General features: G+C 55.4%; 5 protein-coding genes across 8 annotated transcripts; 4 read left to right on the forward strand and 1 right to left on the reverse strand.

The window, feature by feature from the left end:
- The first annotated feature begins 515 nt into the window (after positions 1 to 515).
- On the forward strand, positions 516 to 23,994 carry FRMPD3 (FERM and PDZ domain containing 3). Its single transcript, XM_042876779.1, has 16 exons — positions 516 to 600; positions 1,536 to 1,685; positions 5,555 to 5,709; positions 5,884 to 5,986; positions 6,092 to 6,137; positions 6,223 to 6,327; positions 6,880 to 6,987; positions 7,209 to 7,340; positions 7,455 to 7,574; positions 7,700 to 7,836; positions 8,170 to 8,293; positions 8,371 to 8,460; positions 9,735 to 9,914; positions 14,387 to 14,531; positions 17,935 to 18,747; positions 19,260 to 23,994. The coding sequence occupies exons 3-16, from the start codon at positions 5,562 to 5,564 to the stop codon at positions 22,121 to 22,123; spliced, it is 5,115 nt and encodes a 1,704-aa protein (XP_042732713.1). The 5' UTR covers positions 516 to 600; positions 1,536 to 1,685; positions 5,555 to 5,561; the 3' UTR covers positions 22,124 to 23,994.
- Positions 23,995 to 28,432: 4,438 nt separating this feature from the next.
- On the forward strand, positions 28,433 to 39,016 carry PRPS1 (phosphoribosyl pyrophosphate synthetase 1). The gene is made up of 7 exons (XM_042876592.1): positions 28,433 to 28,695; positions 30,568 to 30,751; positions 31,099 to 31,197; positions 32,802 to 32,926; positions 34,040 to 34,213; positions 35,267 to 35,426; positions 37,160 to 39,016. Exons 1-7 carry the CDS (start codon positions 28,574 to 28,576, stop codon positions 37,250 to 37,252), a joined length of 957 nt encoding a protein of 318 aa, XP_042732526.1. The 5' UTR covers positions 28,433 to 28,573; the 3' UTR covers positions 37,253 to 39,016.
- A 2,348-nt stretch (positions 39,017 to 41,364) lies between these two features.
- On the forward strand, positions 41,365 to 42,763 carry TMSB15B (thymosin beta 15B). 2 transcript variants are annotated; one of them, XM_042876646.1, is made up of 3 exons: positions 41,365 to 41,474; positions 41,703 to 41,807; positions 42,247 to 42,763. In XM_042876646.1, exons 2-3 carry the CDS (start codon positions 41,708 to 41,710, stop codon positions 42,282 to 42,284), a joined length of 138 nt encoding a protein of 45 aa, XP_042732580.1. In that variant the 5' UTR covers positions 41,365 to 41,474; positions 41,703 to 41,707; the 3' UTR covers positions 42,285 to 42,763. The 2 variants fall into 2 exon arrangements, with proteins under 2 accessions (XP_042732580.1, XP_042732579.1); XM_042876645.1 differs by having other exon boundaries at positions 41,451 to 41,540.
- A 4,060-nt stretch (positions 42,764 to 46,823) lies between these two features.
- Positions 46,824 to 51,960, forward strand: RAB9B (RAB9B, member RAS oncogene family). Of its 2 annotated transcripts, XM_042876507.1 has the most exons (3): positions 46,824 to 46,880; positions 47,972 to 48,041; positions 49,252 to 51,960. In XM_042876507.1, exon 3 carries the CDS (start codon positions 49,287 to 49,289, stop codon positions 49,890 to 49,892), a length of 606 nt encoding a protein of 201 aa, XP_042732441.1. In that variant the 5' UTR covers positions 46,824 to 46,880; positions 47,972 to 48,041; positions 49,252 to 49,286; the 3' UTR covers positions 49,893 to 51,960. The 2 variants fall into 2 exon arrangements, with proteins under 2 accessions (XP_042732441.1, XP_042732442.1); XM_042876508.1 differs by lacking the exon at positions 47,972 to 48,041 and having other exon boundaries at positions 46,833 to 46,880.
- Positions 51,961 to 54,267: 2,307 nt separating this feature from the next.
- PLP1 (proteolipid protein 1) lies at positions 54,268 to 59,812 on the reverse strand. Of its 2 annotated transcripts, none has more exons than XM_042876828.1 (7): positions 59,693 to 59,812; positions 58,214 to 58,400; positions 57,640 to 57,796; positions 56,667 to 56,835; positions 56,335 to 56,408; positions 56,186 to 56,251; positions 54,268 to 55,864 (listed from the first exon to the last, which is right to left on the reverse strand). In XM_042876828.1, the coding sequence occupies exons 1-7, from the start codon at positions 59,694 to 59,696 to the stop codon at positions 55,793 to 55,795; spliced, it is 729 nt and encodes a 242-aa protein (XP_042732762.1). In that variant the 5' UTR covers positions 59,697 to 59,812; the 3' UTR covers positions 54,268 to 55,792. The 2 variants fall into 2 exon arrangements, with proteins under 2 accessions (XP_042732762.1, XP_042732761.1); XM_042876827.1 differs by having other exon boundaries at positions 57,535 to 57,796.
- Between the last annotated feature and the right edge of the window lie 3,510 nt (positions 59,813 to 63,322).

Consider the following 63,322-nt stretch of genomic DNA (forward strand, 5'->3'; position numbering starts at 1 on the left):
TGCAGCCACTGCAGAAAGCCAACTTTGTACAACATGAAGGTCAACGAGGTTGAAATTGGCGTTAGCTGCGCTGTATCTCACCCGAAGCACACGTTGCCCAGCTGAGGGAGCGAAGGAGAAAAGTGCTGCCAATTCTGTTTCATTGGTTGTCTCTCATTAATCCCCTTCTGTTCGTTTTTAGCCCTGTTTGCTGTGTTCCCACAGTCATCACGGAGAGAAAAATGCCTCTGAGCACCCCGGGGTGCTCCTGCACTGCCACCAACAGAGGATCATGGAGGGGAGGAGAAAATGCTGCGCTCAGAGTCACAGTGACAGGGCTGGAAACCAACTTCTCCCTTCTATCTTTAGAAGGGAACAAAACTCATCCTTAAAAGCTTGTTCCAGGTTGCCCCTTTGAACGTTTCAGGCACCTGCACATGGCTGGCAGCCCATAGGTCTGGTCACCACTGCTTGGGGCTGGCTGCCAGCAGCACAGCTGGTGACACAGGGCCATCTCCCCTCTTTGCAGACGCTGCTGCCTGAGCCACCAAGAGAGGTGCCACATCCGAGCCTCCCGCCGCAGCCCCCGGAGCACCAAGAGCCGTGCATCCACACCAACTTGTGAGTGAGACCTGAGGGGAAAGGGAGGAGGAAAAACCAATGCCGCAACAAGGGGATGTGTGGGGTGCCCTCTGAGCAACCGGTCTGCAGGCAGGAGCCTGGAAATTGGGGTATCAGTGGGGATGGCGAGGGAGGGGGATTTGCCTGGCAGGGAGAAGAGCAGCACTGCCTTCATCCCTGGGGCCAACGCAGCATCTCAGCCCCAGCCAGGACAGCCCAGCCCCACATAGCCAGATGGGATCTGCTCAGTGGGTTTTCACTGAACTGCAAAATGGCTCGGGTTGGAAGGAACCTCAAAGATCACGAAGCTCCAACCCCCTGCCGCAGGCAGGGCCACCAACCTCCACATTTCACAGCAGCCCAGGCTGCCCAGGGCCCCATCCAACCTGGCCTTGAACACCTCCAGGGATGGACGGGGCATCACAGCCTCTCTGGGCAGCTGTTCCAGCACCTCACTGCTCTCATAGTACAGAACTTCCCCTGACATCCAATGTAAACCTTCCCTCCTTGAGCTTAAAAACATTTCCCCCTGTCCTATCACCATCTACCCTTGTGAAAAGTTGATTCTCTTTCTGTTCATAATCCCCTTTTAAATACTGGAAGGGTTTTGCTGGCAGCCCGGTGGCAGCAGCTCCCCTGCCTCCTGATGGTGTTTCAGAAAAATTTTGTTTTGATCCTCTTCTCTGCAAGGTGCTTCTGTGTGTCTGAGGAGAACAAAATCTCTTAAATAGCCAAAAACAGTAAGGAGAATGAGAGGAGAAAACGCTGGGAGCCCCCAGATAAAAGCAATTTGCGTATATAGGAAAACAAGGTCTGCAGCAGCGTGGAAACCCACACAGATGAGGCGGCTTGATGTCTATGGGAGGCATCAAGGCAGGGATGCCGGCTCGTCCCCACGTATCACCATCTCACACGCACGTTCTTTGCCCTTGCAGGCTCCATCTGCCCCGCGGTGCCACCAGCCAGCACCTGCCCTTGGGCACAGCTGCCTGGTGAAAGCTCTGGGACTGGTGCACGTGGGGCCACGTCCCTGCCACGCTCACATGCGCCTCGAGGAGCCCAGGGCAGCAGCCAGATACGTGCAGGTGGGTACACAGCTGGTGGGCAGGCGTGGGGAGGGGGGGTCATCCCTGCTGGCTCATCCTGCTGGAAAATCCCCCCAGGTTTTGGCAAGCAGTAGTGCAGCAGCTCCAGAAGCAGATGTTGAGCCTCAGGGCTTTAGTAGCTGGAAATTGCTTTTCACACCCACTTGAATTTCCAGCCCCCCCAGCATCTCAGGGCGGGGAGTTCCAGGCTGGGCGGCAAAGCCCTTTTTTTTGGCATGTTTTAAACCTTATTGTGTCGATGCTCTCTCATTCCCATGTGGTGTTAGCTCCCTGCCCGGGGTCAGCCTGTCTTTATAGCCTCTTTTCTGTTCCGTCTCCTGCATCTCCTCTCCCAGCCTTTCACTTACTGGGGTAAAATGCTGTTTGTGGACATTTGCCTTTGCAAGGTGCTGTGGGGGCAGCTCTCCTCATCGTCTGTGATGCTTCTGTACGTTTCCAAAGGACTTCACAGCACTCGTGTTGGTGCACAGCCTCTCCCTGGTGCAGAAGCTGTTTTTTCTATTGACCTGCGCCTCTCGGGAGGTTGCCTGCAGCCATCTCTGTTTGCTGTATTTCGTGTTAATTACCAGTGTTTCTCTGGGAATGGCTCCTCTCCCACTTCCCTTCTGCACCCAGGCAGCAGCAGGCAAAACCTCCCTTTTGGGGGGGTGAGGATTCTGCACCCATCTCCTTCCCCTCTCCACCACCCTCAGTGCTTTCACAGCTCCTGCAGTTCCTACCTGGCAGAGCTCCCTCCTGCCCTCTGCCTCTCGCCCAGATGCCAGCACCATTTATGAAGCTGCAGGCTGAGCAGCAGAGAGCTGTGTCTGCTGCTTTCTTATTTACAGCTGCGCTGGCTGCCTTGCTGGCTCCTCTGGCAGCTCCAGGGGATGCTGCTCCCACCTGCTTGTTCCTGCCCTAAAAAACCCAAGCATTTCTCCCTTGGAACAGTCGCCACCTGGCACCTGGCTTGACACAAGTCTGTACCAGTACAGACCCGGCTCCAGCAGTGATGCTGACCCTGGTGAGCCCTTGTGAAGAGCTCTGCTGGTTTATCAATTGCTCCCTAGCACCAAAAGTGCAATCATAGACAGAGCACGTGGGGTAACAAAGCTCCAGGCCATGTGGCAGGGCCACATGCAGCATCTTTGTGGAAATGAGATGTGAAGCCTGGGTCACTGCCTTCTTTAGCTGTCCCCATCCATCCCTGCCTGTCCTGCTGCTGGTCCCCAGCTGCAGGAGTGCTGTGGGCTCTTTCTGGGTTGGAGACCAGCGTGCAGGGCTGGAGCTGCCATATGCTCCCCATAAAACAGCTCTTGGCCCATTCCATGGCACTTCCTGCCTCTTCCACACACACTCAGGATCCCACATGCCTCACAAGCCGTTCACCAACTGCAGCCCGGCAGATGGAGGAGCTGGGCAGAGCTCTGCAGCAGGAGGGACGGGAATCCAAAGGCTCTGTTTGTTCTCGGGTGTTTGTGGCAGCACAGGAAGGGGGAGGAGAGCTGGCACCCAGGCCTGGAGCTCCGTCTGTGCAGCATGCATCCACCCAGCCACTAGTGAGGGGCTAGAACCTCTCCCTCCCACCTTTTTCTTGCTGCCCTACCCAGTGCTGGGGATGCAGCTGTGCCAGCTCACCCTGCTGCATGCCACAAGAGGGGTCTGCCAGCAACAGCACAGCTGGGCATGGGGGGGGGGGAACTGCTCCCGTGCTCTGTGCATTGGGCCAGAGCCAGCCAAACACTTTAGCATTTGTTTAATGTAGAGAACACTTGAACCAAATTGGTGTGAACATCTATCTGAGTCTCCCGGCCTGTTTTAAGAGCTTTGTTGGTTTTGGTTTTGTTTTTTTTTTCCTCAGTGGCGGTGAGTAGGAATTATTCCTTGAGCTGCAGAGCGTGCTTTCCATGTGGTGCCATCCTGATGGCATGCAGTGCAAGTGCAGATGCCGAGCTCCTGCTTCAGACCAGGCACTGCTTTATTCTGATGCCTCGTCCTGCTGGTCAGCACTAAAAGCAGAGGTAGAAAGTCCTCAGAGGGAGCAGAGATTTATTGTAGTAGGAAATGAGAAACGCACACATCACCTCTGTCTGCATCTGCGGGGGAAATGAGCAGTGCTGGCAGTGTGTGGCAGCTGAAGGCAGGTCCCATGGTGATGTGCAACCACCGTGCTGTAGGGCAAGCAAGTGCTGTGCCCTCAGCCCAGCATGGGAAGGGTGATCAGAGCTGGGGTCCTGGACAGGCGTGTTGTGCCCACTGCTGCTGCTCTGCCAGGGCAGATAAGTCATGCTCACGAGGACACCGGTCCTCTTTTATTTAATTTCCTGGTAATGCTTCTGCAGCATCAAAGTCTTATCAGGAGAGGAGCAGCTTAAGAGCCTGGGAAAGGAGTTTTATTGTCAGTATCAGAGCTTTATTTCCCTCTTGCCTTGAACACTGGATGGCAGACCCGGTTATGGCTGGAAGGAGGCCGCTTTTCTCCTTTTGTCCTTTTAAGCTGCAGAGATTTCCCTGCTCACCTTTTTCTGATGGTAATTCGGTGGCTGTTCCTCTGGGAGCTGCAGGCTTAGCACGGCTGATGTGTGCACGGTGGCTATGGGGTGATGCAGAGTTCCCACTCTGCAGCCAGTCAGCACGTACCACCACACATCTGGGCACCCAACAGCTTTAGCAGCACAGCTGTGACTGCAGGGCTTGCCGATGACTCTGAAAACCCTTCTTGCCTCAGTTTCCAATGGTGCTGAGCATCCCTGTGTTTCCAGCCTGCAGTTGTACCATCGGATGGTAATACAGGCCCTCGTGCTGCTGGGGGTCATAAGGGTGAGGCTGGGGGCTGCTGGGGGAGGTTTGGGGCAGCACAGGGAGGGCTGTGCTCAGCCCAGCAGCTCTGCTGTCTCCCGCAGCCTGCTCCCTGCCTGCAAACTGCAAGCATCCTCCTTGGCTGTGCCAGGCGTGCGTTCAGCAGACTTTTCAGCAGCAGACAATGGCTTTGGATAATGTCCATTTAAGAAAATTGGCAGAACTGTGTGCTTCACACAATTATGGGTTGTTGGTTTTGTTGGTTTTTGTGTTTTTTTTTTTTTTTTTCTTTTGAAATGCTCCTGGGGAACAGCAGAGCAGTTAACGAGGCAGCACAGAGCCCACAGGGGGGGAGCTGGGATCCTGCATCCCATTGGGACCTCCCGCAGGAGCACCGCGTCCTCTCTGCGGTTCCTACCCCTGGGATGGAGCCAGAGCTGCTCCCTCAGAGCCTCGGGGTGCTTGGCTGCCAGTGTGTGCCCTGGTGCTGCTCCGCGCCCTCTGGTCCAACACGCAGCGCTGGCAGCAGGAGGGGGCTGTCAGAAATGCAGACAGATTGGATTAGACTGGTGATGCGTCAAGCCCTAAACTGATAAGAGATGGAACAATTGACGTGTTGCCAAAAAGGACTGGGAAGGATCTTTTTTAAGCAGGCTAAATAGTCTGGGCAGGAACAGACACAGCAGCACGCTCATCTCTTTGGTTTTCTGCCCCACACCAGCTCTGCTCTCTGCTTGCTGACGGCCCCAGCCCCAGCTGGATGAGGGCCGGTGATGGAGACCCGGCCCTGTGAGAAGCCAGGGCTGAGCCTGCCCTGATCCAGATCTTTTAGGATTAGATTCCACCTGGATGAAAGGTTGCAAGGGTCCGCATCTGAGATTAGGGACAGAAAGAGTTGCTGGGCTGAGATGCTGGGATGGGACAGGGCGATGTGATGGACCTTCAGGGTGCCACCCACCGAGCTGCCATTGGCAGGATCCTCCGGATGGCGAAGGGCTCGGGGCGAGGAGGGCCAGCAGCTTTTGCAGCAGATGTGCGTTACATCCTGCCCCCTCCTCTGTGCTCTGCAGCCATGTGATGCCGGAGGAGTGTGGCGATGATATGGAATGTGGGCAGCTGCCTTCGGACACGCTCCGACAGGTGACGGTCCTGCGCCATCCCCGCTACGGATTCGGCTTTGTGGCCGGCAGTGAGAGGCCCGTGGTGGTGCGCTCGGTGGCAGCAGGTAGGGTGTGCTGGGAGTGCCCCCTCCCCATCTTCCCGTCCCCTCTGGTGAGTCCAGAGAGTCTCTCCACGGCTACGTACAGGAGATAAACGCTATGGAGGTGGTTGGGGTCCCCCCTTCTGGCTGGCAGTAGCACCCCTGGGCCAGATCAGTGCTGAGCCTCTGTCCCTGCAGGTGGCCCTTCTGAGGACAAACTGCTGCCGGGAGACCAGATTTTGGCCATCAACAATGAGGACGTGAGCGAAGCCCCCAGAGAGAGGTTCATTGAGCTCGTCAGGTGAGGGCAGCACCTTGTCCATCGTCCTCCCTGGGAGGGCTGAGCGCTCGCCATGGCCGAATGTTGAGCAAAGCCGTCCTCCTTCACTTCTCCTTTCTGTCGCAGGAAGGCCAAAGACTTCATCATCCTCACGGTCCTGCACACACACCAGGTGAGGGCGGGCAGCTGGGGTCCCATGGAGCCCATCGTGGGAGCAGGGACCATTTACATCCATTTACCTCTCGCTCTTTTTCCAGTCCCCCAAATCCGCTTTCATCAGCGCAGCCAAGAAAGCAAAGCTGAGGTCCAACCCAGCAAAGGTCCGCTTTTCAGAGCAGGTGACGGTCGGCGAGACGAACCCAGTAAGTGCTGCTCGCTGTTCTCCCCTTGCACCATTCTGTGATGGAGTCCCAAAGGCTGCCCCAAAAAGCTGCTCCCACTCGAGGTCCTCTGGACACCTGTCAGTGGCACTGGGCAGTGCCAGCACCCACCCAAGGAAGGGTTGTGGCTCCGAGCCCAGAGCAAAAGGCTTTGAAGGAGCTTCCTTGAGGGCTGAGCTGGCCGGAGCATTTCTGCCTGTGCTCGTGCAGAGGCTGGGGCTGGGAAAGGGGTTTGGGAAGGGGGGTCAGCCCTGAGCTCCCCCAGCACTCCCTCCTGCTGGGCAGCTCTGGCACCCACTGGGATGTGCCTGGCCAACATACTGCTGGGTTCCCACTGCTGCTGGTGGCAGCAGGTGACTCCACCAGGCAGTGCTGAATCACTCAAGCTCTATGCTGTTAAACGCTCCGCAGAGACAATGGGTTTTCAAGGGAAACGCGCCTCTGAGCGTGGAGGCTCAGGGAAGCAGAGAATGCCATCAATGCTTCATCACTGACAGTTGTTCCCTCTGCCTCCTCCTGCTCCCCTGCCTCCAGGACATGTTGAAGAAGGAAGCTCTCCTCCTCATTCCCAATGTGCTGAAAGTTTTCCTGGAGAACGGGCAGATCAAGTCCTTCACATTCGATGGCCGAACCACCGTGAAGGTGGGTCCCCCGGGTTTCCCCCCAGCGCAGCATCGATGCCTCCCTTTCCCATTTTCCTCCATTTTTCTCAGCCTTTTGCTTCCTTGCACGAGCACGGTGGCAGAACTCAGCTGCCTGCGGGCTGCCACCATGCAGCAGCTGTGCTGATGTAATACATACTGCAGCCCCCTGTGAAGAGGGAGCTGCTGCTTCTCACCCAAGCCCATCTGTGGTGTTTGCAGGACGTGATGGTGACGTTGCAGGACCGCCTGTCCCTGAGGCACATCGAGCACTTTGCCCTGGTCCTGGAGTACTCGAGCCCAGAGCAGAACCATCGCTTCCTCCTGCTCCAGGACAAGCAGCCCTTGGCGCACGTAAGCCTCTGGGGGCTGGAGGGTTTCGGGGTGGTTCAGCCCACGGTGTTGTTCCTCTCCCAAAGGATGGAGCTCATGGCTTGCGCCGTGGGCTCACTGCCCAATCTGCTCCAGGTTGTGCAGAGGACGCACTACCACGGCATGAGGTGCCTCTTCCGTGTCAGCTTCTTCCCCAAAGACCCGGTGGAACTGCTGCGCAGGGATCCGGCAGCCTTCGAGTACCTCTACATTCAGGTAGGGACCGGGATGCCCTCACAGTGCTTCCCCCCATCACACTCAACACGCTCCTTCCCCATGAGCGGAGGGTGGCAGGCGCCCCGTCCCCCGTGGGTCTCTGAGGTCACTTCTCCTCGCCACAGAGCCGCAACGACGTGATCAGAGAGCGTTTTGGCATGGACCCCAAGCCGGAGATGCTGCTGGGGCTGGCTGCCCTCCACATCTACATCACCGTGGCGGCCACGCGGCCCAGCCAGAAGGTCTCCCTCAAGAACGTGGAGTGAGTCCCTCTCCCCGCAGCACGCAGGGCCCACACGCTCAGCCTCGCCAGGGCTGGGGGAGATGCATGCCAGGAGCATCTCCATGGGAACCCGGGCTGATTTCCCACTTGGCATCAGAGGCAAGGAGAAGCCGCTGTGGCTGCGCAGTCCCAGCCTCGCAGCCGTGGCTCAGCCCTGCCACAACTGCCCAGTGGTCTTCAGTCCATACAAAGCACCTTGGGTGCAGATGGAGGGAGATGGCGTGTGGGGGGACCCCATCCTTGTCCCCTCCATGTGTGGAGTGTCCCATCTGGGCAGCGCTGAGTCTCCATCATCCTCACATCTTTCCACAGGAAGGAGTGGGGTCTGGAGCCCTTCCTGCCTCCCTCCCTGCTGCAGCTTGTCAAGGAGAAGAGCCTCCGCAAATCGCTCTCCCAGCAGCTCAAAGCCCACCAGAACCAGCCTGGAGGCACCAAGGTGAGCCCTTGTGGCCGGTGGGGAAACAGCGTGGCCATGGAGCTGGTGGTGATGGCGGGTGTGATGTGTTTGGCCAGGTCTCCACTGCTCAGGCAAAGCTGCAGTACCTGAGGATCCTGAACGAGCTGCCCACCTTCGCCGGGGTTCTCTTCAGCACCGTGGGACTGGTATGGTAGCTTGGGCTGGGAGGTGCTGGCACCTCGGTGCAGCTGCAGTAGTGCCATATTCACATCCCTCCAGTTCCCCATCCACAGCATCTGGCTGGGATGCTCTTTGCAGCACTCTGGCACTGGGCAGGCTGGGATGAGAGTGATCCTTGGCAAAGGCCACCCATCCCCTGTTTGTCCAAGCAGGAAATAGCTCATCCAGCCTCACCACCCCTCGAGCCCAGTCCCACTGCTGCTTGGTGGCTCTTCAATCTGTCACCTCACTCCTCCTTCATCTCCATCAGAGGCATCTCCACCTCTCACCCAAGCCACCTCACTTTCTTCATGGCAGGAGGGAAGCCACCAAGCCAAACAGGAGAACAGAGGACCTGCATAGATAGGCTCCTCGCTGCCTGCCTCACCTCTCCATCTCCATCTCTCGCTCCACCTCCCATCCAGGGGACTCCATGTAAGTGCCATCTCTGCCATCCTCCCCTCCCACCCCCACCCAAGTGCTCAGCAGCTCCCTGGCTTTGCCCCCCTCCCCCCCAGCTTTAATTTCTTGCAGCGTTTGATGGATGTTTTTTCCACCATGCCTCAGAGCTCCTAAGAAATAAGGACACACCATATTGCATTGGTTAATAACCACACTGTATCTCATTAGTTCTGTGTCTGGAGCCATGCCCCCAACCCTGCCTGTGTGCAAAGCATTGGGAAAACTGCCCCTGATGAAGGTGCCTAGATTTTTCTTACCTCTGATACTAAAGCTGTGGCTCTGAGCCTGCTGAGTGAACCAGGCTGGGAGCTGAACCATCTATTCAGCCACATGAACCGCAACCTGAATGGTAAAAAAAAAATATTCCCTTATTCTCTTCTGCACCAACCTGCCCAGCTCCTCCTCACCTCCGGGTCTCCATAGAGCATCCTCGCTGGGCAGAGCAGAACAAGAAAGATCTCTATTTCCGACCAAGCCTTCAGTCTTTCTTCTCTTCTAAATGCATTCAGTCCCTCGCTCCCTCCTCTCCTCCCCTCCCTCGGCGGCGGTGTCAGATCAGGCAGATTTGTAACATGCTCTTACTTTGCTGTAGTGACACCAGCAGGCCTGAATATTTCATGCATACAGTCAGTGCAGTGCTCGAGACTGAAACGGCCCTGGCACTCAGCTCTGCAGAGGGGCTCAGGGAGGGCTCCTGATGCCGCCGCTCCCTCAGGGCCAGCTCTGCCCCAAGCCCTGGCCCAAGGGTGCATTTATTCACATCTGTCTGTCTGTCTGTTCTCGCTTTCCGTGCACCCAGGGCGAGAAGCAGCCAGCCACCACGCTGCTGGTGGGTCCCCGGCACGGCATCAGCCACGTCATCGACCTGAAGACCAACCTCACCACCGTGCTGTCAGAGTTCAGCAAGGTCAGCAAGATCCAGCTGTTCCGGGAGAACCAGGGGGTGGCCCGGGTGGAGACCAGCATCCTGGATGCCAAGGTGAGCAATGGGGCATCGTGGGGATAGGGGCAGGGAACAGCAGTGCGGGTTGGTCGTTGCAGTGGCTTCTCAGGGATTTCTGGGATCTCAAAGAGCCCTTTCCTATCACGGTGATTAAAAGGATTCCTGGCCCAGCCTGTGGCACAGGGGCAGGAACCGAGGGGATCTGGGTCTGTGCCTGCTGGAGGAGCAGCCTTTCTCCACATCCCCTCCGTCTACCTTGGACTTGAGAGATGGCAGCCCTCCCATGCCCCTTCCCGTGGGCACGTACACACGATGCTTTATCTCCCTGAGAAAGCACAGCCAGCTGCCCCCAGCTTCCAACCCCCCCTTGCCTGTGTCTGCAGGGGAGAGCGGGCTGTGGGGGAGGCTCAGCAGCACTCACCAAGGCACGGCCCTCTGCTATCTGTCTTCATTTAAGCGCTATGCAAAGGGCTGGGTTTTAAAGCCAGAATGTCTGCTCCGAAATGAGGCATATGCTAATCCTACTGGGGACAGAGATGGATGAGGCGGGCTAAGAAAAGTTGGCAAAAAGATCATTACCTTGAAGCTCTAATCTGCTTACTGCAATTACTCTATTGTACGGAATGTGTCGCTGGGTAAAACATGGGGCTGCAAATAAATCTGTTTCCTCCATCATCCGCAGACCGTCAGAGGGCTGTGCTGTCAGTCAGGGCCTCACTCCTCTGGGGACCTGCAGTGGAATCTGCCCCACATCCCTGAGACGTGGGAGCTCTGCACATCACACAGGCAGGATACGGGCAGCCTGGGTCTGTACTGCATCCACCACAGCTGCTTACTGGGTTTTGGCATTGCACTGCTGATCCTGTGTGTTAAAAAAGGGGCCAGCACAAGGAGCAGCCCACAGCTAATGCCACCCAATTGCCCTCACCTGCATCCCCAGCCCAGACCTGCTGGCCAGGAAGGAGCTGGGGAGGATTTCCAGGCAACAAGTTGGCTCGAGATGATCACAAACCATTGGTGTTTACTTCAGGAGGAAACATGGTGTTTGTCTTATAAATAATGCACTGGGTAGTAATAGCTTTGCTTTGGAGCTTTTCCATCCTGGGCTTCAGTTGGTGTTTCAGTCTGTTCTGGATGCAGAGCCCAACAGTGCCTCTGCTCTGCTCCCTTTCACTGCTCGCAGCTGCAGTGGTGGCAGAGGAGTGGCAAAGGGGAATCAGATGCTGGCAGGAGCAGAGGTGCAGGTGGAAAGCCCCAGGGTCTGTGCTGCAGGGCACAGGAATTGGTTTCAGTGCAGACTTGCTGGGGTTGAGCCTTGGTTCTGGCACTTGTAGATTTGCTGGGGACAAGGTGGTGGCACTGAAGGCCTCCTGTGGTCTGTGTGCACTTAATGCTTGGCTTGGTGGGCTGGGCTTTGCATTTCTTGGGATGTCCCTGGGAAAGGCAGGGACATGGGGTTCCCCACACTCCTCCAGCCCTTCTGTGGTGGGGCACAGGGACAGCTGGGGACATCAGAGCCATCTCCCCACATCCAGCCCCTGGCTGCTGGCCACAGCCCTGCCCACACAGCTCCAGCCACTGCAGGATTGATACTGGTGAGGATGAACCCCTCAAGAACAGAACTGGAGCCGCACGTCTGCTGCTGGCCCGCACCATTTAATTACAGGCACGGGGGTAATTGGCTTCGCATCTCCCAGCAGGACCAACCAGCAGTTTAGCCAGGATCAAGGCTCGGCAGAGGAAAACAAAGGAAAAATTAATTCAGAAACGTCCCCCAGCTGCTGCCGTGCCTGGAATCTGGCTATTGACTTCAGCATCCCAGGGGTACCAGGCGTGCTTCCAGGCTGCGATAGAGACAAAAGATCACCGCGCACATCCAGCTGCAGCCTGCCTGGCTTCCACATGGCAGGGCTGCTCCTGCCCTCCCGCATGGCCACGCTCTGCCCTCCAAAAAAGGGAGTGCTGGGGCTGGCAGGGGTGGCTGTGCATTTGCTGGTGTGAAATCCAAGGGGAACCTCACTGAGCTGCACAAACAGCGAGCGGAGCCATCAGAATTCATCCACGCGAAGAGCGAAGCTTTAGAGTGATGGCAGACCTAAAGGCTCTGTTTCCCAAAGCTAAATTAATCTGATTAGTTCTCATTGCGCTAAAAAGTTCCGGAAAGCCACGAGGCTGAGATCTCCTTTGTCTCAGTGTTGGGGTGGGGAGCTGCAAACGCGATGCTTTCTGCACGCAGAGCCCTTTGGGCAACATTGAATGGTGAGCATGCAGCAGCAGCCTGGCCTGGGGGGGAATGGGAGCTGACAGGGGTACGAGCTGCAGGCAGGAGATGCTGCACAAGGGCTGCAAAGCCAAACTTGAGTTGTTTGTTAAAAGGAAGAAGAGCAGACGGACCCTGACCTTGGGCATCAGGGGGAAGCAGCTACAGATGGGCGATGCAGAGGTACCAGAGCAGCACCGAGCCACTCGTGTGATGCACATGCAGCTGTATTGATCAGCAAATGAGAAATAACGGTGCTAATCACAGCAAGCCCCTTAACGATACAGCTGAGTTAATAATGCTTACGGGGAGGGAAGGGAAGGTCGTGTGCAAGTGAGAAATTGACTGCTGTCTCGTTAGGCCCCGGTGCTGTGTTATTAAACACAAACTTGGCAGAACACCGTGGGTAAGCAGGGAACATAAATTATGTAAATTCATATCCCAACTTTCTCCTGTGTTGCACAGGGGGAAGCAGTGTGAGATCCAACGTGTGGATAAAAGGGGGAGATGAACAGGAAATACACATCAGCTTAAGGGTTCTTATAGGATCGGCTCATAAATTAATTGAAACGTCAGGGCTGTTACGAACGTGGCCATAAAATTCCATCTGAGCCTTCTTCTACAAAGCCTTCACCTTGGTGTGAATGAGAGGCTACCCTTCAGGACACCGTGCTTTGATTTAAAGGCGGTGCGTCATAGGAAAAGTGCCATATCCTTAATAAGCTTAATGCAGAACCTGTCCCTGCTATCCAGGATACGTTTACTTTGTTTTACTTTGTGGAGAGATTGGTTGCCAAGCAGGAAACTCAGGGCAAAAAACACCCTTTGCTCATTAAGAGTGGAAAATCCAGAATGTGAGTATGAGTGAAAGATCAAAACGTGAATGATTTCAGGCTGCCATCACGGATGGAGAGGTAGAAGGAGCTTTCTCTCTAAATCACACTCCTTTTCATGGCCTGTTATTGGACTGAGGTGAACCATTACTCGCGTGTCACACCGTGGATCTGCTCTTTGGTGCTCTGAATGCTCATGGTGTGGTGTAGAACTGCCTTCACCCCAAGGGCACAGTAGGATGGGGCAGGGTCCCAGCACCCAGCCTGCCCTGCAGGACCATCCCAAGGCATGGCACAGGAGCTCCAGCAAAGCCCCGGGTGCAGGACGTCAGCCTCTGCTGCCCTCCGTGTTTGCTTCCATCTCATTTCTCGCACTGCTGCGTAACAGTGGGGGAAAAATGTGCAAATGTCTCCTCATTCGACAGATGGCTTGAAAACAACCCAGGAGGCTCAGCCCTGGGTAGGAAAAACTTGTTTTAAGGAAGGTTTCATATGGCGGAACTGGAACACATGGTTACCTTTCATCACTTATGTCAAGCCCAAAGCTGGGCTCAGAGCTGGCATCGCCCTCCCACCGCTGGATGCTGCCTCCTCATCCCTCCCTTCTGCCTCAGCCCTTTCCCTCTGCTCCGTGTCACCTTGGGTTTGCTCCCTATGATGGCACAACTCATTGCCGTGTCGCTTTATTTCTCATCCTCACTTCACACAGCAGCCAGGCAGGGACTCTTTTCCTCCCACCCCGTGGGGATGAGGTGTGGGGCTGGCGGCCTTGTGCCCGGCTGCACTGCGTTGTGACATTGCATCTGTCTGGGTTTTTTTTTCCTCTCTTGAAAGCAAAGACCTTTTTTGGCGTGCAAATCAGTGCTCTCCTAAAACAGAAGACGCCATCTGCTCCCAGGCACAAATTGGATTTTCTGAAGGGTTACTTTTAAGTAAGATCCACAGGCTCAAAGCAGTGGCGGGGAGGGGGCTGAAATGGAGTTTTGCCCCTTCTGCAGCTCAGTGGATGCAGACGTCTCGGTGTATGGGAGAGCAGGGTGGTGCCTGCAGTGAACCTGGGGTTCTGGCACCTGCAGACTGAACAGAACCTCCGGGGCCTGGAGGTTACTGCTGGTGCTTGCAGGTGGGCTCAGCATTGGCACACAGCATATCAGGGTTCTGTCACTGGCCCCGCAGGGTGCACACAGCAGCTCTCACCTCTTCCATCTGCAGTGCAGCGCTGTGGGGATGCGGAGGAGATTTCTGGTGGGGGTTGGAAATTCATGATCCTTGAGGTCCCTTCCGACCCGTGCCGTTCTGTGACTCTGTGATCAGAGCACAGATGTGCACCTTGCTGTCTCCTGGCATACAGCTCCCCGTGACACCGGTGACAGCCCTCCGGCCGAGCCTCACGCCGTGTCTCTCTTGCCTTCCAGCCGCTGGTGCTGCTGATGGAGTGGCCCGAAGCCACCAACTTCGCCTGCCTGATCGCAGGTTACTGCCGTCTCCTGGTGGACTCCAAGAAGATGATATTCTCCAGGCCGCCCAGCCAGCCCCCACCACCTCAGATTATCAAGGCAGGTACGGTTCAGCCTCTGCTTTCCGTGCGAGCCCCTTCCTCCCCTCCTCCACCCCTAATTCTGGGCAGGAAGGAGATGGGTTCCTCCAGCATCTCTGCTCCTGTTCCCTGCGGCACCAGCAGCCTGCTCTGAGCAGCAAAACGTCCTCGTTTTGCAAAGCTCTCACTTAATCAAATGTGAGCTGGCAGCTGTAGTCCCTGGCTGTGCAGTGGCCGTTTCTGCTGCCTAGCAAATGCAAAGCACTGAGTGTCTCTCTGGTGGCTCCTAGAGCAGACCCAGGTGACCCTGTTGTGCTGCTGAATTCATACAGCAGGAAGGGAATTTGGGGTCTCAGCTTTGCAGGGTCCCAGCTTGCTGCAGGGACGCAGACAGATCGTGTCCCACCAGGCACTGATGCTCTGTTCCTTGAGGACAGATTTCAGCTGTCGATCACCAGCAATTATTGTCAAGAAGGATTTCAAACGGGAGCCAGTCAGGACATTGCATGCTGTTACTCCATTTGGTGTAAGGAAGCATAGAAGATGGGCTCAGTGGCTGGAGATGCTCCCCACTGCAATCTGTGGGGAGACAGGAGGTGCCCCCCTTCTCTGCGTGCCGAGAGCTGCATTTTGGCTGGGGTGTGCCAAAACTGTCCCCTGGAAGTGGATATAGCCAAGGGAGGTGCTGAGAACTAGCAGGGCCCCTGGGGAATGGAGCTGGTGCCCTGAGGTGTGAGGAGGGCACCTGGATGCGGAGTGGGCACCAGAGGAGGACACACCAGGAGGAACCAGGAAGGCACCTCCAGCAACCCCAGCACATCCAGGAACAGACCTGGCAGTGATGTCGGTGTGAGTATGTGAGCATGGTTTCCTTCTGTGTCTTCAACCTGCGCCTCTTCTTAACGGCTGCCACCGTGCTCTCTGCTCTGGGTGTCCTACATAAACCCAGCCCCCTTTGGTAGGGGCGAAGGGTGCTTCCAAATGAACCTGCTGTTGTCAAAGCACTCCCTCCCCAGTCATGTGTCATTTGGGGGTGGCCCTCAGGGGGCTGTGGGGCTTGGGGAATGCAGTGGGAAGTGGAGAACATCGCAGAAGCCCAAGGGCTGCCGCAGTCACAGCTTGCCTGGGGATGTCTCAGCACATTCAAGAGGTGTTTTTCCACTTTCCAGTGACAGTGATAACAGCCAGTGTCTTTCCTCAGTGAGATTTTGCCTCATTGATACAGAGCACAGCCCGAACCAGGAGATGCAGTAGGTCCTGCTCCAGTGTCACACCGCATGGGGGCTGGAAGAGTGTGAAAGGGAGTGACGGCGTGGTAGGACAGGGACGGGGCCAAAGGATCCCTGCTCTTCATGCTGGCCCCTCTATACACCCAGTACACTCAGGCCAGGCACTCAGGCATTGTTTTGGAGAGGTGAATTAGTTAGCGTGGAGAAAACAAAGTCTGCTGACAGTCCTGGTCCTGGTCTGGCTGCGGACTGAGCTGCCAGGAGCCAAGCAGCTCACCAGAAGCATGGTCTGCTGGTCATCTCTGCAGGAATAATAAGAAAGTCCCACTGGGATAAATCAAGTTTGCCCAGGCTTTGACTTCCCAGGCTGCAGGCAGGCTCTGCCAGAATCTGAAGCACCACATCAAGCCCTGCTCTGCGCTTTTGCCTTGGAGCAGAGCACATCCATCTTCCCAGAGGCGCATTAAACCCTCCTGCTGAACTGCAGTCCTGCTTAGAAATGCGCGTTGGCTCTGGATGCTGTCAGTTAAATCCCACTCTCAGCGTTTCCCTGCAGAGCTGCACAGACCCCTGCCCTCCCCACTGCAGCAATTCGCCCTCCTGCCCCTTTTCTCCCCCCGCAGCCCCCAAGATCATGAGAGCAGCAGCCGGCTGCTATCTCAGCTCTTTACCAGGACTTTCCCTCCCAAAGAGAGCAGCTGGATTACAGATTTTACAGATTCTGGCTTTGCTCAGGAGTGGGCAGCCAGCAAAAGCCCCACTCAGCAGGGAGAGGCTGGGGTACGTGAGCTCTGGCACACTGCAGGTCTGCATGGATGGTCCTTTCTTCTCTGCCTTAATCCGCTGCTAACAGTGCCCACCAGCAGCAGCATTGCATGCTATCACCCAACTGCTTTCCCTGAGCACCAGCACGGCCATAAACGAGAGTGAAATTGTTTTGATTCAAATTTTAGCATTGCAGGTGATGAACAGTACAATACAAACGTGTGTTTGGGGAGACAAATGGTCCAATTTGTTGAGCTAATGAATTTAATTAGGATTTATTTGATTTAATTTACGCTTGCTAAGACGGAGCCTGCATCCCCCTGGCAGCCTCTCAGCACAGCTGCACAATTCAGCCTTACACACAGAGGCCCCTCCAGGGGGCGTTGGACCACTGGCCAGCTGGGGCGGTGTTTCAGCTGCTTGCCTGGCATAGAGAGGAGCAATAGGAGCCCATCACAGCCAAATGCTCAGTAAGGAGCAGAGCAATACTGCATCACGTTTAGCAGCCTGCTGCCGGGCTCGCTGCAGAAGTGGCTGAGTATGACAGCTCGGTGTGACCAATGTGATGCGAAAATGGGGAGGGTAATTCCTTTTTGCACTCATGAAACGTCAGGGTGAGGCTGAAGGTCCTCATTCACGCATGCAGACACACTGTTCCTGTTGCCCTCTGAGTCCCAGTGGTGGCTGGGAGAGGCAGCTCCAGGTTGGGGTGCTGGCTGTGCTGGGCAGCCCCGCTCCTGCCTCCCTGCAAAGGAGCTTGCTGTGCAGCACAGAAACAAGCTGTTTGCTCAGCTGGCCAGCCTGGACTGAGCCCAGCTGGGAGCTGAAAGCAGGCTGATGCAGTTAGGAAACAGATCTGTCAGGAAAGGTTAAAGGAAATCGCTGTAGCTTGTTTAAGAAATGTGGGGAGGTGGGGAGGAAGGAACACGGAGATCTTGCAGCATCCGAAGGCGGTTCAAAAAAGGGCAGTGGTCGGCTGTGCTGCAGGTCTGTGATGTCACTGATTGATTCCTAGCGGAAAGAAAAAAGAGAAAACAGCTTTAGGGTTGAGACTTTCCCATCCTAAACGCCATAATATTTAACACCATAAAATGTCCATGATTTAGCTGTGTGGTCGTTGCAGAGCCCCAGGAAGCAGTGCGTTCTGTCGGCGCGCCGTGGGCTTTTACTGGCTGAGGCTCAGCTGCTCCTACATCCATCAAGCTGTGCCAGCCTTTGCCAGACTCACATAAAAGCCATACTAAAACACACCCAACAGCTCTGTGTTAATAACCCACACTCGGTGGGGAAGCCAATGCCTCCATCACCCTGCGTTTGTGGAGGACAGAGGGCAGAGAGCACGCGGAACCCACCTGGTGGGCAGCAGCTCTCCCATCCTCATCTCCCCTCTGCCCGCCGCCGCTCCTGACGCTCTGCTGTGCTTTGGCTTTAGATTACATGGACTCACACCACCTCCCCCGGCCCGCGGCGGCGGGGCACGCTGGAAAGAAGGAGGGCGGGTTCGTGGGGGGCCATACCGACAGCCCCCCCCCCGGCAGGCCTCGGGCAGCCCGCGCCTCGGACCCGGAGCTCGTCAGCTTTTGCTACCTGCACATGCGAGAGCAGAGGAAGGAGAGAGAGAGCAGGACGGATATCAATGAAAACCTGATTTTTTTCGAGGAAACGCGTCCCAGGACCAAATCTGACCCCACGTCCAAGAGCTCCGGCCAAGGCTATGATGGGGTGGCCAACGAGCGCGACCCCGACGGCCTGGAGCGCGAGCGGCATGCCAGCCGTGCCCGCGCACACACCATCGACACGCACCCGCGCGGCGACGCTGCCCACTTCTACTGCGCGTCCTGCAAGGCCAAGCTCAGGAGCCGGCTGGCCTCGCGCAAAGCTGGCGGCACCCGCGACAACATGGTGGACCTGATGTCCCTCCCCCCTCCCGGTAGTGATGAGGAAGAGGACGAGGCCACGGCTCTGCTCCCCGCCATCGCCGCCCCGCCGCCCGGCTTCCGGGACAACAGCTCGGATGAGGACGACCCCAAACGCCGGGCGGCCGCGCAGGGCCAGGAGCAGAGCCGGCACCTGTGCAGCATCCTGTACGACGAGATCCCCGTCACGCTGATAGACAGCGTGCAGACGCGGACGGTGCGGGACCATGCCCAGGAGCTGGACGATGCCCTGGTGTCCACCCTGCAGGCGCTGGAAGCTCTGGCTGCTTCTGAGGACTGCCCGCATCCCCCGCCGCAGCAGACAGCAGGTAGCGGAACGGCCGTGCCTTTCTTTTTCCCTTTTAACCTTTCTTTCCAACAGCACGTCCTTCCTTTCATGCTTCCCTTTGTTCTTCTCCCATACGTCCCTCAGCCTTTGCAGGCTGGCACCCAGCTCCTGCAGGGTGAGCTCTGCCCGGGGCACGCTGCAGTCTCTGGACCAGGCAGCCCCGCAGCACGGCTCTGCCCTCCCTCTGCTGCCCTCTCACTGTGCTGCTGCCAGGTTTCCCTTCTTGCTCCACAGACCTCCCTGCAGCCCTGCTCTCACTCACACTGGAACCCTTCCCAAGACCTCTTCCCAGGCCAAGAGGTGAATGGAGCTAGCAAGCCAGTGATCTCTTAAACGAATTAACTCTTACTTGGGGGAAGTGACTAAATGGTCTCCCATGGGATCCTGCTGCTTGCTGCACTGGGGCCTTCCTGCCGCAATGGGTTCCTTTCTCCTCCCCACAGTGGTGCGGCGCAAGCATTGTTGTGGGGCTTTCTTTGTGTCCCTCCCCAGGTCTTATCGTCCTGGCTGCCATCACACCTGAGTCATCCTTGGATTCTGGCCATGAGACCAACTCCTCAGAGCTCACCGATGTCTCAGAGATGGTCTCTGCTATGAAGCAGCACCAGAACGCAGCCTACTTCCTCGCTCAGCACATCAACAAAGAGAACCTCCTGGCCAGAAAGGACTTGCCTTTCCGAATCCAGAGCTGTGCTGCCCAGGCTGTCCTCACCTCACCATATGCCCTCACCCGCCAGGAGACAAGCTCCTCAGCAAAGCCAGCTTTTTCTCACCCAAATCCCAGCCTTACCAACTGCAAGAGCAAACAGGAGCAGCAGAATGTTGAGCAGAGTTACACCGTGGCTGCCCAGCCAGTGCTCACCTCCCAGCGTAGCGAGCAGAACAGAGGGGCTCCGGTGCCAGGCTCTGAATGTAAAGGTACAGGCCACACAAAAGCTGCCTTTGAGGGACCTCTGCATACCACAGCTGCACCAAACAGAGAGCAGTCACAGGATCTACAGGAGAAGATGCCCAAAGAGGTTCTGCCGAGCCCCAAACTCCTCCTGGATCAGAAAAGTGGTGTGACTCCAGCCATCATTTCAGCTGCTCTGCAGCAAGTGGCAAATGCTAAAGGCTCAGCCCCTCAACTGGGAGCAGCATCAAAAGAAGACAAGACCGTGAATGGGACCGGTGGCTGTGTGTCAGCCAGCAACAAGCCTTTGAAACTTAAAGGAGGTCAGCTAACTGCAGAGCCATTGTGCCACTGTCAGCAGCAACAGCAGCTCTCTCAACAGCAGTACAGTGAAGCTTCTCCGAGTCCTATAGAAGCTCATAGCAGTAAGGCTGAAGCTTTGCATCCCACCTCAGGAGCTGAAGAAACGATGCCTGGTAAGACTTTTGCCTCTAAAAGCTTCCAGCAAAAGGTGAGTAGAGATACCCAGGGAAAAGCAGCGAGCGGAGAGCCTGGTCAGAAGGCAGGGGGGGAAGCCATGAATCTTGTATTTCAAAAACACGTGGCTCCTTCAAACCAAGGAGAGAAAACGCAACAGGAGAGTTCAGCCAAAAGCTTAAAAGCCGAGAGCAGCAACCCGCACTCTGCATCACCTGCTGGCATTTTCAGGAGCACCAGTGAGGATTCCAAGGGGCCAATCCAGCTGGTGCCCAGGTCTGAGAGCCTGCAGATCAGCACTGTGCCTTCCAAAAAAGTAGACAAGATCCTGGAGGCCACCCAGGCAGATGTTGACGTCCCAGCTAAACCCAAAGCTCCAAAAGCTCCCTTCAGGTTGAGGAACCTGTTTTCTGCTACGTTTCCTACCCGGCTGAAGAAGGAGACGGACGAGCGGCAGGCCCAGCTGCAGAAAGTGAAGCAGTATGAACTGGAGTTCCTGGAAGAGCTGCTCAAGCCAAAGAGCAAAGGTGACCTCCCGCCACAGGAGTACCTGCACCCTCCTGCCCCCGGGCGCTGCAGCTGCCAGCTAAGGAGCAGTCCTGTGCAAAAAGTCCCAGGGATGTCCAGGGAGCAAAGGCGCAGCTGTGACTGCAAGCGGATTTGCAGGGGGGTGAGGCCACCCCCCAGCCAGCTGGTGATGCCAGAACTGGAGAGGCACGGCAGGGATAAGGTCACTGATGACCAGCAGCAAGCAGAAGCCATTAGGTTGACAAGCATGAGCAGCCCTCCCAAAGGCAAGAGGATACGATCGACGAGCTTAGAGTCCAGGGACTACCGGTCAGATCCAGAAAACGATGTGTCCTGTTTGACAACGTGTGCCTCCCGAGGGGAATGCATGGGAGCTCCGCAGTACAAGAAGCTCTTGCGTCGCTACAGTGTCAGTGAATTAGATAAGACTGATAGGACATCCCTGTCCTCTGACATCTACCAGAACATCTACCCGGCCAAGCAGAAAGGCCTTCAGAAGGAGTCTGAGCCCAGCATCCTTTGTCCTGTTCTAAAGAGCAAAATCCAGGAAGCCGCTGGGGTGGCTGATCCGTCCTATGTCCAAATAGCACAGGAGAAAAAGAACCAGAAAGGTTCGGCGGTGTTCTCTGTCCAGGAGGAGCTGTATCCAAGTCCTGCGGAGCTGCGGGATGAAGACGTGGAGGATGAGAAGTGCTGCTCCATCCGGTACTGCTTCTACTACAGGAAATGTGATGTTGCGGATGACGGGAGCGAGAAGGATGAGCTGTCCTATTCCATCCCCATGCAGATACTGCCGGGAATGAAGCTGGACAACCAGATGGTCCCGGTGATGAGCAGGACGCTTCAGGTCCTCGATGCAACAGCCTGCAGCAGTCCCAGCGACGGTCAAACCCAGGAAATAGATTTAAGGACCTCCACTTTTGAGGGGAGCTTGGCAAAGATCAACATCCTTCGAGGCCACGTCTACAGCTTGCCCAATGGGTTTCTGCAAGTGCAGCTGGACACCAACGAGCTCCTGACCATCCTGCGGCAGTGCGTGGTGAGCCCCGACGTCCGGGACTGCAAACTCTACATCTCCCAGCTGGCTGAGTACAAGCAAGAGCTCGCCCTCAAATTCAAGGAGTTCCGGGCGTCCTGCCGCCGCGTGGCAGCCGTTGACAAAAGCCCTGCCCACATGCTGTCCGCCATCACGAGCAGCTTCCAGGTGCTAAGCAGCCTCATCGAGACGTTCGTGAGGTTGGTGTACATCGTGCGCTCGGAGTCGCAGCGCCAAGAGCTGCTGACGAAGGTGGAGGAAGTGGTGAGAAATTACACCTTCCTCCTGCGGGCGGCGGAGGAATCCACGGCCAGAATGTTGAGCCACCAGCAGACGGTGGAGCAGCTCGCCCGCCAGTCCGCCACGGTTGCCACTGTTATGAGCACGCTCACACGCTCCCTAAAGACGCTGATCAATAAGTAAACCAGCTGCAGAAGCCAACAGGCCAGTGTGTGCCGGGCTGTGTGTCAGTGGTTCTTGTATTGCGTAGGTCTGGTGAGGATGTCTGTCTGTCTGTCTGTCTGTCTGCAGGGAAAGCCCACTCCCGCTGAGGTCCGCAGCGATAAAGACGTTGTTTCTCGACAGAAGGGATGGCAACGTTGGTGGTGTTTGGAAAGGGAGATTCACGCCCTGTTGCAGGCTGTGCAGATGGCGTGCCAGGGGTCCCAAGCAGCTGCACTGCTCGTCCTCCGGCACTCGGGAGGCACAGTCATCCCATTGCCGCGCTCGCTGGGTTTTGAGTGGTTCTGGGCCTCCCTCGCGCAAAGAGCTGGCACTGTCCCCTGTGTCACAGTGCGTGGTGCCCAGCAGTGAGCAGGGACTGAGCTGATGCTGCCCAGCTTCACTTGGGCAGCGGTCCGATTGGAGCCAAACCAGTGTCTTGCCACGTAAACAGCTCTTCTGCCTCCAGGGTCTTCCTGGCCCACAGATGCAATGTAATTAGCAGCAGAAGGCATCTCTGGGATGCAACTCCCTTCTGCTGCACGAAGGCTTGGGAAAGGATGCCACGTTCCTAGGACAGGGCTAGGTCCTCCAGCAGGCTCTACTCCCACAGTTTAGGCACTGATGGCCCAATCCTGTACACGGGCACTGCCTGAGAAAGGCAGCAGCTCAATGCTGTGTGAGCAGGGAGTCGTTCCCCATCCTCTGCTGGATGGCCGTGTTCATGCTAGGAAGCCTGCAGAGACCCGGATCGCTGTGTGACCAGTGCAAGCCAGCAGCTGGGCTAGCAGCTGAGAGGAGACCTCTTCCATGCCATTCTCCAGAGCAGGTCTGTGCCTTGGAGGCTCAGCCCAGCCCCTCTCCTCCCGCCTCCTTTCACAGTGCCCGTGGGAGAGGAGCCCAGGTCGGGTTGGTCTGAGGCATGGCTTCCTCCTGAGCCAGGCAGTGCTGCTCCTGCCCTCCTCGCCAGGGGCTGGAAGCCTTCTTCTGTCTTCACTGGACCGACTGCCATGAGGAACATTGCTTAGTATCACATAATGGTTATTTATTCAGAGTCGGGTTGGGTTTTTTGTTTGTTTGATTTTCCTTTCTTTACTTTTTTTGCGTCTAGATGAATGGTAAAACAACTCCTAATCGCTTTCCTTCACACCCCGGGGGCTGCCCTCCTACTCCCAGTCTAGCTTCTAGACCTGATCAATCAGACCGCCTTAACTGGTGCTTCAGTGCACTCACCCACCCTCCAAAACACAGCAGCCAGGAGGAGAAAAAGCAAGGTTAAGCATCGCATGGACCTCGCCGTGCCACCCAACACACCTCATGCACACGGGGGGTCAGGGCTCCCTGCGCTCCCTGCACCCATCTCAGGCTGAAGGGGAGATCACAGGAGGAGGGGAAAGGGCTGCCAAAGCCCACGAGCTTGCCCTGTGGCTGGCTGAGCACACGGTCAGGGATCTCCACAGGATCTATCATTTCCCATCCCTATTCTTATTATTTTTTTAAAATGAATATGCACATTTGAAATCTCTCGTTCTTCCATAAGAGCTATGGAAGTGCACAATGTGCTTTTTAACGTGCGCATCCTCTACCAAGTGCAATAACGGGCTTTGGCCATTGCTGTCAGCAAGGCAGAGGGGAGCCTTCTGCCTCCTGCTTTCCACAACCATGTAGCAAATATACAGTGGAAGAGCCAATTTGGATTTCAGTCCACGGTGGGCAGAGCCTGTAGTAACGCTGAGGGCCGACAGGGAGCTGTGGTTTTCTTTTCCCCCTCAATTATCTATTTCAAAGCTCCAAGTTTCCTCAAGCTCCCCGTGATGCCTACATCATCCCTCCATAAATCTCTCAGTCGCATACAGAGGAAAAAATTTTTTATCGTCTGTATATAGTATATATAAAAATATATATATAAATTATATATATATATATACACAAATTTATGTCTTGTTTTACAAACAAGAAAGATTAAATATATTCATCTTAATATCCAAAAGAGCACGTTGGGTCTTTTTTTCGTTTTTTGAGTCAGGCTGTTCTGTGCGAAGCGCTCACAAGCAAGCACCCGTCCTTTTGTTGCTATAGAAATGCACGTATGGTCGGTGCTGGGCTGTGAAAGGAGGGCACAGAGCAGCAGGTTTGATGCAAAAGCTGTGCAAACAGTCTCCTAGCTACAGGTGAGGTTGCACTGGGGACGTGGTTTGCCTGGCTTGCCTGGCGTGACACCGGGGAGGAAGGTGCTGATGTTGCCCTCTGCATACCTTACAGCCTGCAGAGCCACACAAGTCTGATGTAGATCGGGCACACACAGCCTCAGGAACTGGGCTGCTTTCTGTACGGGGGCTGAATGTGTTGTCTGAAGCGTAGATAGCAGCAGCCTCAGTGCACACACGCTCCCTGTGCCCCCAGGCTGGTTATTTTAATCCACATCACACCATTCCTCATGCTGACATAACAAACGGTGCTTGACACTGACTGGGACGACTATTTATAAAGCTGGGGATGGATCGAAACCTTGGAAAAAGCCAAGAGGTTCTTTAACACCACAGAGAGCCTGAGAACTGACAGCCGGCACTTCCAGCAGCAGCTCTGGAGCCGGTGCTGAGCTCTCAGTACCATCTAGCGGGCAATCAGCACGGCAGTGGAAATGAATGATGCCTTACATGCTGCTGTTGCCTGTGTAGGCTCTGGGGACAGCTGGGTGTCCCTGTGAGAAGGGAGGAGCGGTTCCAGCACACACCCCAGGAAGGCGCATCCCTGCCTCTGTCACCATGCTGCTCTCACTGCTCTGCAGTGACCTCACTGTGTTGGGCACCTATCTGCGTTCCTGCAAGCAGCGATCCACGTCACATTTACAGGCTCAAGGCCGTGCCAATGCAAAGATAAACGATGAACTGCTAGATTTTATCCTCTCTTAAAGCACGGGGCTGCACTCCCATGTAGGACATCCCGAGCAATGCAGAGCTGGCTGGGTCAACCACGGCTTTGACCTGGACAAGGGAAAAGTCTGCAGGTATCCCAGCTCTCCCACACCTCCCGTCCTCATTCAGAGTATTAGAAAATGACCCCTATGGATTTTGGGAAGCTGTTTTCCAGATGTGTTCTGTGTCAGGCTAGGTAATTCCATGGCATTAGCAGCCAAGGAGCTTGCATGGGGCATGATGTCCCAGCCAGCTCCCCAGGGAAGGAGCGAACAGGGTGGTTTTCTGCAGCTCAACTATAAAGTCATTAAAAGGCAAACAAGCTGTGCTAAAAGCAGCAGAATTCCCAGTGCTGTCCTCTCTGGATGCGTGCCCTGAGGTGAGCCATGAGACCCAGAGCACCGTTAGGAGCTTCCACCAAATCCCACTTTGAAAAGAACCTTGGAAATATTCCTAAATCCAAAGAGATCAAACAGCAGATTTCAGCACAGGAATAATATCCACCTGTTGCTGAACCCCATCTTCTTGTTTTTGGGTAGCAATCACACAATAAACATTAGGAACATATTCAAAGGGACCAGGCAGGACAGTTAGTGAGCTTGTAATTCCAAATCTGCACTGCTTCTTATCATAGAATGGCCTGGGTTGAAAAGGACCACAGTGCTCATCCAGTTTCAACCCCCTGCTATGTGCAGGGTTGCCAAGCAGCAGACCAGGCTGCCCAGAGCCACATCCAGCCTGGAGCAGTTTCCTATGGTTGAGTCCTTTTCCTGACAACTGAAGTCCGGTTCAGTGATGCTGTGTGTAGCTGTGTAGTATGGGTGACCTCCGTTCCTACACACAGCCCATCTGGAACCAATGGGATACCTACAATTAAGTGATTTTCCTCTTCAAAGGAAGGAATGGAGTTGTTCTAATAGAGTCAGTAAGGATCAGGAAACAAGACGGCTCTCATTTGATCCTAGAGGGTTTGGCAGTAGCGGAAAGGGAATTCATCTGAAAATAATCCCTGTGAAACAATGACAGAGGAGGGGAAACAGCAGAAAATGAGCAGCCAGCAGAAATGCACCCGGAGCCCATGGTAAGATTTTCTGAATTGTGAAGTGAGAATATTGGAAAGGAGAGTGACATCTGAACACCCCAAGAGTAGAGATGGGCCCTGACCCACGGCGGTGAATGCGTTGGATGCGGTGAATTCCAGCACCAAAGGGCAGAGCTGTGCTGTTCCTACCGAGTGTCACTCATTAACTGCATGGCCCACAAGGGAAACAACGCTCTCTGTAAACACTTGGTCCATGGAAATGGGTCTCTGATGGTGGCGATGATTGGTGCACGTACGGATGGTGGTGATGAGCGGTGGTGATTGAGCAGCAATTGTATGCAGGAATGTGGCAGGAGAGGGAAAAGGGCCGCTTGTCTTGATTGGCATCGCCGTGAAATTCGATAGCGTTAATGAGCCGCTTAAAACTTCCTGGAAAATACATTGCCAGGCCACGGAACGCAATGCCATCTCTGATTGAGAGAACCTCCAGGCTCTCGGGTAAATAAAAAGGGAGCAGTGCCACTCCTGTGCATTCAGCATCCCTGCAGGTGGACACCAGTGTATTTCCAAAGGGAAGCACAGCAGCTCAGGCTTCAGGATAGTTCCTTCCAACACCGAAGCCAACGAGTGCCTCTCCATGAGGTAAACCAAATGGGAATTAAATACAGTTCCTTAGATTGGAAGGAGGTAATTCGGTTTATTACATTTGCCTTTCAAACCGAAGCAAGACACGTTCAGTTTGGCACTTTAAAAACTACTCCCATCCACTTCACATCCAGCCTTACTGAACTGCAGACCTTCTCCTGAGTGCCCTTTGACAGCCAGACTGGATTTCAGCCACCCAACCCCTGCCTGCAGCCAGCTGAAGGCAGATCCAGGTAAACCCGTCTTGAAAGCTGAAGGAGAGGAACCTCTTGAGCAAGCTCCTTGCCTTTGTTTAACCAGGTCTTAGCTGCAGGCTGCTTAAAAGCTTCTCCTCAATAAAACCTCTCATTATCCTGTTCTAAGAACAATAAATCGTTAAGATGGATGGACTTTTGTCCTGGTATCCACCGTGCTGTCCAACCCTCTGAAGAAGTCTGGGTGGCTGCAGCACCGGAGGCAGCAGGGGATGCTGAAAACACTCCTATCGTGTGACATGAGAGAAGTTCTTGAGGACCTATTTAGAAGATTAGGGATCTAATTTCATCTTTTGTACGAGAATCCCATCTCTGCGATGCCAGGTGATGACAAAACTGTGACTGCAGAAGGGAAACCAAGGGAGCTCATCCATGAGAGGCACTGCTGTGCACTGCAGTGTGCATCAGCCTGGGATTCCCAGAGCAGGGCTCAGGAATGAGCTCTGGAGGAACAGGGATGTGCAATGTAGGGGGAAGAAAAGCTCCATTTGAGCCAAGGCCGAAGGAAATGGCTCAGAATCAAACATGTCAAGGACTGGAAGTTATCCATCCCCAAATTCTTCAAACCCCCTGCAGGATGCGTGTAGGGAAGAGAGGCCTCGAGGCTGTTTTTGCAATATAGAGCTTTATCACTGAAATCTAGACGCAGAAATGCATTATTCCACAGGATAACCACAGGTTGTATTGAGGAGAAGCAGTTACACACAGCCACGGGGGGGGGGGGGGGGGGTCCCCCTCACAATTAACCCAAATTGCTGTGAAGTGTGAAGTGCCCACATGGTAAGAACGATGAAAACGGACTGAAGTGCAGGAGTTGTTCACAGGGAATAATGGCAGCAACGTGCTGTCAGCAATGCCCACCCATCCCATGTGAACATTGGGCAGCCAATCGGACCGATGTTTTATCGCTTTATTGTCGAAATGAGACATTTTTAGCAACAAACTGGAGGCAAAGGGCCATAGCCTTCCCGTTCTCTGGATCTGCCGCGCGTTGCACCTACTCCACCATGGCCCCTTCCCAGCACTAGGGCGGAATCCATCATGGCGGCCGGAGGGGGGTGGGGGGGCGCCAAGCGCGTGGCCAACTTCGCCCCCCCCCCCCATCCCCACGGCCTCTCTGGCCAATCGCCGGACAGGCAGACAAGCAGCGGCCAATCACCCGGCTCCTCCTGCCCTCCGTCCCGCCCACTTGGGGAGGACGCGCGCACACCTCGCTGCACCCCAGCGACGGCCGTTGTTTGGGCGCTCGGTAGGGCAGGCCAAGCCCCGCCCACCACACCTTTCACACCATTGGAGCGCCGGGATGGGGCCCGCCCCCGACGGCCGCCTAGCCAATGAAAGAGCGCCAAGGCGTGTCCGTCGGAGTGCGAGGAGTCTATAAAGGGTCCGCGCGGCTGGCGGGAAGGGGCAAGATGGCGGAGTAGCCGCGTCCGGCGTGGCTTGCGCTCTCCTTGCCGCGTCCCTTGGCAGGAGGCGGGTGGATCCCAGCGCCGCAGCGGGCCGCGGTGCAAGGCGGAGCGGGGAGCAGGAGGAGGAGAAGGAGGAGGGCAGCGCTCCCGCCGCCGCAGCCGCCGCCATGCCCAACATCAAGATCTTCAGCGGGAGCTCGCACCAGGACCTGTCGCAGAAGATCGCCGACCGCCTGGGCCTGGAGCTGGGCAAGGTGGTGACCAAGAAGTTCAGCAACCAGGAGACATGGTGAGGCGGGGGCGGGGCCGCACTACAATTCCCGGCGGGCAGCGCGGCGGCGACGGCCGGGGTTCCGCGGGGCCGCCGCGCGGGGGCTGCTGGGAGTTGTAGTGCGCGGCGGGTGGCGGCCTGGCACGGCGGGATTGGGGGCGGCCGCGCCCCGCGGGCCTCACACATGGGCCGGCGGCTCCGGGCCCGGCGCGGGGCTCCCGTGAGCGCCCTGAGGCGGTGGGCCCGGCGCCGCGGCCGCCCCCTCCCCGCCCTCTGGCGGCTCTGTGCGGGGCTGCCCCTACGGGGGCTGGGGCGGGGCTAGAGGTGCGGTGCAGGTGAGCGGGGCGCGGCACACACGTGGCCCGGGGCTTCCCCGGGAGCCGCAGCCTCACTGTGTGTGTGGAGTTAGGAGAAAGGAGAGGCTGAAACGTATGCCGAGGTAGGGGATACCTGGAGGAAATCAGCTCTATGTGCCGTAGCAGTGTGATAGGAGGAATCCTGAATGGCCAGGGACGGTCTCATACAGACGTGAGTTGTTTCCATCTCGTGATGTTGGAACTGCTGCCCTGAGGCTGTGCACATAGGTGTGGTAGGGCTGTGTGTGATGGACAGCAGTGTCATTGCTCTGTCCTCACGTCCCCATCCCTCCTAGCAGGTCCTTGTATGAGCACTGATGTGGGTTTTAAACATCCAGTCGATTTCTTATTTACCTCTGTCAACTCAAGGCCCGTGCTGAAAGAAAAAGCAGAACAGTTCAGTTGTGCTCATACACAGTAAATGGGCTCTAGTGTTAAACTCTGGTATTAAAGTACAGCGGGAGATGGCACTGTGTGTGCTGTTAGTTCTGGTGTTTGCTCACTGAGTAGGTCTCCACCAGAGCAATAAGCATGGCAAGATGTCTAGAGTTAGCAGTTTGCTGGTGGAGGTGGAGCAGCAAGGCCTGGTGTTCAATAAAAACAAGTTGAAGGGGGAGGATAAGATGAGAAATGAATAAAATTGAAGGTCTGCCTTCAGGTGCTCTAAACACAACACCATTAGGGCTGTGAGGTTATCACTTGCCTGCCTGCTCCCAGAGTTTGCTGCAGGATGTGAGCATTGCCAGCACTGGGAGAAACTGGGGGAGGATTTATCCTCCTTAGAGTGACTCTGGGTTCCTTCCACATCTGTGGCAGGCTTCTCTAAATTTTACTGTTGCAGCGCTTAGGGCTTCATCTTGTACAGCATTTCTACAGGAGCCTCAAAGCTGAGGAAGCCTGAGATGGCTGCGTGCCTTGCAGCCCTGCTTTGGGCGCAGGTGTCCTGATACACGCGCTGGAGCTGGCGGCGTGCTGCTGGCAAACAGGACCTTTGGCTTGTGTTCAGTGCCTTCATCAGCAGGGATTAGTGTGCATTACATCCAGGAGGAAATTAACCCCAAAAGCCTTTCCAGAGTGAAAAGCTGGAGGGCTTCTCTGTTCAAAGCAGTGAAAAGCTGTTAGGGCTCTAATAGAATAATCTGCTGCAGCATGGCTTCTGTTGGGAGCTTGGCTTGGCTTTCCCTGCTGACTGGCCATCATCCCTGCTTCCTTTACACACTGCTGCTTTGTACTTCTGTGATTTGGGGGGACAGGAGCTGTTTGAGGGGGTTTACATGCTCAGCTTGCATTGAGATTAAAAGCAGAGGCTGAGCGCTTTCAGCCTTATTGAACCATTAAATGTGAGCAGCGAACACTGTGAAATAGCTACTGAGCAAACAAGCAACAGCGTTGGTGCCAAACACCCGTGATTACATGGTGCTGTCACCCACAGACCCTCAGGATTGCAGCCCCTTGGTCGCTCTGCAGGCATAGATAATGACTGCAGCTTTAATTCCTGTTTGGATCCATCTCTTCTTTCCCCATCTGTTCCCAGTGTGGAAATAGGAGAGAGCGTACGTGGGGAGGACGTCTACATTGTGCAGAGTGGTTGTGGGGAAATCAATGACAATCTGATGGAGCTCCTTATCATGATAAATGCATGCAAGATTGCCTCAGCCAGCAGAGTCACAGCTGTCATCCCTTGCTTCCCTTATGCTCGGCAGGACAAAAAGGACAAGGTAAGGGATTGAAGAAGGGGTTCTGCTGGGGAAAGATGTGTGCATGCAAGGAGAGGCCGGCAGGCCTGCCTGCCTGCCAGGGCTTAGCTGAAATTGAATATGTGGAGGAAGAGATAAAACTTAATTGAACTTAAACCCGAGGGCATCGAACTGCAGATTCATCTTCACAAAGATGTAGTTCTGCTCGAAAGTACACCAACCTGTAATCAGCAGCTGATGAAAAGATGCAATGTTAATGAGTGCTGCTTTTAGTAACTGCTTGTGAATCATTGCCTAGGGGTGGAAGGCTCACGTCTTGATGAAGGAGTTAAACTTGTCTTAAATACTGTTTTTTTTTCCTGTCTTAGAGCCGAGCCCCGATCTCTGCCAAGCTGGTTGCAAACATGCTGTCTGTGGCAGGAGCAGATCACATAATCACAATGGACCTGCACGCATCTCAGATTCAGGTAGGAACTGAAATTAGGAAGCACTTGGCTGCTTCCATCTGAGCCTGTTTACTGCCTTGCAGGCTTTCCTGTCATCTGCTTTTTTTAGCTACAGCAGCAGTCAGCACTTAAGAGCGTAGGGCTGGTGGGGAGTTGTAGGGTCAGTTAGAAGGGGGTGGGGAGGTGGGCAACAGGTTCCTCTGTGAATAAAGTTGTAGCTGCTCTCAGCCAGAGCATGCATAACGAGCCCTGTGTAAATGAGTGTTGGTTAGTAAATGATCCGTGCAGCTCGGTCGCCATACGGGGGCACTCTGTGTTCTTAATTGGTCCCGTGAGGAATTTCAGATGGAGAATGGTTTTATTTAATGTTCTTAACTATTGAGCAGAGCTTTCCAATACAGGACAGTCAGGGAGGAGTGAGTGGTGCTGCCTGACACAGAGGGTAACAGTACTGCTGCCCTGAGCTCCCACACCCTCCAGGTGTGCTGGCACAGCTGCTTACGAGCATTCAGCTGACCAGGACAGTTATATGAAAGCTTGCTGCTGATGAGATGGGCAGCTCTGCTTGTATCCATTCCACCCTTCCTCTGCAGTTGGCTTTGATCCCTTCCCAAGCTGCTGGTGAATGGAAAACAATGGCTTTGCTGGAAGTGAGCCATCTCAACAGAGCAATTGGAATTTTGACCAGGGCTTGCTTTGAACCAGCAGGGTTTAGCAGGGAGAGGAGGGACAGCAAGGTGTCAAGTTGTTAGTCTTTTGCCTCTTTCCACCTTGAACAAGCTGTGAGACCAAGAACAGTTTACACCTGGGACAGTTGTAGCACATCTGTTGTATTGGTGCAAGCATTTTGAATCCAGAGAGGTCAGCTCTCTGCTGCCTGGTGAAGTAGGTGGGCTTGCTGTCATTTTAATGATTGAAAATGCAGCCACTCATATGTCAGTGTAAATTCTGGTGGTGTTTGCCCAGAAATGCTTCATCTCAGAACATGAAAGTCTCAGCTGCACTCTCATACAAAAGATCTCAGCCCAGCAATGATGTTCCTTTTGCATCTTGGAGCAGCAATGTCTGCCGTGGGGATCACCTTTCAGCAGCAGTGATGAGTTTGAGTTGAATAATTGGTGCTGTGTGGATCGTTGTCCAGCACGTCTGGCTTCAGCCTGGATGTGTGGGGTTGCTGAACCCAGAATTGATGGTAGGAAGGATCTGCTCCCCTGCACCTTGAGCAGAAGGCCTGTTGTGCTGGGCATTGCTCCCTGCTCCAGTCCATTGCTCCCTGTCCAGCAGTAACTTCAGCTTTTAGTGACCTTTGAGGTTTACCTGAGCAGTCTGCTGGGTCAGCGTCCAGTTGTGCAACCAGGTGCATTGCTATGTTTTGAGGTTGGTTTTCTATACCACTTGAGATAGAACTAATTCCACATTGTAAAGTGTCAGCTGTTAAGTGTTACTTACACTGCTGAACTGGTTCCAGTCTTACCACTGTTCTGTATATATGCCATTCCACTGAGAGGAGTAGATAGGGAAGCAGAAAATGCTGTGGCTGTGTGCCTGATAACATAGAAATCTTCCAATCTCTGGTCTTGGAATGTGACCTTCAGCTGCATCTGTTCCTGTCATCTTTCTTGCAGGGTTTTTTTGACATCCCTGTTGATAACTTGTATGCTGAACCTGCTGTACTGAAATGGATCAAAGAGAATATTCCCGAGTGGAAGAACTGCACCATTGTTTCACCAGATGCTGGTGGAGCCAAGAGGTAAGCTGTCAGAGCGAGCAGAGATGCTGCTTCCTCTACCTGAATTCCTGAGTGTGCCTGTAGCTAGCTGTGACCCTGCTCTGAAGACGTTCCCCCTCTGCCAGCTGCCTGCAGCTGGGGAAGAGCAGTCAGTTACTCTCCCTGCGGAATACCTAAAAGGTTTCTTGAGCTGCATGGAGAAGGAAATAGATTCTAGAATCACAGCTGTGTGGATAGGAGTTCTCCAATTACTACATCCCAGACTAAAACTGTTCTTTCTAGGAAGGGAATTATGCATGTTAAAGGAGAGGATCATGTAGCTTGTGCTCGTATGCCAAGGCAAGGTATTCGTGCTGGATAATAATGCATTTTCAGCTAGACTGTTCTCTCTCAGGTATTTAGTCTGCTGAGGCATTTTCTTGCTTTATTGCTCTTAATTTTAACTGCTTGCTGTGGTTTCAGCCTGCTGCTGCTCGTCCTCTTCCCTGAGAGCACAGATGATAGACGATCCTTAAGAGCAGCAGCATATGTCACAGCGCGTTTCTGCTAAGATGGTCTGACAAAATCCCATCTTGCTGCAGATGAACAGCAGTTTGTGGGCAGTTTGGAATGGTGTCAGATTAGGGAGAAACAAGGCTGATTTTTGCTGCTTCTGTATAATGGTTACACATGAGCAGCAAAGTAAAGCAGGTGAACTCTTGAATCCAGGAGACCGTCGCACCAAAATGCTGATGTGTGCTGAGCTGAGCCACACACTCTGGAATGATTGCAGCTATCTGTTACAAAGAGCCAAGCTGTGTGCCTTTCTGGAGCAGCGCTGTGGCCCAGGTGTGTCAGCCAGGGCCTTCTGTGTGTTCAGCTCCTTGTTGTGTAATGCAGGTCACCAAATGCCCAGTCACCCAGCTATCGTTTGATTTCTCACCAGTGAAGCTTTTACATCACTGTTCATCAGCAGCAATAGATAAAGCTTGAGTCCCTCCAGGGAAGATTTCCTGTGGTCACATTTAACAACGGGGAGCAGTGAGCAGATGTGGTGACAGCTTCCTTTACTGCAATCTTAGCATCTTTTCAGTTCGAGATCTGACTGAAGCTGCCCTGGAGTTAAGTGTGGTTTGGAAACTGTTCTCTCTTCAGAGTGACCTCCATTGCAGATCGGTTGAATGTAGACTTCGCCCTCATTCACAAGGAGCGCAAGAAAGCCAACGAGGTGGATCGCATGGTGCTGGTGGGTGATGTGAAGGACAGGGTGGCCATTCTGGTGGATGACATGGCAGACACGTGTGGCACCATCTGTCACGCTGCAGACAAGTGAGTAGGGCTGGCTGATGCTTTCCTCAATCAGAAAACCAACTATTACTAGGGATGACTAATGAATTCATTGATTTGTATGTGAAGTTTCACAAGGTAGAATCCTAGAATGGCCTGGGTTGCAAAGGAGCACAGTGCTGCTCCAGTTCCAACCCCCTGCTGTGTGCAGGTCACCAACCAGCAGCCCAGGCTGCCCAGAGCCACATCCAGCCTGGCCTTGAATGCCTGCAGGGATGGGGCATCCACAGCCTCCTTGGGCAACCTGTGCCAGTGCCTCACCACCCTGTGTGAAAAACTTCCTCCTCATATCCAACCTAAACCTCCCCTGTCTCACTTTAAAACCATTCCCCTTGTCCCATCACCATCCACCCTCACAAACAGCCGTTCCCCCTCCTGTTCGTATGCTCCCTTCAAGTACTGGAAGGCCACAGTGAGGTGTCCCCAGAGCCTTCTCTTTTCCAAGCTAAACAAGCTCAGTTCCCTCAAGCTTTTCTCATAGGGGAGCTGCTCCATCCCCCACAGAGAATAAATGAGAAGTGTAGCTGAACTTCTGACTATATGAGTAGCCAGATGGGCTCCTCTCTTATTTGAAAGCACGTATCCAGGGATGGCTGGTGGGTATTGCTCTTGATGGTGAGTGTAGTGATGTTCGATTTCTCGCACTTGAGTTTAATATAGGCAGGTTGCCAACACTGATTCTGATATAATTAAATGCTGTCTCAACCATCAACTTAATATCACACATCTGAATTTCTATTAGTACTAAGCTTTCCAGGCTTTGATATCAGCTGTCTGCACTAGAAGAGCCACTAGTTGGTAACACCTGCCCCCTTGTGTTGGCAGAAGTCAGAAGGTGGATTTGTGTGATACGACCCAAATATCCCAGGGCTGATAGATGCTGTTGCAGTGTGTAACTTGCTTGTGGTGGATTTTATGGTACTTGTTTGACTGTTTGCCTCCCCACATTGCAGTGGCTTAACCTCTTCCCTGCACCCATTTTAATGCTGGTTAGTAATTCTTCATTCCTCTTTTTCCCCCCTCCCCTGCTCACAGGCTCGTGTCAGCTGGAGCCACCAAAGTTTATGCCATCTTAACTCATGGGATCTTTTCTGGGCCGGCAATCTCTCGGATCAATAACGCCTGTTTTGAGGCAGTGGTAGTCACAAACACGATACCCCAGGAGGACAAGATGAAGCAGTGCCCTAAAATCCAGGTGAGCATCTCCTCCTTTTTCTCCTTGGAGACACCCCACTTGTCTGCCTCCCTTTTGGTGGGGAAAACACCACCACTGTGTAGGATTTACAGCAGTACCACCAGACTGCAGCTTCCCAGCACTGACCAGTGTTGTGTTCTAATTAGCAGACACCTATGAAAGGAACCTGCTTATCCAGGTAGACTTAGAAGTCATTTTTTTTCAGTGCTTGCCTTACCTAGAGCAGATTACTGATCATGTGGGGGGCACAGTGTATGCAAGCAGTTGTCACTCCTGCAGAGGGTACTGCATGCAAAGGACACGTACTCAAGCAGAAAGCAGTAGGTAGGAATTTCTCAAGCTGATAATGATGCTGATGTCACTTGTGAAATCATCACCCACCACAGTATGGGGTTGCAAGCCTTGTTTTCCCACAAAAGAAAGGTCAGAAGAAGCTGTTTGGAGGGACTTCTGGTCTCTGTGGGAAAAGCTTCGCTCTTGCTGCCTCTCCTGATGCCTTTGGGAGATCAGAGAAGCTACTGAGTTCATAACAACAAGTCGGGGGGGGGAAAGAAAAAGCAAGATTTGAAAGGCTGTGACAACTTCAAACATTGCCTTGTATTCCCAGGCCTGTAACCAACCCTTTATGTGAATTCCTTTATCCAGATGTCCTTTTTATGAGAAGGTGTTTCGTGCAGGGGGGGAAAGAGGTATGGGAAAACAGTGTGTATGATTACAGCTGAAAGTGACATAAGAGGGAGCTCAGCCTCACTCCGTGCACACGCTGTGCTGGTTTGGCTGAGGGCAGGTGGCAGCTCCACAGCACAGTGCTCAGGAAAGAGAAAGAAAACCCCTTTGCTGTCCCCATGAAAACAGGCAGCTTGTGAAGATACTGCTGTAGTGCACACAGTCAGGGGCATCCTAAGCACTGAATTCCCAGCACAGATCTATAGGACAAAAGCATGTGAGATGAGGGCAGTAGTTCTGCAGGCTGTCACATGTCACTCCTTTACAGTAACCTCTGCTGTTCAGTGTTTGGAAATAAAGAACTGTAGCAGTTCTAAGTCCCATCTTCTGTCTGCTGCTGCAGCTCTTAGGTTTTTTTTTTTTCCCACCCTTCCTTCTTAGGCAAATTATCCAGGAAAAAGAAAATGTTAAATATGAATTTCACTTAATTCATGCACCACATCTATAGTGCTTCTTAGAGACTGCACTGTACTGAAGTGTTAGATGCTGGGGTTCAGAGCTGGAGTTTGAAGCTTCATTTTTTTTTCTCTGCTGTTAACTGGTTTACCCCACCAGGTGGAGCCAGCACTTGTGTGACTTGGCACTGAACTGGAGCAGTGTAGCTTCATCTCTGATAAACCCTTGCAGTGGCAATGGTAAAGCCTCGTGACTGAAGGGAAGTAATCTTGGTCTTGCTGTAAACTCCCTGAACTTCTCTGCAACTACAGACTGGGTCAGATAGCCCCAGGCTACGTGGAATGGGGTAAAAGTCTAAGGAGTCTCAGCAGAGAAAGGCAACAGATTGTCATGCTGGGAAAGGTCACCACTGAAGGGTTTCTTGTCGTGCTTTATGTGCGCTGTCTTCAGAGGGACAGAGAAGTAAAAGCCTGCTTAGAAATTAGTGTACAACTCTAATTTGTCTTCATCTGATCCGGCACAAATTTGGGGCACTGAGTTCACTCTCGAATGATTTTTTTTTCTTGCCTTAGCAGCCATTCTCACAGGTTTGATGTCTCTTTCCCCTCCAGGTGATTGACATCTCAATGATCCTTGCAGAAGCCATCAGGAGGACTCATAATGGGGAATCTGTCTCCTACCTATTCAGCCATGTCCCTTTATAACAACTGATGCCAGCTTCTGCTTGTATGGCTTTTTTTCTTTTTTTTTTTTTTTTTTAAACCAAAAGTTGTTCAGCTTGTTGTAAAGTCCAGTAGAAGACTCTGCTTGTTCCAGTGCAGTTCTCCACAGCTCCTCCTGCTTTAAGTCAGGCTTACTGGCTCTGACCCCAGCATGGGGAGGCTGGGGCAAAAAGCTCATCTCTGTAACACTCCAGCTCTGCCAGCAACCCTGTGCACTGGGGGCTCATCAGTAGGATTGGCTCAGTGCTGCAGATCTGTGGAGAGCAGGACTGACACATGGTGCATTGCCACAATTGTTTTGGGGGGTGTGGGGAAGAGGGTTTGTCTGTGGGCAGGGTGAGATGACCTGGTGTGCACACCCTGAATTGTTAGGGAAGTAGATCTCCCTGGGACGTGTGGGTCTGGATGTACAATGAGGGCCCAAAAGGCTGCTGTTGTATTGCTCTGCAGCTGCCAGCTCTTCAAGAGGGCTGAGGAAGACTTGTCTTGGCCAAACTTTGACCATAGCTGAAGCCCTGGGGACACCTGGGAAGTGTTTCACACCTGGGGCTGGTTCAGCTACACCTTCCTCTTGCGAAAGGAGGTCGGTGTAGCTTGCAGACTTGAATTCCCCTTCAGTACTGAAGAAATGTCCTTTAATGTGTTGCACAACAGAATGCTGAGAGTGTGGCGTGCAGAACTGCCTTGCTGTTGGGTTAACTTAGTGGTGAAGGTGCTCCTTGGGCAAGTATTCTTCTCCCTCTTATGCAGAGGGCACCTGCTGGTTGTGGGCTGTGGGTTTTAGGGTAGATTAAAACCAGTTCTTCCATTTCACAAGTTCCCATTAGCCTTGCTACTGACTGGAGGACTGTGTTGTGTACTGTACTGCACCTGGACATGCTGTGCACGTGTACCTTGGTCTGTTTTCACCAGTGCTCTGGTAGCTGAGCCTCTCCACCCTGCAGAAGCTTGGCCTCTGGCAGTGGGTTGAAGGGGCTCGTGTTACACAGCACTGGGAAAACTGCACATCCGAAACCAATCTGATGGGCAGCGAGGTGCCCGAAAGAGAAATACCAAAACTAGAGTTAGCTGAGGCTCTTGGGTGTAAAATAAGTATCATCCAAAACTTGAACGCGTAGTAACTGTACCAGACAATCTTACAATGTCTCTCCTGGACTCTTACGGTGTTACAGGTCAAGCTGTTTTATGCTCTGGTTTTTATAAGCACTCCTCCTCGATTTGTTTGTGAGATGGGGAAGGGAAAAGGGAAAAGAAGGAGCTTGAGATGACTTGCTGGGGTAACTAGCATGGCATCGGGAGGATTACTGGGCTGTAAGGGGAGCTAACCGAAAAGAGGTGGTCGAGATCTGGGAAGTACGACTTCAGTTGTGCCTTTTAATGAGAACTTCTCCCCTCTCCCTTCCTAGATTTCCTGTCCTGTGGCGATGTTAACACTTCTATTACAGTGTAGGGTTGTTGGTTGTTTGGTTTTTTTTTGGTTTTTTTTTTTGTATAAGAATTGGTGTTTGTCTGGAAAGTGTATCCCTTGCTTTGCTTTGCATCCTGCACTGAGCTGTGCCGAGAGCCCAATTCCTGCCTCCTGCTTTGGAGCCCTGCTGCTGCACTGCCAACGCCTCGGGAGCTGAGAGCCAGGACGTCAGAGCAGCAGTGTGAGGATTTTCAGCAGCATTTGTGTTTAAATATGTGACCTGATGAAGGAATTAAACTTTTATTTAAAAAAAAAAAAACCAACAAAACAAACCACAACACGTAGCCTCTGCTTATCAGTGCATTTGAAAAGCCTGAAAAAATGGTGTGTGTCCGTGTGCTGTGGGTACCTGGGTTGGAAGGGACCTTGGCAGCTCACCTGGCTTTAGCAGCAGGGCTGATGGCAAGGTTCTGCTTTGCTGTGCTCACTCTTAGGGCTGAGCTGCTGGGAGCGGTGGCTCCTGTCTGCATCTGATGTTGTGGGCTCAAGCTGGGGCAGTGCAGTGTCTCTTGTTCTGTGCAATTACGTATCTGAGCAGATCTGTTCGCATCAGTGTTCAGCTGTGGTTAAAGCCTGAATAGGTGAGCAAGCATGAGTGAAGAATAGTGAAGCATTGTGCATCAAGCTAATGATTTGAGACAGCAGGATTGTTCTGAGAAGCACCTGTTTACCTGAACCATGATCATCTCTTATTGCATATTGTAGACCCAGAAAGTGTAAGTGAAATGGCAGGGAAGGAGATGGCAGTTCTGGAGAAAGGTCTTTGACCTCAGAGCAGTCGTCTTGCTCGTGCTGGAGCACCACAGCAGGAGCTGTGGCCTCAGGCAGACTTTGCTGAAGACCACTACTGTAAAATAGTTCAGTACTGGTCAGTACAGAATACCTGAATTGTGGATTTTTTTCCCCCCCCAAAGAGGGCAGTGTGGGGATGGTGGTGGAACAGGCTCAGTTCCTTGGGAACATGAGCTTCACAGCACAAGGTTCTCTCAAAAGGGATCTTTCAAAGGGCTCCTAATGGTGCTGGTGTGCATGTCCTGCTTCCTTAGTTGATTCAGTTAAAAGTTGGAGGAAGGGGGAGCAATGCAGACTTAGAGATCTGCGTGGCAGTGCTGTAGCTGCACAAAGGATGGGTGATGAGTAGGACGTGAGGGCTATTGCAGGGAAATAGAGCAGTTTTGCACTGCAAGCCTTCAGATGAGGAGGATTGCACACCAGGATAAAAAGTTTCGTCCTTAAATTAAAAAACTACTCCATTTTCAAATGCTAAACCTATTTGAAAAGACTGGCTGCCTAGGAGCGACCATTGCGATACCAAAGTATCAGGTCTCATTTTGCCCTTCCTGCATGCACTTAGGGCAGGAAAAGCGTTCTCCCTTTCTGCCTTGGTCACAAGCGCTGCTCAGGCAGCTGTACTCGTGCTGCCCTACAGCTTGGGGTGTGCTGCAGGGCTCTGAGCAGGGTCTGCACCAGCAGCATCAGCTGCCCTGCAAAGTGCCGGTAGCAACGGCGGCACAAAGGAATGCATCACTCATAAACGTGCCTTAGCCCAGCTCGGTTATCTGGAGGTAATGCTCAGGCTGGGAATGGCCGTGCTGCTGGGTTGCCCACTTGTGCCTCGCGGGCAGCAGGACTCAGAGCGAGACAAGGCACGTCCCAATTTGCTCTCACCAGCATCTTCTTCCTGCTGCCGTGTAAGAGCCGTATCTCTGAGGTGGGCTGTTGCAGCAGCATGGAGGATGTGCCTCCATGGGGAAGTCCAAGGGCTAACAAAGCCCTTCTGCTCAAAGCTGCTGCCTGGGCTCAGAGTGAGGAGAAGTGAAATCGGTGGGCGGAAGGAGCCGTGCCCTGCTGTAACACAGCAGCCCTGCTGCATGCATTGCCTCTGCGGGCCGCTCCGTTCTCCCTCGCTAGAAAAGCGTGCGGATGCCCTGCAGGAGGCTGAGCTCCGCGCTTACAGCCGGGCTCCTTCCTGCAGCAGGGCGCGGGGCGTTCCAGGCAGTCGTGGCCCGTAGCCGCGTGCTGCGGGAGGTTTGAAGCTCAGCTAAGATGGCTGGCAGCTGCTCTATTTCGGGTCGGGGCTGCTTTCGCTTTCCTCCTTTCTGCTGGCTGTCTCGGTTCCGTCGTTGTGAATTACTGAAAGCAGAAATAGCCACGAGCACGAGGCCGGGCCGGCTGTGAGGGGCGGGCACGGTGAATTTGCCGTGGGAAAAAGCTCGGGTTGGGAGCTGAGCTGTGCGGGATGGGTCCGAAACGGCCGAACGGCTGTGCGGGAGCGGCGGAACCCCGCTTTGTGCCCAAAGGGCGCGGGGCTGCAGAGCGCCGCTCAGAGCGCAGCCCTGCGGGCACTGCGAGCGGAGGGGGCTTCGCTGTGCCCCCCGCCCCCTTCCCGACCCAGCCCTGCTGCGGGGCCGCTGCCGCATCGGAGCCCCCGGGGGTCCCTCCTTCCCACGGAGCCGTGTGTACGGGTGTGCGGCACAGCGCTCTGTGCACACACGCACCCGCGCCGCGGGGCATCACGGGAGTTGGAGTTCTCCCAGAGCTCTCGAAGCGGAGGCGGCAAGCGGCGCGCGGACTCCGTTTCCCAGCGTGCACCGCGGGCAGCGGAGCAGCCAATGGGCCCGCGGGATGGGCGGCGGCCGGGGTATAAAAGCGCCGCCCCACGCGGCGTGCTTCAGTCTCACCTGGGGAGCGCGGAGTGGAGCGTTGCGGTTACGGAGGAGGAGCGGAACACGAGCGGTCCGTGCGGGCGGGTCTCTGCTCGGCGTTGGAGCTCGGGGCGCTGCGGTCGCGCGGGGGTCCCCGGTGGGTGCGGGGTGGCTGAGGGCCCCGCCCTGCGCTATTGTCCGTGGTGGGAAGCGGGCGTGGGGCGGCGCCCCGGGGCGGGCGGCCTTTGTCTGCGCGGTGCTGCGTGCCCACCCGGCGCGGAGCTCCGCTGATACGAACCGGGGGGGTCGGGTCTCATAGGCAAAATGTGCGACAAACCGGACCTGTCGGAGGTGGAGAAATTCGATAAGAAGAAGCTGAAAAAGACCAACACGGAGGAGAAGAACACGCTGCCCTCCAAGGAGAGTGAGTGCGGAGGGGATGGAGCCGGGGCCGTGGGGGGGGGGGGCTGCCCGGTCACGGCTGGAGATGCGGGTATCCCGGGCGCTGATCTCACTGCTGAGGAATCCGTGGGGAGAGGCGGTCGGAGCAGCTGAGAAAAACGCAGAAAAACGCGCCCGGGGGCGGGAGGGGGGGTTGGGGCGCTCCCTGTGCTGTACCCACCATTGGGACAAAGTGTGCTGCGACCCCGCTGCTGTGGGTCACGTCCCGTGCGCGGGGTGCTGCCCTCGGGGTGGGGTATCCCGGTGAGAAGCTGCGGGAGGATGCTCTGTGCTCCCTGATTGCTGTTGGGTTCAGACAATAAAACCCATTGCCGGGCTGTGAGCGATCGCTCCGCAGCCGATGGGTGTTCCTACGGAGGAGCAGCCGTGGGGGTTAATGGACCTCTCTTCTTCTCTTACAGCCATCGAGCAGGAGAAGGAATGTGTGAAGTCTTCCTAGAGCGATGGTCTGGCAGGAAGAGCCACCACTTGATTGGTTTTTGTTTTTTGTTTTTTTCTTTTCTATGAATTAAATCATCTGTTTTTTGTGGGTTTTTTTTTTTTAAACTTCCATCATGTACACGTCTAGAAAACAGCCGTATCGTCTGACCCACTGCCCCGCCTCGCTGGCAGCTTTGGTGAGTGGGGGACACAAAGTGTGGCCCCCCGATCCATCAGCCCAACCCAACCCCATGGGTGCTGCCCAGCTGATGCCTGCTGACCGTGCTGACCTCGCTCTGGTGTGTGGGGAGGTGAGCAGAGGCTGCGGAGGCTCCTGGGGACAGAGCTCTGCACTGGGGGAGTGGGATCCTTTCTGGCCACCCTGTGGCCTCGATGTCATCCTTTTCACTGATGGTGTTCTGTAGCCTCACTCACAATTTGTCTTCCTTGGGGGAAAAAATGAGAAGTTTATTATAAAATAAAACAAAAGTATAACAACCTCCCTCCTGGCTTGTGGCTTCTTCCCTGGGGAAGGTTCAGGTGTAGCCCTGGGGGTGGGAAGGGCAGGGTTGGAGGTTGGCATTGCTCAGAGAGATCCCTAGAGGGGCAGCCCAGCTCAGGGTGGGGACTGAACCTGCTGCTCTGAGCAGTTTGTGTCCTCTGCCCAAAGCACTGCTGCAGGGCTGGGCTGGAGGTTCCTCCGCTGGCCCAGGTCCCACAGGTGCTGGGTCCGTCCCCTTACTGCCTGGCACAGCCCTTCCCTCACCTGCCTCAGCCCCGGCCTTTGGCTGAAGGAGGTTTTTGCAGCCCTCAGAGATGGGCTTGGTACCCTCTCAGCCGTTCTTAGCCCGGCACACTGAGGTTCTGTGTGCATCCCCAGGGCTCTGCTGAGGTTTCCCAAGACTTCCTCACCCGCTCCAGGGTCACCTGCCAGACTGTTGTGCCCGCAGAGATGGGAGCAGACAGACCAACAGCTTTGATGGCAGAAACACGGGGACTGTCTCCACCAACGTGATGGGCAGGGAGTCAGCAGCTGCCTCACCCGATTCTTGTTATCTTCGGCTCTGAGGGCAAAGACCCCCAAATGTCCCCATTGCAGGAGGAAGGTTGGCCAGCAAGGGGAGGATCATTACAGAAAAGTGCTCTCTACCAACTCTGTCTCTCCCTCCCTGCCCTGGACCTTCTCTTTTTCACACCCAGGGTGTGTGGGCAGTTGGGATGCCTGCCAGGTTGATGTCCCCAAACTGTGATGGCTTTGGCAGCATGGGTGCAGGTGATGCTGCACCGTGTGGTGACCATCCCCGAGGGGCTGAGTGCCATAGTACCTTGTGTCCTGGGAGTATCCATGCCTCCCCACTGGGGCCCCGTCCAGCTGCTCTGGGGCTGTTTCCTCCCATGGGTTTATCGGCTGTGAAAGAGGGAGGAGGCGGCTGAGTCACCTTTGGGAGTTATTTGGGTTCTGCAGGACAAATACCTGGTGAGCAGCAGCACGGGGCCAATTCGGCTCAGGGCTCGTGGCTGGGATGGGCACCTCCCCCCCTCCCTTGGGACTGACTCAGCCGGGAGGGGATTTGGCCCCATGGGTTTGCACGGAGATAATCTCGGGCATTTCGAGCACAATAAGGCGAAGAAGCCACACTCTGGGCTTCACAGCCACACAAATCTGCAGCTCCTCCTTGTGCAGGGCAGAGCTGTCACTTAGCAGTGCAGCACGGGGCTGCGTCCCCTTGCTGTGCAAGCACAGCTGCAGGGAGGGAGAGAGAGCAAACATGAGCTGCAAGGGAAAACCTGCATGCACAGGAGATGTTTGAAAGCAGCCATGCATGCGTGCACGGTGTGTGCACAGTGCAGGTGTGAGCTCGGTAAGAAGGGAAAGCAGAGGAGATGCAGCAGTAGGTGAAAGCAATGGGCAAGCCAGCAGCACTGAGCGCAGTGCTCAGCACGCACCAACACTTCCCCAAGAAGCTGAGAAGTTATTACTGCTCTCAAAATAATGCCCGGGAGGTCAGCTTTATGAACAGCAGCTTGCTCATCCCCAGTGAGTAAGGGCTTAGCCCATAATAATATGAAGCTGGTGCGCTCCCAGCTGCCTGCCCTCTTGGCCACAGCCCTGGCAGCAGAGCCTTTCAGAGGTGCTTGGAGGTTCACATTCAGTGTGGGGAGCTTTGTGCTGCCCCCCAGATTGTTCTGAGCATGGGGAAGGGATGGGAGCCGCCCTGCTGCGTGCCTTTTCTCCGCACCACACGTGCAGCAGTGACCAACAGCTCCAGACAGTAGCCAAAATTGCTCATCGGGGCCCCCCACCACATTGCATGCATTCCCCCCGGCGTGCCATGAGCAGAGGAGAGTGCTGCCATGGGGAAAGCTGCTCTGGTGACACGTGGCAGTTGTGCCTGGGTAGGGGCAGCTGACGGCGTGGAGCGGTGCTGTATTTTGGGAAGCAGCTGCCTCACACAGGAGATATTGCTTATCGTCTTTCTCCCCTTTCCTCGGTGCTTTATTACAAAGGATTATGGCGTGAAAAGTGGTTTTGTTTCTGTGCCCCCCGCCCGGCCCCCCTCTGTGATTTATCCCCATTTTGGGCAGCAGCTGCAGCACCCTGAGGATCTGGGAGTGAGGTGGAGGTTCTGACCTGCGCAGAGCAATGCCCAGCAGGAAAGTATAGGGCCAGGTAGGGATCGCAGGTGATCACCTGAAGTTGCCTCTACCACGGGGCAAAGGGATGGGTGGTAGCCAAGCAGACACAGAGCCATGCAGCAACAGTGGGGTTTGAGGTAGGAAAAGAACAAGGAATGAGGGCAGGGTGGATATGACCCCAAAAGCTGAGGCACGGAGCAGCTCCCCTCCAGCATTGCTTTGGGGCACTTTCTTCCCACAGCCAGGACACTGCAGCCACCTCCATCTCCATCCCATGCCCACACTGTGGTGACTCCACTCATTCCCAGTGCAGGGCTGTGTCCCAGTGTGGAGCAGTGATCCAGTGCCTGCCAACCACCCCCGCAGCTTTCCAGGAACCAACACGAGATTGATGGGCAGCAGATAAGCATGCAGCAACAGCTTCCTCGTGCTGCGTCTTCCAAACAACAGCCATGCATGTGCACCTACCTCCAGGTGAAACTCAGGCTGCTGCCTCCTCCCATAGTGCTGCTGTGCTGCCCTCTGCGTTTCCAGCTGCTCTGCTCGATGCTTTGTTCCCTGTATCGCTGCTGTGCTGCACAGAAAGGCATGGCTGATGCCATGCACAGTGCAGGGAGCTGGTATATGAGCGGTGCAGAGAGAAGGTGAGAATTGGAGCGAGCAGTAGAGCACAAGGGGCTGGCGGAGGGCTCAGAGGCAAGAGGGGAGCAGCTGGGTGCTGGCAGTGCCTGTGGTGCCCACAGCCTGGCTGGCAGTGAGCCCAGCGCCTGGGGCATTGCAGGAGGAATTACTCAGGGCTGATGGACACACGCAGGGTGAGGAGGGCAGTGCTGGGCCGAATCAGCACAGCTTTAGGAAAAGCCATCGGGTGAGCGCAGAGGCTGCAGCAGCACTGCTATCCCCGACTTGGAACGGTGGGCTCTGCAAAAACCTCACCTCTGCCATCCCCCAGAACCACCTGAGGGACTCCTGGGATGAGCTGTGGTTGGCAAGTGAGGCAGAAGCAGCTCACCACTGGCTTTGCCCGTCTGCCCACTGCAGCACTCAGCACCCCAGGGATGCATCCAGCGCCCGGCCTGCAGGCAGCACGTGCTCCCACACCCCAGGGCCTGAGCAGTGCAGGGACGAGCCCACGCTTGTGGTGTTGTGTCTCAGAGAGGCAGCTCAGCTGCCCAGGCATGTTACTTCTTGCTGCCTCTCCCACACCGCTCCCAGAAGCACCTCTAGCATCTCACTGATGGGAAGTGGGAGGATGTGCAGTGATGAGCTGGGCAGTGCTCAGCTGCCAGAGCCCAAGCAGCTGCTCCCAGCAGGCAGATCCCCTCCCAGCCCCCTCCCCACCAACGCCTGCAGCTCCTCGTGTTACCAGGATGTCCGGAGCAGTTGTTGTGCCTGGGAGCTACCGGGTATTGGGGGAGCAGCTGCAGAGCTGGTTACTGGGACCAAAAAAGCAGGAGGAGGCTGGAGGTCCAGCTGCAGTGCGGGGCATGCAATGAGTTCATCGGGGCTCAAGCAGCCACTGCAGGCTGCATGGAAGCAGCTCCCTACGGCACCGCACCCTATGGCTCACACCCCAGGTCTGATCATTTCCATGCAAAATGCACTCGGGTGCACGTTTGGCACCAGGTGATGGTCAGCAACCCCAGCTCTAAAGGAAGGGCCCCATCTCCTTACACAGACCCCACGCTCCGGGCCCGGCGGGGCGGAGGGCAGGGCAGGAGGACCCCTCAGAATGGGGAAACTGAGGCACGGTGCCACCAAGCGGGGGACGGCAGGGGATGCTCAGCAAGGCGCTGCCCGCAGCCGCACCGCTGGCAGGCACCGAGTGGGCGTGGCCTCTCACGGAGGCGGGCGGGGCTATCAGTGGCCACGCCCCCATCGCGGCGCATCGGAGATGCGCATGTACCGCGCATGCGCCGGACTGGCCGGCACCTGCCCCCGGCGGGTCGGGTCGGTGGGCGGCGGCGGCTGGAGGCCGGTAAGGGCGGGCGGTGGGCGGCGGTACCCCGAGCATCCATCCATCCATCCCTGGCCTCGCACACCCCTCTCAGCCCCGAGCATCCCTCTCTAGCCCCGCGCGTCCCCTGCCATTCTCCCTCAGGCCGCATCCCCAGCGCTGGGTCCTGGCGGGGGGGGGGAGGGCTGTGGGTGCAGCATCCTGTCCCCCAGCAGGGGGTTGGGAAAGGACTGCGGCCGTGTTGAGTCCATCGCAGCCCCGGGGTGTTCCTTACGGCCTCGGGCCGAGCCGTGCTGCAGTTGCCGTTCGGCTCTTGGGATGCTGACGATTTGCTTTGGTACCGCTGGGTCGCACGGATGCTGTTCAGGTGTCTGCAGTTTGCTCAGCTGGGGGTATTTCTGTGCTGGGGAAGTGAAATCGGGAGCTTTCAGTTAGCATCTCTGCAAGCAAAAGCAGAAGTTTCTGATTTTGGCTTTGTGGCAAGCATCGGTTGAAAGAGCTCTGAAAAAAAGAGGAAGTAAAGTTGAGCAGGGCTGTCTGTGGTTGGTGCTTTTTGGCTTGGAAGGAATAGAAGTGCTGCTGTGAGCAACATCAGACCCCCACGCCAGCCCTGTACCAGCCGGTGGCATCGCTCAGCAGCACTGCATCTCCTCACCCTGCCCAGGAATGTGGGCTGTGGTGGAAGGAGCAGATTGTGCTTCCTGCCATAGCAGGCTGCTGCCAGCTGGCTCACAGTGAGGGGCAGAGGATCCAGGTATGTGTTCCATCCTCAGGTCAGGTGCCAGTGTGAGGGCAGGCAGGCCAGGCAGATCAACGCCGTTTCCTGGATTAAGGGAAGGCATGGGTTGCACAGACTCGTGCTTGAGCTCCTTCCTTTTATTTTTCTCTTCTTTTGGGTTTAACGTCTTTACTCTGGTCAGAAATGATCTGTGTTCTGTTGTACCTAGGGCAAGGGAAACTGTGCCCTCACACCTTGTTCCTGGTTTAGTCACTAGTGCTGTGCTTTTGGCACCCCAGATCTCATCCATTGTTTGTGGGTCAATGTTACAGCTTCAAAGGCATCACACTGAGCCCAGCTACAGCATCCTCACTGACTGATGTTTGTTTTGTAGTGACTGTCATGCTGGAGGAAGGCATTTTCTGGACAGTCCTGGAGACAGAAGTGCTGTGTTTCTAGAGCAGGTATAGTACAGACAGCAGCAAAACGAATCTCTCCTTCCATGTCAGGGCTTTACCTTCAATCGTGGAATATCCCTGGCTGTGGGAGGGTTGGTTGGCACTCGGTCTTTTCTCTTGTGCCTGCTGACTAAGGAACCGGTGATACTGGGGTTGTTGCAGTGTGAACTTGCACCTGTGCCTTAGCAAACCGAACTGCAAAAAGCAGTGCCAAAAAAGAGCAGCAGAAAAGCCAGGTCTCTGCATATGGGAAAACTCCTTCCGAGCTGTAGGGCTTGTGCGTGGAAAACAAGCACAGCTGTGCTTGCAAGGTGAGTCAGCCTGCTTGGGGTGATTAAGGATGGTTTGCTGGATGACTTATATTGATGTTAGGTCTGTACACTTCTTACATCCTCCCAGTCAAATGGGAGGAATGATTTAGCCAGTGGTTGTACAGTAAGAAGGAAGGCCTGGCGGCGGTGATTCCTGCTGCTGGTTAGCTGTTGCTGTGCTGGGCTGAGGCAGTAAGAGGTGTTTACCTGGTGTTGGTGTGTTTGACAGACCGAGATAAGCTTTCAGGTACACAAAGTGTTTTCCAGAGGTGATGTCATGGGTACATAGCAATCGCAATAGCTGTTGTCACCTTGTGCTTCATGCAGAGAGCTGCTGCTTCCGTTTCAGACCTGATGGAGGAGTTGGATGCCAGACAGTTTGCCTAACTGCCAACTCTACCGGGTGCTCTAACAAGAGAGATTACCTTTTTTTTCACAAGCTTGTTCAGAAACGAAGATAGCAATACTGTACCCTATTTATTCCTGTGCACCCCCATCAAAATCCAGGAGTTGGAGTTCTGCTCTGTTCTTTCCCTGAAATAAGAGAGAGATGGAATAATAGTAGAAAAATGTTATTGCAGTGCTCTACTTGAAATCTGGACCCCCAGTTCTTTCCTAAACGTTTCTGGGAATACCAGAGTAATGGTGAGGGCCACAAACGTTGTGTTCTTTATCCCAGTGTGCTCCATCATCTTAGCAGTGGGCTGCTGAATTTCTGAAGGGGGGAAGACGTCTGGGGGATGCTCCAGGGGTGCAGATTTACTTCCTTCAGCCCCACTAAGAGCGTGTGGAGACAAAGCCTGTTTCTCAGAGCAAGAGCCAGGAGTTCTGGGCCATCAGCTGTGCAACTTTCTGCAGGATTCATAATTCAGAGAGTTATTTTTCACTGTTTCTGAACTCTATAGGTTGCCTTGGTCCTGTGGCCATCTGTCCTGCTGCAATGAGTGGGAAGTCCTTGCTCTTAAAGGTCATTCTGCTCGGAGATGGTGGAGTTGGGAAGAGTTCCCTCATGAACCGCTACGTCACCAACAAGTTTGACTCGCAGGCTTTCCACACGATTGGAGTGGAGTTCTTAAACAGGGACCTGGAGGTAGATGGACGTTTTGTGACCCTCCAGATCTGGGACACTGCGGGGCAGGAGAGATTCAAGAGCCTGCGGACCCCCTTTTACAGGGGAGCTGACTGCTGCCTGCTGACCTTCAGCGTGGATGACCGGCAAAGCTTTGAGAACCTCAGCAACTGGCAGAAGGAGTTTGTCTATTATGCTGATGTGAAGGACCCCGAACGCTTCCCTTTCGTAGTGCTGGGCAACAAGATTGACAAACTTGAAAGGCAGGTGAGCACAGAGGAGGCCCAGGCTTGGTGCATGGAAAACGGCAACTATCCGTACCTGGAGACCAGCGCCAAGGATGACACCAACGTGGCCGTGGCCTTTGAGGAAGCTGTGCGACAGGTGCTGGCGGTGGAGGAGCAGCTGGAGCACTGCATGCTGGGCCACACCATCGACCTGCAGTCCAGCTCCAAATCGGGGTCCTCCTGCTGTTGAGGGCGGCTGCTGCTTTGGGAACGTTGTCGGAACCGATGGTTGGATGGCAAGGAGAGCGGGGGCACTCTGAGGAGGGTGGCCGTGAGGACAGTGGGTGGTTGGTTTGCTCAGTGGGGAGCTGCAGCTTTGCCATCTGAATTCTGACTGGGGTTTTCAGGTGTGGAAGATGAACCTGCAGGAGAGTGCTGTCAAAGAGCGTGAACGCAGTCCTGCTCCTGTCCCTGCCTGTGTTAGCAGGTTTAATGGACTGGGTTAAACTAAAGAGGGTGAATTCTGAGCTGTAGCAAGAACTGCATGCAGAACAAAGCTGGGGGCACTTCAGAAGCTCCGAAATGTTTTAGTCCTGAACTCAAAAACTACTAGACCCGCTAAACTCATGGCCTTACTGCCAAAGCAAAGTCTGCTCAGCAGTGTAAATGAAACCTGTTGAGAAGGCTGTAGCCCACACAACTGTGAGAGTGCCAGATCCTGGAGTGGCTGGGATGTGTGCATCTGCTGCTTGGGATCAATGCATTCTGTGCTGAGTAATGCTAGAACTCTGATATGAAGTAACATAATGAAGGAGAGAAGAAACTGAATGCTGCAGCATCACTTCTTCGTAGCTGCCTGTTTCTGGCCTGTTTTCTCCACCTTTGCCTTGTTTGGGTGTTGTTTTATGGAGAGACCGGCTTCTGCTTGTTTCCTCAGCCCTTCTGGAGGCTCAACACCAGATCTTGCTTCTCACGCCTTGAATAGACCTGGATGGAAGGTTCCAGCGTGGCCACTCAGCAGTTCGTGGCAAAGGATCTGAGTTAGCTGGGAGTTCAGGAGATCTGGAGCGTGAACCTTCAGCTGGTTCCTGCCAGAAGTAATCTCTGTGTCTGGATGATTCTGTGTGTCTCTGATGCTGTGAATGCTGCAACGTAAAACCACTCACCGTGATTACCTGCTGTGTCAGGGGCTGTGCTGCTCAGCACGGTTTACTCACACCATTGCCCTGGCCTTTCCTCCCTAACGGGGAATCCAGTATGTTTTATCTGTAACTCAGCTGGCATCCTACTGCTAGAGGATGTCCACTCAGTTAATTGACCCTTGTCAATGAGCAGCTGTGCTGGGGAGAGATTTGGACTGATTCCTCAAGGGGCTGAAGAACGATACTGGAAGGGCAGAGAGCCCTCCAAAAAGGATGCCAGGCTTTGCTGATCCCAGCTCCTGCTCCCTGCTAGGTGTTAGTCCTGAGCTAATTGTGTGTAGCAAAGAGGTCAGTGCTTGCTGGCTTGCCATTGTAACCTCGTGTTCTGCAACTTCCTGTGCGAGTGTTTGTCCAAAACGATGACTTTACCTGTAAGCACGTAGGAGCCTGGCATGGGGAGAGCTTCCTGCTGAGTGCAGTGCCCACTGTGATGAGCTACTGGATAGCTAATGGTGTAGCTCAAATAGAGCAGCCTCGTATACTGAGTGCTTTAGAGCAGGGCAGCCTCTGCTCTCACACTGGCTGGTGGCAGCTAAACCCCATCCCCTAGCAGTCTGTGAGCTTGCAGGATGTCTCCCCTGGGAACTCAGGGTGACCCTGCTCTTCTCTGTGGGGCAGCCACACGTGGGAGGGGCTGAGGCTTGAATACAAAGTCGTGGGGGGGGGTGAATCTGATTTTGAAAGGGGGCTGGATATTCACGTTCACACAAATAGATAGGAAATGCTTGCAGCTCCTAGAAAGTCAGGTCTCTTGCTCTGCCTCCATGGGTGCAGCATACATTTAGGAATTAGGTCTATTTATTTAACAATGTCTGACCTCTGCAGGCCTCTATCCAGATTTTCCTTCAGTTTAACTCAGCTGAATGTAATCGTTAGGGCTTTGAAAATCCATTCAAAGGTGAGGTATAATATATTGAAGATGTTCAGTTTATTCTGAGGTACGCACAATTCCTGAAGGAGCCCAGATCTTGAACTCTGTTGCAAAGTTGTGCACCAACAGCCCTCCTTTCCCTGTGTCCACTCATGCTGCTGCAGTTGTTGCTATTGCTACAAAACTGGAATTGTAACGCTGAGATTCTACCTTTATTTAAGCAAATAAAATGTGGATGTATTCAAGCGAGTTTGGGAAGTGCTGTGTTCTTGGTTGGTCAGTTCTGAGGGCCAATTCTGGCAGAGAGAAGTCAGGAAGGGATCACATCATTTTATTTAAACTAAGGTTATTCCTGAGTGCATCCATCCAGAGAATTGGTTGAGTGTAACCTATTTACAAGCTGCGCCCGCTGATCAGTTTTGTCTTTTCAGAAGTACATCAGAAAACACTTCTGGAGTGGAAACATTTCACACCGCTTCCTCTTGTCGCTACGTTTTAATTGTCAGCCTGGGCTCTCAGCAGCAAGCCCTGCTTTCCTTCCCCTTCTTCCTGTGCTGTTGGATGCAGCCCCTCGGGCTGCAGGGGGCTGCAGCCTGGCACGACTTCCATAGGATGCTGAAACAAGGGGGCAGATGGGGCTGTTCCTCCTGCTGCCCTGCCGGGTGGGCACTCGTTCTGTGATGCTTTCCTTGTGTTTGCAGAGCCCTTGCCTACTGTTGCTGTTGACAGAACCTTTCACTTATTGTTTTGTTTCGTTTTGACCTCTCGTGTCTTCTTGCTTATCAGTTTTTCAAGTCCTCGGAAGTCCTGGTAAGGATCTGAGTGTTGTGAGCAGCAGCAGAGGGCTCTGTGGCTCTTTGTGAGCAGCTGTGAGGTCGTTGGGAATGTGCTGTCCTGAGGGGCTGTGTGTTCCTGCCGGTGCCAGAAGATGGGTAAAAAGGGAGGGCCGAAAAATGCAGGGCTGGTGAAGCAGCTCCTCCCCAATGGCTTCAGGGGGTCCTTGGGGAGCACGTGGCCGCATTTAACGCAGGTCTCCAGCTTTGTGGGCAGCCAAGCACAGCATCTGCTCGTGCTACTGTCGCTCCTTTCTGCATGCTATTGCTTCTTAGGTCCCGGATATCTTGCTAGCAGAGCCAGATGGTGTGCAAAACCAGACTGAGAGCAGCTGGGCGCCCGAGAGGCTGCAGGTGAGACCTTCTGGGAAGGCAGATGGGCCGCAGCACCTCCAGCTAGCTGCTCACCGGATCAGCCCGTCGCACTCGAACCGAAAAGCGTTGCGAGGCCACCAGGAGGAGCCGGAGGGCTGCGGATGGGAGCCGGCATCCTCAGAACCGGGCTCCGGGGCTCTGCTCTCGGAGGTGACCCCGAGAGGGGCTGGGGACCCCCCGGATCGTCCCGACACGAGCATCCCTGGGTGCAGTGCTCCCTCTCCTTCTCCTGTCCTCACACGGGGGAGGACCTGGTTCATCTTTGCTCTCTCACGGCATGGAGCTGCTGGCTCTGTGTTCGGTGGGTGCAGGGCTGGGATTTGCTTCACGCCTGCAGAGGAGGTGAGCAGCGAGGAGCAGCCTTGGAATCTGCTCCAGGGCTTCTTGCTCTGCTGCAGCCTTGGTGGAAGCAAACTGCAGCCTCGTTTCAGCTGCTTGCTGAAACAAGGGGAAATTGTTTGCAGCCAGCTCTTGTTTGCAGAAGTGAGATTTGCTACAGGGCAAGGTTTGTTCCCTGGCTGTTCTCAGCCATCCCAGGGAACTCAGGGTGTCCAGGGAAGTGAGAGCAGATCCCCTGTCACCATGTACTGGGGCAGCAGCACACAGAAGAGGCCACGCATGTCCTTCAGCCCTCAGATCCATGCCTTGGCCTCTTTCACGCACTGTCACCAACCCTCACTCCCCCCCCCGGGGGGGGGCACTGCTCACTTTCAATGGACAGAGATGCTGTTTTGTTCCCATCTCGCTCTTGCCTGATGGCCGATGGCACCCACACACAGGGGCCCTTTCAGCGTGGGGGGAGGAGGTTGGTGGCATCTGGGAACGTGGGGAACAAAGGGCCCCATTGATGCAACAAGCAGCCCCACTGCTGAGCTGGGGGAGCAGCTGAGCAACCCCCAGCTGAGTTAGGGGGAAGCATCAGTGCTGCCCGGAGGGGGCTGGGGGCGAGAAGGGGAGGGAGGTTTGGGCTGGTTATGGATGAGTGGGGAATGAAAGACCCCACAGAGTCACCTCCCTGTGCCACCAACCCTGTGCCTTCACCCCGTGGGTTGGCAGCAAGCATCCCACCAACTGCCTTCAGAGCACAAGGTTGTGGGACTCCGGCCCAGCCAAATCTGCCCACGTGCCCAAATGGGGTCATCCTGCTTCACTCTGGGATCTGGAGGAGAAATAGGGACTGTCCAGCTGCAAACAAAGGCTGGGTCCGTGAGCCCTCCTGCTGGGTGGGGACGAGGAGGGATGGAGTCCAAGGGAGACGGCTGGGCTGGGCAATGCTGCCCTTCCCTTGTTGGGGCATGGGGAAGAGGGGGAGCAGCACGACAAAGCAACAGCCAGACAAAGATCTCATTCTGAATGTTCTTAATTTTAATGTATTTCCTTTAATCTTTATAAAATACATCTTGTAAGATAAGTCTTCTAAAAACCTGCTCCTTTTTATTGCTTGTTAACGAGTTGAACTTCTAGATCAGAGGTGAAGGAAACACTTTCAGTCGATTAACTCTCTGTGTGCGTGCATGTGTGTGTGTGTGTGTGTGTGTGTGTTTGGGGCCTGGGGGCAAGGGTGGGAAGGAGGACCCGGTTATTTGTTGTTAAATCGATACCAAAAACCCACCAGCAAACCCTGCCAAGAGCGATGGCGGTGATGTGAAATGGACCCCCCAGATCTTGCCTGGTTTCTCCCCATCTCCCCCTCCCCAGCCCGTGTGCGTTGGTAGCGTGGCTGAGCTCAGTGCTGAGCAGCAAGGATCCTCGGAACGCTCTGCTCAGCAGACCGACCCGTCATCCCTGCCCCCAGCCGAAAGAATCATCGTAATACAGACATTAAATTAAAAAACAAAACGACAATAAAACAAAATATCCGTGCAGGATGGAGCGATGGTCTGCCATTAAAAGTAGTTTCTCCAATAAATAAACACAAAGCGTTAGCACGAGGCGGGGAGGGGGGAGAAGAGCGGGGCACCTGTTGGTGGGGAGGGCGAACGTGGGACGAAAACGGAGGCTGCAGGCATAGCAAACGTTACAGAAGCAAATGTCACCCCGAGAGAAGAGCACCATCGTGAAGGAACGGCTGAGTTTGGAGCAGATGGGCTGTCTGTGGGTTATCCTGTGCTACAAAGGTGCTGCTCCAGCTCTGCTCTGTAGCACAGCACAGGCGGTCCCGTCACCCGGCACTGCGGTGCTGGAGCCTGAAGCCAAGGGTGCCCTTTGCACACAGACACCAAACTCCTCCAGGCTTTAATAGGGGCAGCTGGGTTAGGGACACGGGCTTAATCAGCATCGGGGTCAGCGCTCTCTTCTCCGCAATGGGAAGATCCTTGCCCTAAACTCCCTTTGCCTTGTCTGCAGCAGGCGCTTTGGGGTAAATTCACCTTTCTTTACTAGGGGAAAAGAAAAAAATCCTTCTCATCCTCCCTCCAGGAGAGGTGCCGGCAGTCAGCTCCAGGAGAGGCTCCAGCAATGGGACTGGGACCCGGCCAACTTCCTTTTCTCTCTAGGGAGCCTCCTTCACGCTACTCCTGGAGCAACCTACACATGGATTTCTGCCTCCCAGGAGCACGAAGGCTTTTGCTCATCCCTATAGGCAACGTTGGGACACCGGAGTGAGTCCCTCCTCTTCTCTTGCTGGTTTTGGCCCTAGAGCGAACCGGTTATGGATGAGCACAGAGAGAAAAGTGCATGAAGAGGCGTCCATTGGTGGGAAGCTCTTCCTGGTCACGCTCAGCACGATGGATGCGAGGGAGGAAGAGGAGGGGAGTCAGCGGCGAAGGCAGCGTTAAGGCAGGAGACCTGGTGTCGGGTGGCTGCAGTGTTAAAGCCTCGGGGTTAGAGGAAAGGAGGGTGCGTGTCTGGCTGGGCTCCACCTCGCCGGCTAGAACTTGGTGCCCCGGCCCATCAGCTTGAGGACGGCGAAGTTGTAAGTGGCGGCGATCATGAAGGTGAGCTGCGGGCAGGAAGAGAATGAGCCAGGGGAGGAGGAGGAGGACGACGGTGCTCCAGCACCCTTCATCCCAGCACCTGGCCAGCAGAAAGCCCCGTGGCCAAAGCAGGACACTGCAGTGCCGATGTGGGACTGGCCCTCGGCGGTCTCCTAAAGCCCCTCCAGATCCCCTCCAGTGGCCGCCTCCCCCACCACCTCCTTATTGTCAGAAAACGAAACAAGCTCGGGCTCTGTCACTTCTCTGCCCACCACCTCCATTGTCCTCTGCCCCCATCTCCTTGCCAGGTGGAGGAGGACGGCAGGGCAGCGGGAGCAGCGACTCACCAGTGAGACCAGCGTGGCGGCAGCCCCCACAAAGGCCGCGATGAAGAGGTGGAAAGTCATTTGGAACTGCAAGGGAAGATGGGGGTTGAGCTCCCAAAGGTTTCTGCTCAGCCCCATGGGGGCTCCAGAGAGCACTGCAAGGGGCTCACCTCGCTGGTCTTGCAGATAGAGAGCAGGTTAGAGCCACACACTTTCCCAGGAAATGCATTCCAGGGCAGGACACCTGGGGACACAGATCAGGGTGAGCCAACGATCCCATTGCTCAGCCCCGCAGCGATGCTGGGTTGTGGGATGTGCTTTCTATGCTGGGCTGGGGACCATCACCAGGAGGAAGGCAAAGAGGGAGGACAGGTCTATCCTGCACTGCCTGTGTCGTGCTGGTGCTTCTGGCCCAGCCATGTCCCCCCAGACTCTCTCCATCCCCTCTCCAGCCCAGACCCCTCCTGGCTGCTGTAACCCCCCATGGAAATGCAGTGCTCACCGTACATCCTGGCATCCGCGCACAGTGTGCCGATGCTGGCAGTGGTCTTGGTGGGGTTGGCGATGGACTGGCAGGTGGTCCAAGTGTTAAAGTAGATGTAGACGGGCACGGCGGAGCAGGCGAAGACCAGGAGCCAGACGATGGTCAGGACGTAGGTAATGCCCACAAACTGCAAGGGGCAGCACAAGGCGAGGGCACAAAGAGGGTTACAGCATGGCTGGGAATGGGGACAGGGGAGCGCGAGGGTCCCCAGGCGGGCTGGGCACGGGGCAGGTGAAGGGCTGGGATGCACCGCCCACTGTGCCCAACACAGCCCCACACACCCGACGGACCACCAGCCCCAGCTGGGTGGCACTGGGGCCAACCACACATATGTGGGACCGACTGGCTGTGGCACAGTGGTGCCGCTTCCCATACCGGGTGATTTCCTCAGCCAGCGGGGTTTGACCTCTGCGGGAGAGCAGCCGCAAAACCCCTGAGCTGAGCAACCCACTCTGCTGCCCTCCCTCCACGGTGCCACCCCAACCGAACCCAAAGGGAACCGCAGCCGTTCCCCTCTGCTCCCCGAGGCCATTCCCAGAACTTGGGCACCAGTCCTTGGGCACCACTCAGGACAGCAACAGGGACAGCACACACTGCCCTCGCAGAGATGCTCACGGCTCTCTTAAGCACAGAGCAATTTGTTTGCTGGCAAATGCCACGGCCATACTGGCAGCTTTGGGGACACGCTTGGCCTCGGGGAGGGCTGCTGGGCTGCGCTTCCCCTCGGTACGCCCCGACCCCCGGGCGGCCGCCGTTTCCTGCCCTTCAGCCAACGCCAAACCCGCTGCAGGCGCGCGATGGGGTGCCGAACCCCGGTTAAGATCACCTTGTCAGGATGTCCTAGCCACTTTCCCAAACACTGACACACCCGCTGCAAAGAGTGAGCTCGCTGGGGGCCTCGCGCTCCCCTCCCTTTCGGGCCCCCAGTTACCGTTGCGCTGAGGCCCTTGCCGCAGATGGTGGTCCGGTAGTCCCCGAAGATTTGCCGGACGGCGCCGGTGGTGTAGAAGCCTTCGGCCAGCAGCAGGGCTCCGTAGAGGAAGAAGAAGGAAGCTGTGCCATAGATGACGTACTGAAAGGTGTGGATGCTATGGGGAGAGGAGCGGTGGGGATGCTCAGGCGGTGCTGTGGCACACAGCCCCACTTACCCTCCCCGAGCCCAACACAGCCCTGGGGGAGCTGGAATGGGGTGTCACCTCCTGGGGGGACAAAGCTGCTTCCCCAAGTGGAGCTGATGAAAGGGGCAGCGCCTTGCCAAGCAGGGCCTCCTCCTGCCCCCATACCTACCTGGTGCGGCTGTCCTGTGCACCCCACGGCACCTGGCGTGGGTCAGATAAGAACAGGGTGAAAAGGAAAGGAGCAGCTGCCACGGAGTCACAGCGCCCGTGTGAGGCTGCCCAGGGCTGAGCATGGCCTCCGTTGATCCCAGCGGGTGGCAGCAGGGCCAGGTGACAGCGGCACACCGTGCACAATGGAGACGCGAGGAGCCCCACGCTGTTACTTACACATCAATGAGATACTCGTAGTCCTGGTAGTTTTTGGAGAAGTAGGTCTCAATGAGCTGCTCAGTGCCAGTGAGGGCTTCGTGCCCACAGCCACAGAACAGCGCAACTCCAAAGAAGCAGAGCCCAGTGGCAACCAGCGAGGCAAAGGGTGCCCCGATGAGGCAGCGGGCACAGCACTCCAACAGACCTGCGGGGCGGAAAGAGGGGATTTTAGGGTGATAAAGGGAAAAATGCTGAAACAATTTGTCGTGGCGCTAAAAGAGCAGCAATGTGGCGTGGTGGGAAACCGGCAGCCGAGTGAGATGGAGATGCGGGGCGATGCAGCGTGATGCCAGTGGGAGCAAACCAACAAGCTGCTAATGGGCTCCCCGCTGCCACAGTGCTGGGGGTTTTCTATTTGGGCTGCCATCGTGCTGTGCTTATGGAACCTGGGCTGGGGTTGGGGTGCAGAGAGCGGGCACAGCTCCCCCCCTCCCCGGCTGTTGTGCGCTGAGTTCCTTAAGCGCTCAGAGTGCTGGAAGCAGTCCCAAACCCACGCTCCCCCCACGGACCCCGCAGCGCCCATCTCTTTCCTCCCTGTAAGCACAAGGCAGCCTTGGGGTCCCAGCCAGCAACGTTCCCCCCTCCCCGTGCAGAGCAAGGGCGCGTGGTGGCACAGAGGACAATGGGGGATTGTCCAAAGAGCAAACAGGGAACAAAGGCAGCGCTGTGGGGGAGCGCAGGGACCCCCCCGCCTGTTTGCCTTGGACACGACGGGGCTGGGGAGGGGTCCTTATGCCTCCCCCTCCCAGCAATGCACCCCGATCCCTACAGGTCCCACACGGATGGATGGCTGCACACTTTGCAGCATGATGCTGGCACCAACCAAAATTGAGGTTTTTAGTATTTCTTTTCTCCCAGCTGGGAACATGGGGGCAGGTGCCCACAGCTGGTGGATGGCCCTGATCCCAGGGGTAGCGGGGGAACCGGGATGCAGCAGGGTCTGGCGTGCCCTTCAGCTTTGGGAAAGAGATAGGAAAGTGCAGGAGGGGAAGAGGGGAGAGAAAAAATGAGCCTTTGTGCAGCACAATCCTGGGCCTTGTTGCACAAAGCTGCAGGCAGGAGGAAGGTGGCAGCCATGAGCCCCCCATCAGAGCAACCCAGCAGGACGCCGTCATTGTATGGATGGGGAAACTGAGGCGTGAAGCTGCAGGCACACAAGTGGCACAAGCTGTGACAGGTCTCAGCGCCCCGCTCTCCCTGCAGCCCTGGGTTGAGCTCGTTCCCCTCCACCCTCCTGGACAGATGGAGTCCATCCCAGGAGGCGGAATCAGGACAGGAAGCCGCATGGGAAAGGAAAACTCTATCCCTGCTTCCTCCCCTGCCACCCATGGGAACTTCACCTGCATAGCCTGCCAGTGCCAGGGAAAAGTTTTGGGCTCTCTGCTCCAGGACTGTCCCCCCACAGCTGTGACAGCTGTCCCATGTCCCCATACTCACCCATGGCACCCGACTCGCTCAGCTCCCCGTGCGCTTGGCTCTGTCTGCAGCCCTCGCCTCCCCTGGCTGTCCCTCACCCTGTATTGTCCCCTCTGGGTGCCTGTCCCACTCGCCAGCAAAGAAAAGGGCTCTCTGAGTGACAGCCACCCCCCTTAAAGGGACAAGCCCCCGTCCCTCCCCGCCCTAGCCCCCCCTCCCCAGATGCACCCCTTGGCTGCCCGCTGGCTCGGGGGGGGGCAAAATTAAAATTTAGGGGTTGGGGGGGGGGGGGGGGGGGGGGGGGAACGCTTTTGTAGAAGGGATAAAGGGGCTGGGGGTCACAGGACAACCACTCTGCAGTGGGCTGGGCACCCCCAGTCCTGGCTGGGGTGTGTGTGCCTGTAGGTGTGTGTTGTGGCAACGTGGGATCGATGGGATGCAGTGCTGCCCCTCTGTCACCTCCTTGTCCCCTAAGTGCCAGACCTCTGTGTTCAGCCTCGGGTGCTCCAGAGTGGGTGTTCTGATGGGAATTCTGCTCTCCCTGTTTTTACAGCAGTTCTTCTCTCACCGTCCCCATCCTTTCGGGCTCTACGTGGGACAGGAGACAGAGCTCCAATGGGCACAGTCTGCAGGGGGAGTCCTCCATGGGGTCCTCAAGGGATGGGGGCACATCCAGGGATGGGGACGCAGAGGGGGGTCAGCTCCTTGGATGCCCACCTCCCATAGGTCCCCCCCTTGGTGGGGGGGTCAGCACAGGGGTGGGGATGCCTGCAGAGGGCAACAGGGCCCTTCTCAGCGGGCAGACAAAGCCCTGCTGTGTCCCTCAATGCCCCGCTTTGTGCCAGGCTGTGCTGTGGCAGGGCCTGGCTGTCCCTGGGGCTGGGAACACTGCTGGGCTGGGGGTCCCCAGGGCATCACACAGTGCCCCCAGTGCTCTGCAGAAACCAGATCTGCAGGGCTGCTGATGCTCACTGATAAGGGACTGCATTGCCTGGATGGAGCCAGGCACCAGAGGGAAAAATGATGTTAGGCGAAAAAATGATGAGCCCTTCTTTCTCTTTCTGCAGAAATTCAAGATCTTGCATTTTATTTCAACACCCCGGGGGGAAGCATCAGCTTTATGCCGTCCAGGATAATGTGAGCAACGAAGCGGGGCTGCGATTTCTGCACCAAATGCCTTCAAAAATCTGAGTAATTGGTTACTGCTCGTTAGCATCTCCCTCCTGCGTTCCCCCACCCCTGGGGCTGCCCGTGCTGCAGGGCTGCTCCAGAGCTGCACGCACAGCAAAAAGAAAACACCTCTCATAGATGACAGCCTGATTTCATCCCTTCCTTTTGCATTTTGGCTGAAGCCTTTGGGGCCCCCTCGTGCTGCAGGCACGGAGCATCTCCTCTTGGCTGCGTGTCCCCGCTGGCTCCTTTCCCATGAGGACACCTTTGTGATCAGCCCTGGGTGCTGCTGCTTGCTCGGGCTGTGGTCGCACTGCTGGTGTCCCCAGGAGGAGCAGTGACAGCTCGTGCAGTGCCTTTATCCATTATACATATCCGTCGGGAGGTGCCTATTGTCACACCAGAGAACCTTGCAGCTATTTTTAAACAGCCACTTCCCCGGGCCAGCCTGATGCTCTCCTTCTGCTTTCCCCCATCCACCCATCGGTGGGGTGAACCCCCTTTCCCATAGGGGAGGGTGGGAGGCTGCAAAACGTGCTAATAGAGATAAAATCAAGGAAAAGAAAAGCAAAGCTGTTGGAGGCCTTTGGGGGACAGGGAGGAGAGCTGAAGGGCAGGCGGTGCTCCCCAGCCCCATGGAGGCTCAGTGGAGTGGTGATGCTCCTTCCCAGCAGCTTTGCCTTTCGCATCTCCTGACTTTCTCCTTTGCTGAGGAGAGCAGCGGCTGCCTCTCTCCCCTGGTGGCTCATTCCTCTGGTCTGCCCTCCGTGGGGTCATCTTTTGGAGCTGTGCTCATTTACCTTGCAGAAAACCTGGGGATGCAAAGACAAACGGTGCCTGGCAGTGCCTGCACAGAGTGAAGCCGCTTGGCTCCGTGGGCCCCCTGGCTGTCCCTGCCCCACACTTCTCCCCCAGATCCCATGCTGGTTCTGCATTCCCCACCTACCCTCCATACCAATCCCTTTGGTTTTGGGGCAGAGAGCAGCAGTCCCACCCCCTCCCTCACCCTCCACTCCCCTCCACGTGGCTACAGCAGCCTGATGCCATGCGGTCTCCTTGCTGGGGTGGCTCTGGGACAGGGATGCGTTTGCTGCTCCAGTTATTAATGTGCTGAGGTGGTGCCGTGGTGCAACCCCTCTGTGCCAGCAGCTGTGCAGGGACCACGGCCAAGGCCAGCACAGGGACGGGACAGGGGACAGAGAAGAGATGGCATTGCTAGGATGTGCAGTGGGAACCTCAGGACCCCATAGCAGGGCATAGGGCAGGGAAGCCCTTAGGGCAGGGAAGCCCCATCCCCTGCAGCCACCACCCCGTCCCCTCAGCCCACGCCATGACACCGTTGGCTCTGCGAGACGATGATGGCAGCCCCACGACCGTGAAGCCCTGGGATACAGCCACTGCCTTTTGCATCTGTGCTGCAGCAGGAGGATTTGCAGTCTAATTAAACAAATCCTTCATCTCCCCAGCAGCGGCTGTGCCAGGCGAGGGGGGGGGGAGGAGGGCTAAGAGGGAGGGAGGCTGATTTCTCATTCCTTCACTCACCGCCTGATGCCACAGATGTGTAACACTTCGTTTTCCAAGCTCGGCCCTCCGGGGGGGTCTTGAGCAAATCACAAAACTCCTTCACAATTAGGGCGAGCCGGGCAGCCTGCAGTTAACGCTGCTCCCGCTGAGCTCCTTCTGCTCCGTCCTCGGAGACCGCTGGGGCTGGGGGCACGGAGATGTGGAGGCGAGAAAAGCCGACGGAGCTCCGACAGCATCCAACAGCATGGGATGCTTGTCGGCATGGCAACCGTGCATGGGATGCAGGGGGATGGGAACCCCAAAGTGGGAAGGGGACCTCGGGGACCCCATCCCCATCTCCTGTGATGCCTTTGTGGGTACAACACCCTCTGTGCTGCGCAGCAACTCTTTCACAGGCTGCAGGGAAGGGGGAGGTGTGGGCTGGAGCTTCGTGGTGTCAAAATCCAGCAGATCTTCCCCAAAGCATCTGGGAATGCCGTGGGTGATGGGAGCAGCAGGGCCTCAGCAGGCAGCATCACTGCTGGGAGCAGAGATGGGAATGTTCCTGGTGAGAGCAGCCTGACCTGCTCTAAGCATCCTCCCCTCAGCATCCTCTCCAGCAGCAGGAGGGACCCAGCCCTGGTACTGAGCAATTCTGGGGACAAAGCAGCAAAAGGGTGACCCACAGACAAGGAGAAGAGACAGGAACATGAGGCAGGGCTGGGTCACCCTGGTGGGTCACCCCGCTGAGGGGTTTGGCACCAGTGCCAGGCTTTGCTCCCGGCCCTGAGAGTGTTGTTGGACACTTATCTAAATTAAATCTCCCCTTTCAGCGTGCCTGCTTTGCCAAGGTTACGGGGGTCATCCCTCCGCCTGCAGCTCCTTCCCTGCCATTGGGGACCGAACCCCTATGGCACAACCTGGAAAATCCCATTGCGGATGCAGACCCCAGCACGGCGCAGCGCAGGATGAAGGAGC

The sequence above is a fragment of the Lagopus leucura genome, unplaced genomic scaffold (assembly GCF_019238085.1).
Source record: "Lagopus leucura isolate 7727_CA_CO unplaced genomic scaffold, USGS_WTPT01 Super-Scaffold_100016, whole genome shotgun sequence".
In the NCBI taxonomy this organism is placed as follows: domain Eukaryota; kingdom Metazoa; phylum Chordata; class Aves; order Galliformes; family Phasianidae; genus Lagopus; species Lagopus leucura.

Coding starts and splice junctions, on each gene's coding strand:
- FRMPD3 (XM_042876779.1), top strand. CDS start 5,562: ATGCCGGAGGAGTGTGGCGATGATATGGAATGTGGGCAGCTGCCTTCG. Junction 6,138..6,222: donor CGGTCCTGCACACACACCAG/GTGAGGGCGGGC, acceptor CTCTTTTTCCAG/TCCCCCAAATCCGCTTTCAT. Junction 14,532..17,934: donor ACCTCAGATTATCAAGGCAG/GTACGGTTCAGC, acceptor CTTTGGCTTTAG/ATTACATGGACTCACACCAC.
- PRPS1 (XM_042876592.1), top strand. CDS start 28,574: ATGCCCAACATCAAGATCTTCAGCGGGAGCTCGCACCAGGACCTGTCG. Junction 31,198..32,801: donor TGCACGCATCTCAGATTCAG/GTAGGAACTGAA, acceptor TCTTTCTTGCAG/GGTTTTTTTGACATCCCTGT. Junction 32,927..34,039: donor GATGCTGGTGGAGCCAAGAG/GTAAGCTGTCAG, acceptor TTCTCTCTTCAG/AGTGACCTCCATTGCAGATC.
- TMSB15B (XM_042876646.1), top strand. CDS start 41,708: ATGTGCGACAAACCGGACCTGTCGGAGGTGGAGAAATTCGATAAGAAG. Junction 41,808..42,246: donor CACGCTGCCCTCCAAGGAGA/GTGAGTGCGGAG, acceptor CTTCTCTTACAG/CCATCGAGCAGGAGAAGGAA.
- RAB9B (XM_042876507.1), top strand. CDS start 49,287: ATGAGTGGGAAGTCCTTGCTCTTAAAGGTCATTCTGCTCGGAGATGGT.
- PLP1 (XM_042876827.1), bottom strand. Junction 56,836..57,534: donor GGCTAGGACATCCTGACAAG/GTGATCTTAACC, acceptor TGCCCCTTGCAG/TTTGTGGGCATTACCTACGT. Junction 56,252..56,334: donor CTATCTGCAAGACCAGCGAG/GTGAGCCCCTTG, acceptor CTTCCCTTGCAG/TTCCAAATGACTTTCCACCT.